The sequence below is a fragment of the Glycine soja genome, chromosome 2 (genome assembly GCF_004193775.1).
Source record: "Glycine soja cultivar W05 chromosome 2, ASM419377v2, whole genome shotgun sequence".
In the NCBI taxonomy this organism is placed as follows: Eukaryota; Viridiplantae; Streptophyta; class Magnoliopsida; order Fabales; family Fabaceae; genus Glycine; species Glycine soja.
This window is the reverse complement of record NC_041003.1, coordinates 37,392,813-37,464,901: the sequence shown is the minus strand read 5'-3', so window position 1 is coordinate 37,464,901 and position 72,089 is coordinate 37,392,813. Positions and strand designations below refer to the sequence as shown.

Below are 72,089 nucleotides of genomic sequence, written 5' to 3'. Positions count from 1 at the left end.
TCTTTGAATTTGATCCCTAAATTTCCAAGTTTTGGGGATTTTGTTTTGATTGATGTGCATTGTCCTTTCTGCCTTTGCAGTTTCAGTTTTTTATTTTTTTTTTTTTGCTTCTATGGAAAACTCTTGGATTTGTTGAGATTGTGTCATAATTTTTTAAATCATAGAAGTTGCGGGGTTGTTTTGATTGTGTGATCAGTGTTGCGATTTTCTTGTTTGTTGACCTGATGAATTTTTTATTAGTGACTAAGGGAAAAACACAAGAAGGCTTTGCTTAAGGCTTTCGAAAAGGTAAAAGCTGGTAGGGGTTCTTCATTAAAGCCATTAGTTGTTATGAACTCATGCTTATCTGGTGGAGCCAAATCAGTTTGGCTCTTCTTCTTGACTAAAATTTATTTTTTTATTGTAATGTATGTCAATAATAATAATAATAATAAATAATAGTTATATTAATTATTTATTGCACGTTTTATGTTGTTGATTTTGTTTTTGCAGAGCTGATGGTTTTTGGTTTCCTTTCACTGCTTCTGACTTTTGGGCAAAGTTACATTGTTAGAATATGCATTCCTGCCGATGTGGCAGACAAATTTTTGCCATGTCTGTATGTTGGTACCCACAAAGGATCAAGTGGTGAAGAGGAACACTGTAGGAAACTTCTTTCTTATGAATGCAGATATTTGTCAGATGATGCTACCTCTTGGTTTAAATTCCAAGTATTTCAATATGATAATTTATGTATCGCTTTGCTGGTTTATGTTTACAGAAACAAACCATATTTTTGTAGTCGTATTATGTTATGTTATATTGTTTGATGTACATTTGTCTCATTCAAAAGGCCATCTTAGGAGTGGATTGGCTAATTGAAAACAGATGATTATCTCATTCAAAATTCCATTTAAATGTATGCTTGCTTCAGCTAAATAACGTATTTTATGTTGATTGTAAGTGTTGCACTCCCATATTTTGTTGGGTTTCAAAGCAGAATCCTCTACAATTTCCACTTATTTTCTTTTGTCAACAGTCGACATAATATCAAAAATTGCTTTTGCTCATTGCTACCCAACTTTATTAGCTTTTTTTTCTCATATCAGCAGTTGCCTGTGTAATTGTTGTTGGTTTCAGAGACATCAACCACTTTTATCTGGAAATGGATTGCACCAGTTACACATCCTTATATTCTTCTTAGCAGTCCTTCATGTGTTTTACAGTGTTGTCACAATGCTTCTTGGGAGACTAAAGGTCTGCATGTCTTTATTTCTTTCTTTATGCTTTTTTCTTTTATAATTTTATTGGTTGAATACTTTCGTAATTTTTCCATAACTCTGCATATTAAGGATACCAAGTTGGTAACTGATCCTATGACTTCCTCTTTGCTTTGGAAGCATGATGTCTGGAAGATTTGATAGTTGAAACTTCTTCTGTTTACTAATATATAATTTTATTATTTTCTTCTAAGGAAAAGGAAAAACAATGAGTAGATTTAGTTTTAATTAAGGTCAAATATTGGCTCAAATTTATGTTTTTATCACACTTTTCCATCTTGGTTGTTAGTGCGCGTATAAGAGGGAATTAGAAATTTGTGGATGCAATTGTAGGTAGGTTGAAACTGTGCTAGAGAATATAATAATAACCATATTCATGCCCAGACCCAATTAAGGTACATTAACTTCAACATAGAAAAGAAATTGCATTAGAATGGCTTGGGTGATTAATACGAAATGTAAGCGTTTAAATCTTGAGATTGGTCACTTGCTATGAGATGATCAAAGATAGAGAATGTTTTTGTTCCCAGACTTTTACTATGATTAGGTTTGTGAGTCCTTGACTATATATTGGTTTGTTAATAAAATTCTGAAGTAGTGTCATGCCTTTTTTTGTGTTCACTGATAGTGAAGACTAAAGAGTTGGTAACTTACTATGGTGACTGAATATATATGTTTTGTGTGTACAGATTCGAGGATGGAAAGCTTGGGAGGCGGAGACTTCATCTCATGGGTATGAGTTTGCCAATGGTATGATGTCCGATGATGTATTTAACTGTTTTACTTCTTTGAGTGTAAAAATAACTAGCTCCTTAATTTTACTGATAAGTATACCAATTTACTTTGAAATGCTGCTACATACAATCTTATGCCAATATTGGGAATTTACTATGGCTGCAGATCCTTCAAGATTCCGGCTTACACACGAAACATCATTTGTGAGAGCTCATGCTTCTTTGTGGACAAGATATTCAATCTTCTTCCATATAGTAAGCCTCATTTTACTAATCTACTATGTTTTCATTTTATATTTGCCTGAGGTTGAGGACTTGATTTAATCAACAAGTTATAGGTGCAAGTGCCCATGGCTTTTTTGGAACCATCATAGACATGTAAATTTGTTAAAGAAAACAAAAAGTGGGACTTTAGAGACATTGTTTTAGGTATAGCTCAGAAAAAATTGGGTAGTGAAGTAGTAGAACTAGTAGAGTCACTATTACTATTTTTTTAAATATCATTAGTAGGCTGCTGTTTTATAACTTGAATTTATCATGCTTTTTTTAAATTGACCTCTTGTACCACGTCTTCCATGTTGCTACTTTCAGGGATGCTTCTTTAGACAATTTTATAGGTCTGTGGGCAAGGCTGACTACTTGGCTTTGCACAATGGATTTATCACGGTCATTCCTACTCCACAAGACATGTTCTTTTAACACTGAATTTTCCTTCCTCTTTTACAATGCATTATTATGTGTAGGTCCACCTGGCTCCTGGAAGTAAATTTAACTTCCAAAAGTATATCGAAAGATCCTTGGAGGATGACTTCAAGGTAGTTGTCAGAGTCAGGTAACACTCTTTTACTCGTGCATTTGTAGCATCATATTGTCGGGAAGCAAATGATCATAGCTAATGATATAGACACATATGTTTACCTTGAAAACTCTTCTGCATAATCAGGAAAAATTTCTATTTTCAAATACTGCTCAAAAGCAAATAATTTTTTTTATTTCTGACTTTATTTTAAAAAATAGTTCTTTTACATTATTTAAGATTTAAGATATGTTGATGAATTCACTATTAAATGAATAGTATAATAGTTCGAAAACATAGTAGGTGACGTTTCAAATTATTTTCTTAATTTACCTACAAGGCTACAAGTCTTTCAAACGATTTCCCTTTATTTTAAAATTTAGTAGAAATAATTTTAGGCTATTAATGTAATTAGATTGTAAGTGTAAATTAAGTTTCATAATAATTTTTATATGTAGTAAAAAATTTATATTGAAACATATAAAACTAAATGGTGAGTGAAACTAATTTTGATAAGAAAAATAAATAAATAGATCCTTGGTTAGGAATATTTGTGAGGGAGAACTTAGTTTTTTTCTTATTTACCAACAAAAAAATACTATTGTTTTGTGACGTTCTTTCACTTGTCAATTGTACACTACATAGTTAAAACAATATTAAGAAAAAAATGAAGATGGACTAGCTCGATGATTAAGGCAAAAGTCATTACGTATAGCTAATTTTTTGTAATATTTATATAAATGGATGCATATCATACATATATATATATATATATATATATATATATATATATATATATATATATATATATATATATATATATATATATATCATAAATAATTATAGAAATTATTTTCAAAAAATTTAAATTTATAATAGCCAATTCATATGATGATAAACTCATGAAATTTCAGCAAGGATGGAATGCACGGTCAAATTAAATCAGCCTACTATATAATATTATGGAACCAATGATTGAACCTCGACGGTGTTAAAATCAAGCTTAGGATTTTACTTTATATGCATCTTAGGTGGCTTCAAGTGATTAATTAATTAACTAATATCAATATTATTAAGTAGTTTTGTTTTGCCACGTTCTAAGTTGGAGGCCATTTATAATTATAATTCATCAATACCAAAACTTGATTATATATCAATATAATTATATAATTATAAAAAGCTTCTATTTCAAAAACCTGTTATTAGTATATATTATCCTGTGTTTAAACCAACACCAAAATCTTTGTTATTCACGAAACCGCGATAGCTCTTTCCTTAACTTGCAGGCTAATAGATAGTCCAGTAATTGAGTGTTGCTTACGATTATTAATCAACCCGTGACTTGGCTATTGTTTTCTGTACTTTTCCTTTTGTTCTGGTTGAACCTGATTACTTCTGAGTTCTTAAATAAACAAGACAAATATATTATAAATGCATATCCTGGAATACATTTGTATAGGATCTTGTGAGTATCTTAACTGGAGATTTGAAAGAAATTGGGTTGTGTTCTGTATTTTTTGATACAAGTTCCTAAATCAAAAGGTAGTAGAAGTTTGCTTTCAATCACTACATCCTCAATCTTCTTTCTAAAGCAAAAGAAGAGGATTTCTTTAGTTGAGAAGGGCCTTTTTCTATTTTTTTCTTTTTTACTTTTTATTTAATCTGGTCAAAAGATGTGATGATTAGTTGATAGGGGGTTTAAAGGTGTGAATGTAGGTTCTGACAACCTTTTGCAATTTGCTGGTGAAAGTATTGTAGCATATTATTGGTCTTGAGATTTTTTATGGAGACAAGTGGTCCCATGCTTGTTTTGGAAGAAACTTACAAACTAAATATTCTAATAAATGTATAATTTTTACTGGTGGAAGAAATTTCCTGATATTTTTTCTAGATGTAAATTATAATGGAGTTATCACAACTTTGGATCACTAGAAAGCTTGCTTTCCATGACCTTACTATGCAGCCTCACCTGTATTTTTATTTGTTGCAGATTTAGTGCGCTTTCAAATAAGCTTGTCTTCTATGACATTGAAAATCAGGTTATTGGATGGACTGAGTACAACTGTAAGTATCATTATTAGTTCTTTATAATCTTTTGTATTTTAAATAATATAAATGAATAATATAAAACATTTGTAGATTTTTGTGAAAACATCTATAATAGAACATGTAAATTTAGTATTTTTTACACATTTGTCTCAACTCTCCCATTTTTGTGAAAATTGAAAATGAAAAATAATAAAACATTTTTCTCAAACCGATTTGACCCTTAGTTCTTAATTTCGAGAAAGGAATAGTTCTGTGTAGTTTATCGATCCATTTTAAAACTTTTAAAGTATTTCCCGCCTCACAAAATCTTAGAAATTAAGCATATGCATGACTTTCATCTTTGTCTGTCTGTATATGAATCATGACATTTTATTTTTATCCCCCATCACCTCCTCTTATGTTCTTATTGGGTGTTAGTTAATTGATTCTCTTACATTATTTTATATCACAGCTTGAGCTGCTCTTGGTAGTAGAGAAGCTTCAAGAGTTACGCTCCATAAGAATACAAAAGTTGAAAAAACAAGGTATATATAAGAAGATCACTCTACTTCTAGTTAACTGTCTTATGATTATAGTGCATAAATAACTAGGTCTCTTATTGGTTTGCTTGGTTTCTTTTACTCCACTTTTGCTGCCATATATAACTTTTAAACTTGTTATATTAATTTATTACCTTAAATTCACAGTCTTGAATGCTGGTTTATGATTGATTGATTAATTATATTTATAAATTATGTGTGCTTCAGTTCAGGCTCCAATGCTTAACATTTTTTTATTATAGTCAATAGCTACCTATTCACCTTACAAATGTATCATGAGAATTATATTTAACAAATATGTTAATTATCAATTTGAAACCATGCATTCTTAATTTGTCAAATAGGAATGGTTTTAGTTGCTTTTGTGATTGGAAAATTTCGAATATGCTCACATTTTGTGTATGCAATAGTTAGTAATATTCACATATTTTACATTTAGTTTCTTGAGAAAGTTCAAGTTGTTGTGGAAGAAGAGGATAGGTTATCAATCCCTGAGTTCATGAATTTGCTTATCAATCCCTTTACATGATGCTCAAGACTTTTTGCCTCTACCAACTTCATTATGCTTTTCTAGGATTAGGATAGGAGATTTTGAGCAACCAAACACTCGTGTTATACATATCACAAGCTGTAATAATTTTATTTCAATAAAAAATTTGCAGGTGTAAGTTGCCATATAATTATGCATAATGATTTCAGTTGTATGACATAATTTTTTATAGTATATGATATTAATTTTATTGCTAAATTAAGTCTCATATGAGACATTAAGTATAATTATATTTGCACGTATAGTTACTGCCATTATTGAACAAAAAGCACAAAAAAAATTAATAATTCTACATCGGTTGATGACACAAACGATGTAGAAAGTACACCATTCAACATCGGTTATAAGCAAAAACTGATGTAGAATGGTACAGATTTCTACGACGGTTGAGACCACAAACGATGTACAAAGTACACCATTCTACATCAATTTTTTTTATAATTGATGTAGAAAGTACACCATTCTACATCGATTTTTTTTTATAACTGGTGTAGATTGGTTTAGCATCCACTACGGTACCAACAGAAACGATGTAGGAAAAACATTATTCTACATCGGTTATTAGAACAACTGATGTAGAATGGTTTAGATACTACTACAGTTTTGACAGCACGCGATGTAGAAAGTATGACATTCTACATCGGTTATAACTACAACCTATGTAGAATGGTTTAGAAAGATTACCATTCTATGACGGTTTTGCGCTAATAACCGGCGGGTTTTACAAGACACTCATCTTCGAACGTGAACTATTCTACATCGGTCAAATAACTGTCGTTGTAGGAGACGTGACTTTCAACATCGTCGGCTACGATGACGTGTCATAGCCGATGTAGAAAGGTTTAGAGAATCGATGTAAAAAGGTTGTTTTCTAGTAGTGAATTCATCCAGGTCTCACCCTCCACCTATGTTTTGGATGTTGCTTTATTTTAAAAATAAATAAAAATTAGAATTTAATTGCTTTTATATTAGGCCTTTCGTATGCAATTGCTCTGTGATAATTTATTTTGCTCTATCAAATTTGGATCTCAGTGACCAATGAATTAACTTATTTGCTCTATGAAATTTGGAACTTACATTCAATAGCCCCTTCTAAAGGTCTCTCTCTCTCTCTCTCTCTCTCTCTCTCTCTCTCTCTATGTCTCTCTCTGCCACTGAAATTATCAATAGCTAGTATGATTTTTAGTATTATTTACTAATTAAATAACTTGTTTAATCTAATTTAAATTGTTTGGTAATAAATTTTTTTTAGTAAATTATAGTATTTTTAAGACTCTACTTCAAGCAAGTTTTAAAACACCAGTTTCAAAGTTTATATTTTATTTTTCTTTTATTCTTAAAGTTTTTGTTGAATTTTACCCTTTTCTAGACAATGTAAGAATTTATATATTGCTTCCCTTCTACTTATAGTGTGTAAATAATGTGTTAATAACTCTTGTCTCACTAGCTTTGTTTTGTGCTTATTTTTTTAATAGGACAAAGGAATTTGTCCAGTATAGTTATGTGGCACTGTCATTTAGTAGTTGAAGGACTTTGTGCTTATCCCATATTTTGTCTCTTTTTTTTCTTGATTATCTCATATCAGCTCTTATTCCTGAAACTATGTTTTAATCATTCCTCCAATGTAAACCACTTGAACTTAGATTTGACAATTTCACAACTTTAATGGCCAACAATATTTTTATTGGGCTCATGATTCTAATACTTGTATTCAATTTTGATTTATAATGTATAACTGTTGCTTTCACAGCCTTGGCTTGATGAAGTCAACTGCAAACTATATAGTTGTTGCTTTCAGCGTTGGGTGGGGTTGCAACTTCAAATTTTTATAGGTATGTTTCAATTGCTAACTTTCTTGAATTCTCGCATAATCCTATATATTAATTGGCTTGGCTCCATACATTTGGTCATAGAGAACTCCATGTAATTATTACTTGCATTTATTCTGTGTAAAAAGTAGTATCCTGATTCAAATAAGAGAATGCTCCCACAACAAACTACTCAATACTTGAGAAATAGGAGTAATATAATATTATTTATGAAAAAAAGTGGTTGAGACTTAGAGAGAGTTACAGTTAAAGATAATCAATTAATTTTTTTAAAAATATTAGTTATCAATAAAATTGATAAATATTTTACATTAATTATATGATCATAAAAAATAATATTTTTTATATAAGAGAACAAAAATTTTAAAACTTATGATTGGACTTAAAAAATGGGAATGACATGAAAATAATATTTTTTAACCTTTTCTATGTATGATTGTGTTGGTGCTAAGAGTGTGATTTTGTTGGGAAAATTATACAAACAGAAAACCGAATGACGTTGGAAGGTCATATATTGGTTTGGTACTTTGCCAAAAAGTGAGAGCTGCACTAGCCAGTGTTTGGAGCAAACTGACAATAACGGTGGTTCCTTTGGTTTGGTGAGTGACAAGTTGGATGAAATTGAATCTTGTGTCAGATATGAACCTTGGATGGGGCAGTCTCGAACTATTCCATCAAAATCCAAATTACACATCGTTCTACAAAGATGAATCATTTTTCTTTCCTCAAGACTCAAACTAGCCAAAGGTATTTCCTTCTACTGATTTTTCATCTTGGTTAATTAATTGTTAGCAATATACATGCATTGGATGTTTTATAACTTATAAAGATATTGCACCATTGTTTGATATTGAGCAATCATGGATCTTTTCAAACGAATAATTTTTGTCTCTCTTTGTGTGTTTTCCTTTTATTAATGTTATTTATGCTTTGTTTCGTTAAACTTTTTACTGGAGAGAAGTCAGCTGGTGCAAATGTGAATTCTCCGAGAGGTTTTGAAGTAATTGATGACATCAAAAGTAAAGTGGAGGCTGCTTGTCCCAGAGTTGTTTCTTGTGCAGATATTCTAGCTATTGTAGCATGTGATTCCGTTGTTGCAGTAAGTTTAATAAATATGAACAAATAAAATCCAAAATGATAAAATATTGATATATAGATATACCTGTTGAGAGTCACACTAACAAGTCCTGCAAAGTTTGCATTGTTATTGCCATTCATGAACAAAAAGGAAAAAAAATTAAAAAAAATTAATAATTCTACATCGGTTATTAGGACAACCGATGTAGGATTGCTGGATATTCTACATCGATTATTAGGAAAACCGATGTAGAATGTTTTACCATGGGTAGCATTCTACAACATTTCGCGGCCACGACCGATGTAGAATTCCAATCATTCTACATCGGTTATTAGGACAACTGATGTAGAATGGTCAGAATTCTAAGACGGGTGTGCTTCGAGAACCGTCTTTGAACTATGCCATTCTAAGACGGTCGGGCAACCAATGTAGAAAGACACGGGTGTTTCAACGATGCCGGCTACAATGACGCGTGATAACCGATGTAGAAAGGTGCTTTTAACCGATGTAAAAAGGTAATTTTGTAATAGTGTTGCCATGACAGTACCAGAAAAAAAAAACAAGAAGAAATTTCTTAAAGTGTTAGCTACTTTAATTTGTTGTGCCTATCTCATGTTTGATGTTGTGTTGTTTATATAATTCTTTTTAAGATGTAATGCTTGAGACATTTGTTAGAGATATTTAGTAATCTGAAGTGTATTAGCATAAAAATGGTAATTAAAGTCATGTACAATAATAACTAGATGGATTTTACAATAAAACATTTAATTGGCTTACAGATGTTGATGACAATGAAGCAAGAATTAACAAATTTCTCAAAATGTTACTTTGATGTGCTTTTCTCCTTCTTGATGTTGTGTTGTATATATAACTTCATTTTAAGATGAAATTAGGTTGAATTTAGGGAAAGAATTGTTAGATACATTTGTTATTAGAGATTCTTGTGTTATTCGAGTTATGTTAGAAGAAACACTCGTAATTAGATTGCTTTACAATAAAATATTGTTTGAATGACTTTCTATATGTGCAAGATAAAGGAAAAAAGATTTTAATGTTGATAATAAAATTAATACTTCTTTTCTTCTTTATCTGCACATTTAAGAAGATAACAGAAATTAAAAAATGCATTTAACATTCTTTATTATTTTATCGGTTCATGTAATACTTTAATTATTATTATTTATTTCTCATTAATGGCATGTAATTATGATTACATTGTTTTAATTTTATTCATACATAAGTACATAATTGAAAGAGTGATGATATTTTGACACTCATTGTTTACAAACGCATCATTAATCACTATCATTTTTTCTCTATTCCCCCCTTCCTGTCACATTATATAATCAATCTTATCAATCACTTACCTCGTTTATCTTATTATTTCTCTCAAAGTATATACACCCTTTGGGTGTTCAAGAATCATTTCCTTAATTTAAAGTTTAAATATGTTTTTGATCCCTAATAAATATGTGTGTTTTACGTTGGCTCCTAAATAAATTTTTGTTTTGCATTGAGTCCGTAATAAAATAATAATTTTTTTTGTCCCTAATAAATTATAGAATTTTGTATTTGCTCCCTCATAATTTTTTTGAATTGTTATTAGTTAGGACTAAAATAAAATTTGCTAATTTATTAGGGAACAAACATAAAATTTACTAATTTATCAAGAACTAAAACAAAATATCAATGACCAAAAACAAAAGTGTTGTTTTATTAGGGATTCAACGCAAAACAAAAATTTATTGGGGAGTAAGCACAAAAATCAAATATTTATTAGGGATAAAAAACATATTTAAGCCCTAATTTAAAGTATAATAATTAATAAATGTATTAAAATTTATTAAATAAGACCCATATTTTTTGGAATACAAAAATTTTGTTTCTTTGGTAGGTGAAAATATGTTAGCTTTGGGAACTATTTTTTTCCCAAAAGTATATAGATGAAAACTACTAATTTTAAGAGATACAAACAAAAAAGAAAAGACTTAATAAATATATTTTTAGTTCCTCAAATTAAGTATTATATTTTTTACTCCTTAAATTATTTAGAAATGCATTTTTCAGTTCATCATGTTACCAAAAATCACCATAAATTGTGCATTGACCCAAACCACACAAAATCAGTTAAGAAGAATTGAAAAAACATTTTCAGAATCGAGGGACTAATGAAAGAAAATTAAAATTTGGGGTACCAAAGACAAAAGTTATTCACATTTAACATACCGAAAGCATATTTAAGAAAACTAGAATTTCAAATTTGGAATTTTGTTAGGAATAAAAACATCAATAACCTTACATAATATTATGTTTCCAAGTTAAAATATAGTTGGTAAGGATCAAAATTATTTCTCATATGGATTCATATTTGAATTTTACATTGGATTTAACTTTCTTTATTTTCAAGACAATTGGTAGCTTATATCTGCCAGATTAACTTGTTCATTGAGTTCTTCACACACAATTAGTTTCCTGTTAAAACTGTCAGGACTCAAATTAGTACCTATTCTATCTTGTCTTTTACTAAGAATATAAAAGCAAATAAATTCTTCACTCCATAACAGATTTTCACTCTTTGTCAATGTACGTTAAGATGTAGCTAAATAGAAAAAAAAATAAGGAATAATTAAGTTCTGAGTATCTTAAGCTTTTCATATTCTAATTTTTAGTCACTCAAATTTTTTAACAACTTTTAATCCTCTATTAAATTTTCATCAGCGTCTTTAGGTAATCCTCTATTAATTTTTTTAACAATCTATGATTCTCCTTTTCATATATTTGTATGATCACATGAGAATATGTTAAATTTATGTTTATATTTATTTTTAGTTAAATCAGTTGATTATTACATTTTAAGGTTCTCACTTCAAAGCAATGCCTAACTTTTGTTTTTGCATAATGTGTGAGTTGAATATATATAGACTAGTGTGTGTGCCCGTAAATTGCATGACGGAATATTTAATTACATGAGTATATGATAAGATAAAATAATAATAAAGAAAAATATATTTATATTAAATTATTATAATAATGAATTTTAAAAAATTAACTTAGTCTGTGATAGCTTAGATATTAACGTGATTTTAGGTAGATTATTCATCGCTTGAATAAAGTATAAATTTTCTTGCTTTATTTGAAAAAAAAAACCTATTTCAATGATGTTTATCCATGTGAATAAAGAGTAAATTTTCTTTCTTGATTGTTCATCTCGAGTAAAGTATAAATTTTCTTATTTGCTTATTTGTAAGAAAAAAGTTATTTCTATAATTTTTATATCCATGTGAACAAAGTGAAAATTTTCTTACTTGATTGTTCATCCCGTGAATAATAGTTAAATTTTCTTAGTTGCTTGTTTGTATAAAAAAAAAAGTTATTTCTATAATGTTCATTGCTGAGCATAAAATGTAAATTTTCTTACTTCATTATCCATCCTAGTGAATAACATTTAAAAATTATTTTTAGATAAAATTTCTATATCAATGCATAACAAAAATATTTACATAGGTAAATTAAAATCTTCAATAATTTACAACAAAAATGAATAATAATTTACCTAAAACTAATTTAGACATTAAATTTACTCATTTTTGTCAATATGTAAAAGGAAAAATGAAATTTATGCATGTAAAGAAAATATTTAATATTTTACATAATGCATAATACATTAAATAAGAAATAAAGAATGATTTGCCGAAACTTCTCACATGCATCACCAAGAACTATTTGCCTAAAGTGAAACTAAAACACAATTCCCACCGGTTCATCCATTTTGAAACCAAAATAATTCATATAAAACAGTTTACATAATCATATAAAACTAAGGAGAAATATTGTCGTGCTTGTATGTTTGCATTTCTATTTCGCTCTCATATTTCTTTGTGTTTTTTTTTTTTTTCAATTCATCTTATTGTGCATTGATTTGGGTTGCAGTAGTACATATAAATTGAATTATATACAAAGTAAAAAAAAAGTTACAAAATATTGGGTTATTTGTAGAAGCAAAGACTTTGATATTTTGATGATGTCATGTGATCATGTGCTTCTCAAGTTTAATTCAAGAGAATTATGTGCTTCTCAAGTTTAATTTAAGACAAGAGTCCAAAAAATTCAAGATACATCATCAAGAAGATCTTTAGTGGTTTAGGAAGGGAATTCCAAATTGAAACAGCAAGAGGTTTAGTCAAGAGATTTAAGCTAAAATGTCTTTTTTAAAAGATTAACTCTCTGGTAATCGATTACCAGAGGAGGTAATCGTTTACCAGTGGCCAAAATGATTTATAACAGCCATTAGATATTTAAATTCAAATTTTACACTGTGTAATCGATTACACATGGATGGTAATCGATTACCAGCAGTTATTGAACATTTTGATTCAAATTTTAAAGCCTGTAATCGATTACACAAGTCTTGTAATCGATTACTAGAGGGAATTTTCAAAAAATTATTTCCAAGAGTCACATTTGTTCAAATGGTTTTTACATGGCCATCAAAAGTCTATTTATATGTGATTTGGAACACGAATTTGCTTAGAGTGTTTAAGAACAAAAAGGTCTTATCCTCTCAAAAAGAAAAATTATCTTATCCTCTTAAAAATTCCTTGGCCAATACACTTGCAATTCAATAAGGAATTATTTTAAATGTTGAATTGTTCAATCTATCTCTTTCAAGAGAGATTTCTTCTTCTCTTCATCTTATTTCTGAAAAGGGATTAAGAGACCGAGGATCTCTTGTTGTAAAGCAATCTGAACACAAAGGAAGGATTGTCCTTGTGTGGTTCAAAACTTGTAAAAGGTTTTTGCAAGATAGTGGAACTCTAAAGCCGGTTGCTTGGGGACTGGACGTAAACACAAAGGTGTGGCTGAACCAGTATAAATATGAGTTTACAATCTTTCTTCCCTTAAACTCTTTTATTGTTTTTCTATTCAGTAAGTTTAATTTGCATAATTATTTGATTGTTCATTTTGAAAGGAATCTTGGGATTTGGGTTAAAATCAAAATAGAATTTTTAATTAGGAAAAATTTGTGATATCTTAATTCAACCCCATTCTTAAGATATCAGAGACCACTTATCTAACATCATTATAGTATTATACATAAATTGATTAAGCTAAAATTTATTATACTCAATTTTACTTTTTTATCCGTGATAAAAAACCTTCTCCAAGAAAAACTAATAATGATCAGTGGCATTAACTAAGAGTGACAAATTGAAAGTTGGCAAATCAATGTCTTCCTTCCTGATTTCCTTAGTAAAATTAATTTAATCTCTAGCACAATTCATGCTTTTATCTTGTAAGTAGTATTTGGATAAATTAAATGTTACAAATTTTAAATATTGGAGAATTTAATTACTTTAATTAAATTTATTAATTTTTTAAAAAAGTATCTAGATAAAATAGTTCAAGATTTTTTTTGTATTTTAATTTTTTTAGATAGAATAATTTGATTTCCAATAGTATGCAGACTTCAGTATTTAGTCTTTATTTTATTTTAAATGTTGACTTTCTTTCCTTTTTCTTGCAAAAATCTCCTATTAAACTCCATTATTTTTTAAAACTATTTAAATATCTAAACAAAAATTCACCTAAAACACTAAATTTTTCTTCCAAAATTATCATCCAAAATAAAACTCCCATTATTTAAAAAAAATCTAAAAGTTTCCCCTTAAAAAAATTTAAATTCTTCTCTCAAAATACCCCTCCAAATAAAAGACTTCCATTTTATAAAAAACATTCAAAATTTAATCTCTAAAAAAAATTCACCTTTAAAAAAATGAATTCTTCTCCAAAACAACCACCATAATTTCAACTCACTACTAGAAAAATGACTTTTTACGACGGTTATTAAGTGCTTTTAATGACAGTTATAAACCGTCGTTGTATATAACGTCGTTGTAATGCAACTGTTTTTTACGACGGTTATTATAATAACCGTCTTTGAAAGTTAGAACAATTCAAAGACGATTATTACGTAATAACCGTCTTTGAATGCAGTGTCTCGTACAACATTCAAAGACGGTTATTACGTAATAACCATCTTTGAATGTTACATCTGGTTCCACATTCAAAGTCAGTTATTATGTAATAACCGTCTTTGAATGCAGTGTCTGATTCGACATTCAAAGACGATTATTATGTAATAAACGTCTTTGAATGGAGTGTCTCGTTTGACATTCAAAGACAGATATTATGTAATAACCGTCTTTGAATGCAGTGTCTAGTTTGACATTTAAATATGGTTTTTGGATAATTCTGAATTCCCCACATAATCACTAAAATATTCTTCCAATATGTGTTATGACCATTCAATCATTTTTGCACGCAGACACAGTTGTAACTCATGTGATTCAAAATAAAATTATAATACCATGTTCTTGTGAAGCTTTGTAAACATGGTCTGAAACTAGTAAATGGGGCAAAATTAGACAATACACAGACTAAAAATACAAATATCAAGGCAGGTCTAAAGAGTTGTGGTTACTTTTTCGGGAAGGGTGAGGAATAGGATCTAAAATAAAAATAGGTACTGTTGGAAGTGCAAATATTCAAGATATATGATGAATAGAAGTCCTTAACACAAAACATCCTAAAACGATATTTTAGACATGATAGGATTTCATGACCCCACCAAAAAAAAATACACAACAGGATTTTATCTAAGCTACTGGGATTTATTTGTAAAATTCTCTGAAAAGCACAAGAAGCATGGAGACAAATTCTCAATCATCAATAAACAAATTTATCCCAATATAAGAATAACATTATATTTAATACAGATATTAACTCCCAGAACCTAGGCCTTAGTTTTGAAGCTTTTATTTCAGATGCTGATGATGCTTGATGAAATGAATAAAATATACTTGTCAAGACTTGGATTGAACTATTCAAGTATGCATTATAATAAGTATGTATTGGCAATATAAGATTTGGCAATGCATTTGATACCTCTTAACGAGTCTCTCATTTTTTATCACTTCTACTGAGCCAATTGCAACTGCACTGGCCATTGGATTTCCACCGAAGGTACTGTGAACAATAACAGAGAAGAAGAAAGCTTCAGCATTATTAGTCTTAGCTTTCATACTTTAATAACATTGAATTGTATTGTACTAAATGAAATTATTGGCTATTTACATAAACAAGAAATGAATGCAAAATTTCCAGAGTACACAAAGGATGGAATTTTTTTATAAAAAAAATAGCAATTGAAAGTTCTTAAACGAAGAATTCAGTTTAATAAGAAAACTGAGGGCTCTTGAATAGGTTCGTCAGCCTGGAGACCTTCCATCAAATAGGAAATGATTTTACCATCCTTGAAGGATCAAATATTTTCTTTAAGTGCATTGAAATAAAAATAGCTAACTATTTAATGTGCTGGTGATGCTACAGTTCCTGTCCTGAACGTAGGTGCTTACATCCATAATGACTTTGCAATGGAACATTTTTTTTATCAGCAGCAATGGAACATATAAGAATCCTACCACAATAATAATCCCAATATTCTAATAATATTTATCTTTATTTTCAGATACTTCCTACCATTAGAAGTTATGAGCACACATAAGTACAATATGAATGACCAAGCCAGTGTTTGTAAGTATCATCAGCTACAAACTCCAAAGAATCACTTATGGGAATTTACGGTGCAGTAAATATTCTCATCTCAGTCAATTGTTTTTCTTTTGGAAATATAAATGGTTCTGTTCACAGATAGCTTTTGCAAATGGAGTAGTCTAATTTTGTCCCATGATCCTATCAACTTGAACAGAAGTAACATCCCTAACCCAAAATAAAACAAAGGCTTAAATGCAGTTTTGGTCCCCCTATTTTGCTCAATCCGTAATTTTGATCCTTCCATTTTAATAGAGACATTTGGTCCCTCTGTTTTACAAAATCTGCAATTTTAGTCCCAATATTTCAAAATAAAGACATTTGGTCCTTTTATTTTAGGAAATTCACAATTTTGATCCTCATATTTTTTTTTAAAAAAAAATTACCAATTTTGGTACAGTCTTCAATTTTATTTACGTTTTGTTTCATTTATTTCTTACATTATAATTAATTAACTAATTTTTTGATGATATCTTGAATGAATATGTTAGGTCTAGGATTCAATTGCATCAAAATAAAATAAAAACGTAGGCAAAATTGAGAATTTGACTAAAATTAAAAATTTTATAAAATAGGCCGGCCAAATGTTTTTATTTTGAAATAGGGGACTAAAGTTGTGAATTTTTTTATAACAGAGGGACTAAATATCTCTATTTTAAAATAGAGGGACCAAAATTGCATTTAAGCCTAAAACAAACTATATATTATAAGATTCCAGGTTCCAACAGAAAGGAGAGTTCTGTCTCTTCACATGATCTGACAAATAAAGGGCTTTAAGGATGAAAACAGATGCCCGTCATAATCCAAAAGTTTGACAACTACAGACAAGAAAATGCTAAACAAAAGGAGCAGACTAAAATAAATTATAAATTTATAATAAAATGAAACCTTCCATGCTGTCCCGGTTGTATACAAAGCATCACATCTTTGTCTGCAAGAACTGCACTAACTGGTATAACTCCTCCACCCGATGCTTTCCCTAGTATCTGAGTAAAAAGACAGTTAAAACAGTTATGCATGGTGGTATAGAAAGGAGATAGAACCTTAAAAAAGGTGGGGAAAAAAAGAGTTTGCACTTTGCAGCAGAGGCAGTAAATTTCTCATTTTCTTGAAAGAAAACACAAAATTGGGTGGCCAAACCTTTCAAGTGGAAGGTAGTCAAATGCATCTAAATCCAACTGCATACTTGCTAAGTGCAATGGCAATTTCTATTGTCTATGATTCAGGCATGTTCATAAAATATATATTTATGGAGCTTCATCTGTCCATCGCGGCTAATGACTTCTTTTTGCTCCCAACTCCCTACAGTGAAACTGTTCTCCTCAAATTCAGGAACAAATGATGGACTAGTTGTGATATTTTGTATTTTATGCCACTGCAAGAACCATGTACACTTACTTAAATTACTTAAAAAATTATTTCCCTTAATAATTAAACTTAAGTAATACTCAAACGATTCAACCTGAACTTCAACATAATAATCATTTATATTCAATCACTTGATTAACGAGATTTATAATAATTCATACATTCCTTCAACCAACAAAATTATACCTTCTTGACACTTCATGATTCTATTTGATTAAGGAAAAACAATTAAAATAAATAGGATAAATAAAAATAGAAAAAATAAATAAAAACATGCAATAAAAAATGTAATGAAAATAAATGTGTTTGGTTATGAGATAAATAGGTAAATAAGTGAAAAATACAATCAATATAATTAGCAGATCTCACTTTTTTTTTCTTGTCACATTTTTCCTGTTTATATATTCACATTTTTTTTATAAATGTTAAAAACACATTTTTCCTGCAAGAACCATGTACACTTACTTAAATTGCTTTAAAGGCTGTTCTAAAATACAAAGACAGAAGTAAAAATGGAAGAAAACGGTGCCGGTGGAGGATTGAGAGAGAAAGGAATGGGAAGAAAGATCCAGTGTGGAGGGTGTAGAGTGCAACTATAAAAGTCAGATGAATCCTACGGTTAATAAAATTCGTTCACTATGAGTCACTTACGAAGCTTGTCCACCGTAGCCTTTGCCAATATTGCATTATAAATTATTGAGGTGAAACTTTAATTATGATGGAACAACAATGCTAAAAATACTTAAGTAACTGCACATAAGGTTTGTCCTACTAAGAATAGTTGGAGAGTCTGATATTCTAATTAAAATTGAAATTGGTTTTGCAATTGCATGCAGGCCTGTATCAGGGGCTTCCATGAACCCTGCAAGAAGTATTGGTCCGGCACTTATCAAACATGTTTACCAATGGTTATGGATATACGTAGTTGGTCCAATTGTTTGATCCATAGCTGGAGCACTTGCCTATAATTTTCTTAGATCCCCATACAAGCCACCATCAGAATAAACCACATGGCTGGCTTTCTTGAAGAGCAGTGAATAGGGCTACATAACATTGTTGGGTGGGAATCTATCTTCTCAGTTCTCACACTAAATTTCATATAATTTTGGTGGGTATATACCCTCACTTTCATACTGAATTTAAAATTTTATTTTTAAATGTGCAAAAACTATAATAAATTTATCCGTTAAATTTTCTCTCGTAACTCAAACCATTATTTCTACGTGACACTAAGCAGCTAAAAGAGTGGTTTGCTATTTGAATGGCACCATCAAGGTTTCCAATATGCTGTCTAATAATGTACCCAGTGCCAAAAAACTCCTCGCTATATGAAGATATAAATGAAGGTCATTGTACACAAATTTATCCTTACATATGCAAAGGTTCAATTTATTATAATGATAGCCAAATTTATCAACCTCGTGAAAAAGAGTTTATGCTTCTCAAAATGTGATTAAAAACTAAACTTATACAGCGACTACTTTACCATCATGTGATGGCCTTATTTGAACTAAACTATATATAAGACTGAAAAGCAATGAGCATCACATAATAAGAACTAATTTTTTTACATCAAATGATAATATTGAATTGTTCAACATTGCACATTGGAATCAATTCACCAACAAGTTTACCAGGAAAGACAAAAAGCAATGGAAATTAAAATAAAAAGCAAGAGAATCATTAAAAGTAATTATAATTTCTCTGAAAAGAAACACAGATGAAGTTCCATATAATTTCTCTTTTTGGATCAGGGAAGTAGGTTGTGCATCTAATCCAGTTAGGCAAGAGAATCATTAAAAGTAATTATAATGAGTAAATAGTGCATACACTAATGGTGTAAAGGTTTTTACACTATCATCTAATCACAAAATATCATGTATGATAAGTTTGCTTATTTTTACATTAACTAAGTTATACCAGCGACGACTTCTTATTGGTTGACAGTGTACAATAACTTACATTGATAGTGCATAAAAATCGAACTCAATTATAATATTCTAATCAATTTCAAAGCATAAAAAGAAAAGGCAGGAGCAAAAAAGAACTTACAAAAAGTGAGAGATTAGTAATATCATTGGTGCCAGGGACATTCAAAGGAACTACAATTTCAGTCTCTTTATCTACAGCTGCAGGAACGTATTCAGCTAAGTTTATTGATGTAACACCAGCTACATAAGCTCTGGTTTTTGGCCCTTGCTTATATACCTAATTCAGTACAAAAGAAAGTAAAGAAAATTCAAACTATTATATAAAAGCAAGATGAGGAATTGGATCTTAGTTATTTACTCCAAAAATTAAATTAAATTAAATTTCAGCATAAATAAAATTCTTGGTTGAAATGCTGTAAAATGCTAGTCAAACATACAAGAGTATGCAACTGCATTGGTAATAACACTGTAAAATAATTTTTTAAAAAACAAATAGTGAAAGATAAGAATACTGAACTGAAGGACAATAACTTTTTCTAAGAAAACAAAACCCAGAAAGATAATAGCTCATGAATGAATACAAGAATCAGATCCCAGAATAATTTTTTAAGAGAGAATTGTCATAACAAATTGTTTTATTAATCCTAAAAGATAAATATTTTTTCATAACAGAACCAAAATTGCAACTAATAAAAAACTGTCTTTCCAAACACAGTGACAATTGATAGCATTTGGTAAAATGGAATGGAACATTTAGGAGTAGGACATGAGGTTAAAAATGATATATATTTTAGTTCCTCTAAAAGGGTGAAACCAAAACGGAATAGCACAAGATGCTCCATTTTGTTTTATCCATGTGTGAATAAAAATATTTCATGTGCTTCATGGCCCATCAAATTACTTCATGTTCTACAAGCTCATTTAAGTCATTTGGCCATAAATAGGTGATAGATAGATCAATAACTGATCAGAAAAAGTTCATGCCAAGAAAATTCTATTAAATCACATTTCCATTCTAAAGGATGTCTTTCTCCTTTTTTGTTCTGCAAGATTTTCTAGTGACAGCTTGAGTCAAGACTAACCCCTCCTCTGCCAGCTATCTTAAGGGCATATTCTCATGTCCAGGTGCATTTATAAGGGAATTACTTCCCTTACGTGTTGGTAAGTTTCACACCCAAGAAATCAAAAGTAAAAGCTTGCCTAATAAACAAGGACACAACAAGAGACATGAATCTTATAAATATAAATATAGATACACATGCACAGTAAAAAATTTAAATTATAATAAGAGGTGACAAGATCATTATACAATATATAAAATTAACATAAAAACATAAATGTTTAATTAAAGAAAAAAATAATATTTAATAAATTACTATCATTATTAGTTATTGCTGTTTTCATTTGTGTTTAATTATTTGTATTACTTTTTTTCTATTCAAACTAAACCTGTTCATAAGGCAATAAAAATTCTAAAGGGTCAGTCACAGTTTTCTGCAATCTCTGTCTCTTACGTATTTGAAAGTGTGTATATATATATATATATGGGATAAACTTCCACCCGTTTTTCATGTCTTAAAAACTCGTGCCTTATTAAAAGAGAAGGAAAGTGCCATTTCAAACACTAAAACTCACGAGTGCTGTTATATCTTTGCATCATAAAGGAAAGAAGCTGACTTCGTATACTTTAAGGTGACCCTCTCTTTCCAGCACTTCTGATATATTTTTCAGTTTTCTGTTGGAAAATGCCTTTAATGACTTTTATGAATCACATTGAGAAATAAATATATCATGTGTTTACAAGGTAATGTTATGTTATGTAATTAGTACATATTTACTCCTTTTAGTTATATTGTTACTTTTTTTAATTTAAGGATGGAGTAATTTATCGATGATTCATTTCAGAGGTAGGGATTGGTTTCAAGCAAAAGCCTCAAATCATGCTTGACAAATGTGCAAGCAAGGAATGCCTAAAGGGGCATTTCACCATGGTTCCTTCATGTTCTAATTCTACCAGCTACCAAGCGTATCCTAGTCCCCAACCCAGATAAAGTTCAATTATAGCCAATGGCCATCAAAGAACCTTAATTTATGAAACACCTCCAGAACTAAGAAAGGCACTGTAGTCTTGTTACTGCATAAAAGACCAATGATGACAACCCAAGATTTAATATATATATATATATATATATATATATATATATATATATATATATGAAGAAATTTCAATATATGCGTAATGCATGGCCAGTTGTGTAACAACCAAAAAAGGAACTAATATTATTATAATTGAAATAAATAAATAGTAGAAAATAAGAAACAAAGTGGATATTATAAATTTAACAAGGAACTCACACTGGAGACTGTTAGCATAAATTTAACAAAGTGGTTCCTTCCACTTAATTTCAACCACCTTGGACTTCACCTCCTCAGCTTTCTCCATACTTGTTGACCCTTCAAGCCTGCGCACTATGAAAACTACTTCAAATTTCTTAGATGAGAGAGGTGGCCATGGAGGCCAACTCATCATTGTCACCACCATTATTGGTTCAAAATTGGAAACTTCCAAGTTCAAACCAAGACCAACAGAAGTGGTACTACTGTGGAGAGACCAATGGCAAGGAGATTGTGGGGTGGAAAGGAAAAGGCTGTTTTAAGGGGTTACATGAACCAAAAGTTTGTATCTTTCAAATGGATTTGAAAAGTAAATATAATCCCAAGTTCATAATTGCAAATATGAAACCCATAATTCACAGAAGGATCCTCTTTTTTAGGTCCCTATTTAGTAATACAACAAAAGACCTGTTGAAACTTGACAATATGCTAAATCAATCAAGAAATTAATCATTCCAAATGTTTTCTTTACATGCTAAGTACTAACTACATGAGGCTGACTCACTAACAACCCACATTTTTTACCTGATAGTCTGATAAATCATTGACAACAATCATCCTTGCTGAATCCATCAAAGAAAAGACATAGCAGGGTATGCTATGCCTAAATTTGAGTCTCAGGTCTCACATCTGAGCATTCTAAGTATATCAAGTTCAAACACATACAAGTAATATCTCAGTAGAAGAGCACAATCAACATCCAAGGACCAAATCCAGTACCAAATTGCAAAACAATTGAAATCACAAACAAACAAAGAAAATTACTCCAATAATGTGACCAACTGAGACATGTTTGCATACCTCAAATTGTTCTAAGGTAGTATAAGAAGATTCATTTCCCAACTTCTTCCTCACAGTGGCAAAGTCCATGGGATGCTTGATCACATCGTGATAATCAGGAAGCTACATGTCAAAAACAGAATTTAAACTTCCAACTCGGGTGTCTTCCAAAAGCAAGATTAACAACTCACAGGAAAAATAATTCGACATACCTCTTCTGGATCAACAGGGTCTGCAAACACACCATAAGTGTCTTTCCTGCCATCATCGATACCCCCAGTAGTCCCAAGTCAGAAAACAAAACAGTACCCAAAAGGATGCACCGTAATGCAATTACTCATCGCCATAAACAGTTAAACACCAAACCCAAAGAAGAACTTTAAAACAGGAAACGAAACATACTTATGAAGCTTGTCAAGTATCAATTCCAGAGTCCTCTTATCAGGCAATGGAATCCCAGATTGAAGAATCACCGGAGCTCCTACCAGTAGAAAAAAAAACAATAACAAAAAAACAAATTGATGAGAAAACACACAAAGGACGATGCAGAAACAAAACCACTAGTACCCTTTCAGTAGTCATCACTTCTTCTTTTCAAATTATCTATATATAATATAGAAAGAAAAAAAATCACACCCACAACCACAAAACAAGTACCCCAATTAAAATCACACGAACCTGAAACAGGAACAGAGTGGAGCCCTTTCGATTCCACTTTTCTGCCCTTTACCTGTCATCATTAGAAACAAACAAACAAACGCACACACAATTAATAGCGTCCAAAGGCCAAACACTTCACTCATCACATATATTTATATAATAGAGATTGTGATAGAGACACAAACAATACAGAGACAGCTACAGAGAGAGAATATAAGCATAAATATACATACATATGCATAGAGAGAGAGCCTTGAAGCACAGACTCTAACACAACACAACGACATTCTAACTAAAGAAAATATGGATAAATATAACAATATTTAAATTGATAATATATTCATCCTTTTAAATCAACTTTGATTTTGAAGTGTATTAGTTGTTTAAAAGTGACAACATTTTAAGTGTTTAAGCCAACAAAAACTAATTTTTGTCACATGTCTAATAAGAAATCCCAAACAATGGACGAACAAGTCTCGAGTGTGTCAAGTGTGTCGGTATTGGAACGGCCACACTTCGAGTAAGGGAGGGAGTGTAAGAGAGGTGTTGGTGATTCAGAGAGAGTACATAGAGAGATCAGATTCTGTGCATGTTAGCTTCCTATTTAGGATCCTCATCCTAAATAGGGACCTACAAATTGTCCCATGCAATCTTTGCAAGAGTGTGTGCCTCTCTCTCCATGTGATCCTGTTACTTTAAAAACTCAAATGAGGACTCAAATTTGTCCTTGTCTCCATCATGCAGAATTGTCTTAAAAGACATTTGTCTGGAACCTCAAATTGGAAGCCAACAATCCTAATTGGGAGGCAATAAAATCCCAAGTCCACAAGGCACTAGTAGATTATGGTTGCTTTGAAGCAATTTTTGAAAAAGTTCCTTTAGAACTTCGCAAAGCCATATTTGCTGCACTACAAGAGCTCTTTGATCTCCCTCTACAAACAAAGATACTCAATGTGTCTAAGAAGCCTTATCATGGTTATGTTGGGCAAGCCAATATGGTCCCACTTTTTGAAAGTATGGGCATTGATGATGCAAATGTCTATGAAAATGTAGAAAGCATGACAAACATCATGTGGCCTCATGGAAACCCAAGTTTCAGGCATGTACCTATTAAAATTTAACACAGTTTTTGTAAACTATTCCATTTTTTCTTTTACCTCTTTCTTAAGTTGTTAGGCAGTGCAATCAAAATAACAACATTCTGATAAATACCTGTGTTTTCGTCCACTTAAAAACAAAAATAACTAAGATACTTGCTAGGAAAATGAAAGTGTGGTAGCAGCATAATTTATCAAAAGTATCTTCAAATCTAGCAAAGAAAATATTGATGAATAGGAGCTTATGCTTACCAATGACCTGGTGCAGTCTTTGTGCTGGTGTGTTGTCTACATACCCAGTATTTTAATGAAGCTTCACAACCTACATTTAAAAGACAAAAATATATTAGGTTCAAAATAATCGTGTCAATACTACAAACCAGATCAGGACATGGCAAATACATTTATATATACATATAGTTCAACATTTTGACAACATTAAGTGATATGACAAACAATCATGAGTTTCAGCAGGTTCTTAGTTGAACCATGAGTTTTTTGACAATATTTTCCTTGTACTAAGGATTATTTTGATTAGGCAATCAAAAAAATTTGAATGTCAAAGAAAGTGCGTTGATGGAGCATTGGAGCTCAAGATTGTGCCATTTGTAGAACAAGTTGATGAACATCTTATGGACAATTTGAACAACAATCTCTTATTTGAAAAAAATTCATCTGATAACAATTCCAGCCTGAACATGATTTTCATTTGTGAAACCATGGAGTTAAAAAATTTATCTCCTTGTCTGTCTTCTAGGTTTGGAAGGATTGCTTCTAAATAATCATTTCATCGATAAATTTATATACACAAAATAATTTAAAAATACAGAAATATTTGAATAACACTCACGTACTCCGTATTATGAATAAATTTAATCTCTAAATTTGTATTAATTGATAACATAAGAACGATCTATGCTTTTAATCTCTAATGGTCTCACCAACTAGTTGATGTGATGTGATGTGATGTCTGAACAAACTAGGGATTAAAAATATTTTTTCTTTTACAAAAAAATTACACATAATTGATTAATTGGCTCGTCAAACTCCTTGATGATGCAACAAAGTGTGGTTATTATATTATTAATTAACATTGTTACTTCATCAAAGTCTAAAATTGTTAACAGAGCAAGAATATAAAGATAAAAAATGCTAATTTTTTTTTTATTATGAACTAAGAGTGAAATTTGTAAAAGGAACTAAAAACATGATTAACACATCTATATTTCTTATAATTAGGATATAAAGATACACTCATTTATTCCTTATAAAAAGAAATAGAGGTAGAATTTAATTATTTATATTTAAATGGCATATAATATAACATGATTTTTGGTGTTTCATCCATCTAGCTGAATTCACTTAATGGGAAAAGATAAATTATAAGAGGGGAAACAAATTTTTCAGTCAATGAAATTAAATAAGTGTTATTCTGTTATTTGTTCTTGGGGCAAATTGTGAGTTGTGAAAAAGATAAATTCATTCTCATTGACTTGTTTGTGGGATCGGGCACTTTAATATGCGATGACATAGTGTATTGTTTTTTTTTTTTGTCAAAGGAACAATTTGTTGGATCTCAATTAGTAAAAATAAGATCTGCAGTTTTCTTTCATATCCGGAATATGCAACTGTTGCTTAGTAGTATTTCTTTTTGGGTATAATATATTATTTATTTGACTTGCAACCAAGCAGGGAATTGGTAGGGGCAGGGAAGGACATAGAAAGTGCTTATTGGGAATTGGTTGTGAAGGACATACAGGATACTTGCAAACTTCTGGAGCCAATTTACAATGAAACAGATGGGGAAGATGGACATGTATCTCTTGCAATTTCCCCAAAGCTAGCAAATGACACCAAGGGGACAACTGAGGCAGCAAAATGGCTTCATAATATGGTTGGAAGTCCATGTGTTTACATGAAAATTCCTGCCACTGATGAATCCATCTCTTCCATGAAGGAGGTCATTTCTCTGGGGATAAGTGTAAATGCCACTGTAAGTTTGTTATGTGCATTCTGATGTCACAAATTTTGATCCTTATTGGCTGTAACAGCAATAGGCTCATAGTTTGCGTATTTGAACAGCTCATATTCTGCCTCCCTAAATATGAAGCAGTGATTGATGCTTACTTGGATGGCCTTGAGTCTTGTGGCATGACTGATCTCTCTAAGGTTTCAAGTGCAGCAGCATTCTACATCAGTAGAGTGGATGTTACACTTGACAAGAAACTTGAGCAAATTGGTACTACTGAGGCTCTTGATCTCAAAGGAAAGGTAATGTGAAGCATTCTGCCTTTAAAACCTTTCCCCTTTTAGTTTTCTTAACCAATGCCCTAAGGGCACTAGTTAACATTTGCCTAAAATATTATATCAATTCTTATAGGGTGCGGTTGCTCAAGCAGTCTTAGCATACCAACTTTACCAGAAAAAATTTTCTGGTCCAAGATGGGAACGCTTGGAGAATAGAGGTGCCAAGAAGCAGAGGTTGATGTGGGCTTCAACAAATGTGAAAAATCCATCTTACCCTGACACATTTTATGTTAATTCTGTTATTGGACCACATACAGTAAGTTATATCGGTTTCCTTATTTTTTTACCTTGACTGGATGGCCATGTGGGCTAATATGGATTAATGTTGGTGTGAAAAAGCTTAAAGTTCAGATCATTCATTAATAGGTTGCTGAAATAACCTTGCGTTTATTTGGTGCCTCTATAGATTTCAACCTTTTCAGTACAAGCTCTTCACGCATTCATGGACCATGGTATTCTTTCAAGAACGCTTGATGCAAAAGTATCAGAGGCTCAAGACATTTACAATGAAATTGAGAAGTTGGGGATTGATTGGAGTTCTGTTGGATCACAACTGGAACATGAGGTGCTGGATTCTTTCACAAAAAGCTTTGACAATGTGCTTGAATGCATGCAAAAGAAGGCTATGAACATATATTCATTTCAAAAGCACGTTTAAAAGACTATGAACATATATTTATTTTATTTTAACGGTAAATATTAATTAATAATTTATTAATTTTTATTAGGAGGAAATCAAACTTCAAACGTTGACATTCAAACACGTTTAAAAGACTATGAACATATATTCATTTCAAAAGCACAAATGGTATCTGTTAATGCACTGAAATTTCTAATGTAGTTGCTGAATTTTCTTATGTGTATTTATTTTTTATGCTTTATGCAGTGTAAAAGTGTGTGTTCAGTAAGTGTGTTGACTAGTACTTGTTGGACTGTGTTTTAAGCTTTCTATTTATGATGGGTACATGGGCTATTAAGCTTGTTAGATACAAGTAACTACTGTTCTATTTTGTGAGAATATATGTATTAGACACAAAGCATTTTAGCTGTTGTATGAATGAATTATACTTGCACTTCTTCTCTTTTGAGTGCATTTTTCTGATTTCTGGGTTTGTGAATCTCTTGTGCCAACAATTGGTATCTAGAGTTGATTTGATCATGATGGACTGTGAGAGAACCTTGAGTGTAGAGAGAAATTGGAAATCAAAAACAGAGTTTGAGAGAACCCAATCCTTTTTTAGAATACCCAACTTTTTAAATGGCTTCCAACAATGTTCCATTAGTAGCACCTCCTGTATTCACAGGAAAGAACGACGAAATCTGGGTTGTGAAGATGAGAAGGCAGTTGAAAGCTTTTGATCTTTGGAAAGCAATGGAAAAAACTGAACCACCAGCTTTGGAAGAGAATCCAACTGTTGCTCAGATCAGATTTCATAGTAAGCAAGTTGCCAAAAGAGCCAAGGCTCTTACCATCTTGCACTCAGTTGTGGATGATGATGTTTTTATGAGAATTTCCAACTTGGATACAGCAAGGGAGATTTGGGAGAAACTTCAAGAGGAGTTCTTTGGAAATGAGAGGACCAAGAAAATGTAGGTTCTCAACCTTAAGAGGGAGTTTGAAGCCTTAAAGATGAATGAGGCTAAAAACATAAAAGATTTCATGACCAGACTGATGAAGGTTGTGAATCAAATCAAGTTGTTAGCGGAGAAATTTCTATACAGTGGGATAGTTGAGAAAGTCTTCGTTCTCTTAGCCGAAAGATTTGAACCTAATGTCTAATGAAAAAGCTAGTAAGTTTGAACAATGGAACCATTCTATGAAGGAGATGACCACCATTGAAGACAACAATACATGGCAGCTGGTTGACAAACTGGAAGACAAAAATTCTATTGGAGTTAAATGGGTCTATAAGGTAAAGCTGAATCTTAATGGGTCCATTAACAAATACAATACCAAACTTGTTGTTAAAGGTTATGCTCAGCAACCTGGAATTGATTATGTAGAGACGTTTTCTCCGGTTACAAAAATGAACACTATTCGCATTCTTGTAGCTTTGGCAGCTGAAATGAAGTGGAAAATTTGGCATTTAGATGTCAAATCTGCATTCTTGAATAGGAACATGACTGGAGAAATTTATGTAGCTCAATCTGAAGGCTTTGTTGTGAAAGGAAGATAAGACAAGGTGTATAAGCTTCATAAAGCTTCGTATGGGCAGAAACAAGCTCCTAGAGCTTAGTACAACAACATTGATGCTTACTTTAGCAGTCAAGGTTTTAGGAGTGAAAATGATGCAACTCTTTATGTGAAAAGGTTGTTGGATGGTGGCTCTTTAATTGTCTCTGTGTATGTTGATGATTTTCTAATGACTAGCAATAATCAACAAGAAGTGCAACAACTCATAGTGGAGATGCAAAATCAGTTTCAGATATCCAACTTATGAGAAATGAATTATTTTCTAGGCTTGGAAGTGCATCAAAGTGAAGTTGGTATTTTTCTGAATCAAGAAAAGTATGCTTATGAAATTTTGAAGAAGTTTAGAATGAAAAGTTGCAAATTTGTCCCTACTCCTTCGGTGCAGAATCTGAAACTATCCAAAGATGATGGAGCTGAAAAGATGGGCGATTCTCTTTATAGAAATGTGATTGGAAGTTTGCTTTATCTCACTTCATCTAGACCACATATGCAGCCAGCTTACTCTCAACATTTATGAAAAGTCTAAGTGTGTTACATTTTGTAGTAGCAAAGAGAGCACTTAAGTACTTGAAACTCAATTTAGAATCTGGTTTAAACTCGATGAAAATGGAAGTTTGTTTGGTTATGTTGACAATGATTAGGCTGGAAACCTTGATGACATGAAGAGCACTACTGAATATGTTTTTTCCTTAGGCTCACACATGTTCTCTTGGAACTCAAAGAAGCAGGACATTGTAACTCAATCTACTGCTGAAGCTGAATATGTAGCAGCAGCTGCAGCAACAAACCAAGCCATTTGGTTGAAGAAAATTATGTTTGATTTGGGAGTGGAGAAGATGGACGCTACTGAGATTTATTGTGACAGTAAATAAGCAATTGTCATTGGTGAAAATCCTGTTTAGCATGGAAAGACAAAGCATATTCAAGTGATTTCCATGTTGTTCGTGAGGCTGTTAAGAATTGTGAGATCAAGCTTATTCAAGTGTATTTATTTTTTATACTTTATGCATTGTAGTAAGTGTATGTTCAGTAAGTGTGTTGACTAGTACTTGCTCGAGTGTGTTTTAAGCTTTGTATTTATGATCAGTATACGAGCTATTAAGCTTCTTGGGTAGAAGTAACTACTGTTCTATTTTGTGAGAATATATGTATTAGATACAAAGCATTTCAACTGCTCTAAGAATGAACATCAGACTTTCACTTCTTCTCTTTTGAGTGTATTTTTATTATTTCTAATTTTGTGAATCTCTTGTGCCAACAGTATCCTTCTACAAACTTAAGTTGAATCTTTAGCCAATGAATTTTCAAAAGCTAAGTCTTATTTGTAAGTTTCATGTATTCTGCAAATGGAATGGAATTGTATATGAAGTTTCAAATTGTATGTTTTAATTATATTAATAACCTCTTAAAAAAAAGATGATATTGGTGTTATTAGGTTAGGTACATTATTTTATTTGGTTTTTTGTTGTATGACTGCTTGTCTTATTTTATTAGTTTCTTTTCTTCTTTTGCTAATGTGACTGTTTTGAGTGGGTGACTGAGGAAGGTATCTTTGGTGCTGCCGGAGAAGTATTGAAAGTTCAGTATAACTGAATTATGAAGCTTAAAAAGAATATAATTATAAGACAAGAATGCTTGGATCTAGGTTCTATCAGTATGATATGCAATCATAATGGATAAGAAGTCTGGATGGGAAACACCAGCAGGCTTCATTCCAATTACAATTACAACAGATTTGATGTCACTGTCGATCTTAGGCGTTCAACTCAACTAAAATTATTATTTAGTGGAAATAGAAAAAAAAAAGAGCAATTCCTAGGTTGGTGACCATATCATCATTATTTGGTATTTATAATTTTATATTACTAGTTGTTCTAGTTATGATTTCCTGCACAACTTAATCAATTGACAGAAATAACATACCTTTAAATGGGAAATACCAATAGAAATGGCCCTTCCAGGAGCTTGAAGTGCTTTGTGGTAAACCTATTCATACAAGTATCCATGTTTATAATGGAAAAAGGGAGGTGGGAGCAAAAAATAAATAAAAACTGTAGTTACCTGGATATAAAGTAAAGACACAACTTTTGGAAGAAGCGATACAGGGTCAGTCTCAGCAGAAACTTGAGCTGTCAACTCCTATTTAATAACAATGATAGAAGGCACACAGTTTAAGAACAATCAAATTGTAGGGTATCCTTACAAAACTGACAGAGCTTTACATGGAATTGCTTACTAACTGACAGTTTAAGAGATAAATTTCCCTTTTTATTTGTGAGATAGTTTGGATAAGGTATGTTGTCTAGAAATAAGCACAGGGATTGAGAGAAGAGGGGATTTGATCAATTTGGAAAGGTTTGGCCTCCTAGAGAATGGGGAGAGGCTAGGATCTCTCTAATATCCTGGGTATTAGTTTAATTCATCTCTGACTCTGTTACCAGAGAGTTGTACCACAAAATAATCCATTCCTATCAGCTTCAACATGCTAACATAAACGAGAGAAATGCAAGTCCTAAATGATTTTCAGTAAAATATGAACTTTCCTTCACAAAATGCTCATTTCAATTGAAGTATGTGAATAGATTTTTTCCCCCAACCTTTTCTATATGTTTTATGGTTACTGATTACATATTCAAATTATACAGCTATGACTTGGACAGTACAAAAGAAGAAAGAGATGCTATAAGAACTCAAAATAGGTAAACATATATATTGGATCCCCAAATTCATGCTCGATCCATCATGTTTCTCCAGCATTTAAAACTTAATTTGTGTGTACTTCCCTCTTCTGTTTGTTGAGTTTAACATAATGTTGCTTTTATGCTAAATCCTTAAATGCATAAAGGAGTATGAGAAACTCCGCAGACAATGCCGCCAACTACTAAAGCACAGCAATGGGAGCTTTAAGTTAAATGAAATAGGTGAAATCAGCTATGAAGGAGATAGTGCAAGTTTTATCATGTGAAGCTAACATTCTAACCAATATATCAATATAAATATATTTTACTGATAAAAAATCATTCCAACAACCATGAACCACACAAAAAATCAGAAATGGCCACTGACCCGTTTGCAGCCCTGTAAACAAGGTTCCAGCTTCTTCAACAACAACTCGATGAGCTGCACGCGTCTTCCTTGCAACCACCATAAGCAAACATCAACGTTAAAATTTTTTTATCAAACCCGCGACCTTGCTTCACGAACCACCCCATATCTTTGAAGCTTAACCTAACAACCTTATTAACGTAACCTGGTTTCTTCGAAGTGAGATTAATGTTGTTCTTCACGAACTGGCAGTTCGAGCCGACAACTTTGAACCTCGTCCACTTCAATGTACAGGGCTTCTTCGTCAATAGGGTTCAATGCTTGAAACTGAAACAACAAATACGTTGAGGGAAAGCGAGAATGGTGAAGGGTTCAATCGAAGGCTTCAATCGAAGGCCACAAGGCTGTCTACAGGGTTCAATGCTTGAAACTGAAACAACAAATACGTTGAGGGCAAGCGAGAATGGTGAAGGGTTCAATCGAAGGTCACAAGGCTGTCTACAGGGTTCAATGCTCAAGGGTTCAATGCTAGGTCTCAGTGCTGTGTTCAAAGGAAAAGACAATACGTTGAGGGAAGCGGTTTAATTTTCATTTTTTTTTGTTTAACTCTACGTCGGTTTTTACTGAAAACCGGCGTAAATGTTATAGCCTGTAACATTCTAAGGCGGTTTTTTATAACCGCCTTAGATTGCAAGTCGTAGAATGCAAATTATTTCACAAAAATTACAAAAATGCCACCGTTCAACTTATTAGAGCGGTTCCTAAATAACCGACGTAAATTTGGTATCGTAAAAAGCCTTTTTTTTAGTAGTGACTTTCTCCCCCAACAAATCAAAACTTCATTCCTTTTCTTTGATTCCGTTAAATGACCATTAAACACAGGTACTTTCACGCCTGTGTGTTCACAATTTTTATTTTCCTGCAACATTTTTTGTTAAAATTGATATATTTTTTCAATATCTCTTAGTATCCGCATTATATAACACACAACACAATAACAAAAATGTAATAACACACAATATGTATTTTGAAATTGAAGTATATCTATAATTCACTTTAGTTATTTCCCTTTATAATAATGTGCCAATGCCTTGGATGCACACATACATGGTAACATTCTATTTCAAAAATTATTTTTTGTTTTAAAAAATTTTTAAAAAATACTTTTCTTTTAAAAATTTAATATTGAATAAAGTGATTTTTAAAATTGTTTTAAAATTTATATTCTTTTTCTGCCTATATTTTCTATTGTTTAATATAATTCATTTTATTGAATACATAATACATGATTAATTTTAAAAAATTACACTTAATTTTTTAATGAAATTATGTTTTTTAATTTTTTTAGAAAATAATAAAATTATAAAAAAGCATGCCTACAAATTAGTAAAGTTGGTTTTAATTTTTCTACATGTCACTTTGTTGATTTAAAACATAAAATTGACTCTATGTATAATTGATCGAAGGTTTTTCTTTTTTAATCTAATGTGAAAAGTGTATTTATTATTTACTTTAATTTAGCTGTGTTAATAAATTATTAATACATAGTCCCGTTAAATTCAATTATGCAAACTTAAAATCAGTCTTAGATTTGGTACCAATAAGAGTTAATTTGTTACCAATGAAGAGAGAGAAGGTTATAGGAGAGAGAACAATGAATTGAAAGTTAATTTGTTACATAAAAAAGAATTACATATAATTAATCATTAATACATATTATACACCTGAAATGGATTCCTAGAAATAAAAAAAAATATAAAATTCATGTTAATTGTGTTGCTTCGCTTTCTCTATAGCTTGCTCCTCTTTTAGATAATTCTTCCACAAGCCTAGCTCGAAGAAGGAAGAGATAAGAGGGCCCTATGGAAAATGTGGTCAGAAATCCATAATAGAGTCCGACCACAACTATCGAATTAATTATCTTCATGCATAAGAATACTAGATTATCCAGTATAAAAGATTGAAAAATCATCTCAAACCTCTCTTTTTCTTTTCTATTCCAATTTCTGGATTCTTTTTCTATTGCAATTTTTGGATTATTATATAACGATTTTTCAACTTTCCATTTTCCAAAATTTTCCATTTATAGAAATAGATAGACTAGAAACGACATCTCTTATCTCAATGACACCAAAGATAGGGATATTAAACGAATGGAATTAGTATATGGATGTAATATAATGAAATAGAGCCACTTTTGGGTTCCCTATGAAATGAGGCATAGAAAGGAGCCACTGTGAAGAAGTTTTACGAGTTACGAAGGAAACTTCGAGTTCATATTGGTCATGGGTTGAGAACCGGAATTGAAATCTATGAGCTCGAATTTCCCGTTTGTCTTTATTCCATGATCATTCTTGGCCTTCTATTTCTTGTATTTTTTCTCTATGTTTTTTCTTTATTGTGTGTTCTCTTGATTGTTGAGTTTTAAAATTATCCATACTTTATTTGAGCTGTTAAAGAAAGAAAATTTTCTTAAATTAATGCACAAAACGAAATTGATAAAGAATATAAAAAGATAAATAGAAGGTTGACAATATATTTGAAATGAATTGTGTATGTAGTTTAGTTGTGTCATTATAGACGGGTTTTGTGGTAGATTGAAGGGAAAAATAAGATTGAGATATAAAGAAGATAAAATAAATAAGTTAATTTCTTAAAAATCAAAGCTACCCCCAAAATTTGATAAATTCCTTCGAATTTGATTGTTAATCAATTTTTTTTTGAAGTTATGGAGTTTTGATAGTACTAAAATGCACATAAAATATTAGAAAAAATTAAAATGGATACATAAATTAAAAGCATTTGTATAATACTGTCTAAAAAAATCTCACATTCAAAGGCTAAACAAAGAACCTGAATATAAATTAAGAAGGAAGTGACAATAAATTAAAAGATGAAATATGATTAGATGGGATACTTGAAACTACATGGAACCATGATAAAAAAAATTGCTTGTGTTAACCATTAAAAAAGATAAACAAAATTGGCTCTTGAAACAAAAAAAAAAATTATTCATTTCAAATTTACTCTCATGAAGAGCCTCTGCATGAAATAATAGCAAACACTTTTAATTATCAAACAAAAACACGGAAATTCAATTGATTGGAAATGAACAAACGCAACCCAAATGTACACACTATTTGAATTATTATAATTAGGTGAGAGGCAAAAAAGATGATTGAGAAGGAGAAACTTTGGTGGTGGGTTTCTTGGTGAAGATGTTCATGGTGATTGGTGCGTGTTATCACAGTTGAAGGCAATTTAGGGAGAAACATGCACAACATAACACAATGATGGTGGAGGGAAGAAAGGTCCTCATAATTTTCATGCTGGAGAGAAAAAATTATTTCTGACCGAGAAGGGTGCAAAGATGAAGACAAAATGAAGGAATAAAATTAAGTAGAAGAAATAAGGAGATATAGTTCATGATGAGTGAAATTGAAATAGCAGTTAAATTATGTGTGAGCACAATCCGTCGAGGACACATGAAGTGATAATACTTTTTACCCCTTGTATGCAGCAAATCTATCGAGGGCTCCTGTAGTATATGTTTTACCTATGATTCAACCAACACATAAGCCATAATAAAAATTAAATAATTGATTCTTGTCATTTTCCTTCCTCAATTCGTGCCTATTCCATGAGTTTTTTCTAAGCTCTTTTTTCAATAAGAAATATTCTTGAAAAAAATGATTCCAATTCTAGTAAAACCCTTATTGAAGAAATGCAATTAAATCCTCCCCACTTTCTTTTATGATGGGTCAATTACAAATTCCATACTTGAAGTTCATGAACAATTTCATCGATATGAAAAAGCTAATTATATAGGGAAAACTATCTTTATTGGAACATCTAATTAAATATATCAATGGCTTCTTTCCAAGAATTTAGTCTTTAGATGTGCCTGTTAATTCATTCAAATTTATATTGAGATTCTACATATTTGAAAGATAGTAGAATCCTTAAAATAGAGCAAGAAAATTTTAATTTTATTCAATATTATTCCTGTGTCTAAGCATCGTCACATTTAAAGACAAAGAAAACATGACAACCAAACATAGAATAGTTTCAAGAAGATAGACACTAGAAACTTTGCCAACTAGAACATAACTCTTTTCAAGGGATGAAATTTTTTGTCATTAGACCAATTTAGATTAATTTGGCATGGCACCTACATTGGTCACAAGTGCTTGCTCTCCTTTAGTCATGGTTTCTCCTCATTTTCAGTAGTTGGTGTCACCTCTTGGACATGGAGCATTTCTATTTTCTTTGTAATCTCCTCCAACTTTTTATCAGCCAAGAATGTGATATCATTCAGATCAATAATATTGGACTTGTCAAGGTGGTTACCACCAACAAAGTATTGACACATGAAAAGGTTAATCTCCTTCATCCTATTTTCATTCCTGAGTTTCTTGAGCTGCCCTTGCACTTGGATTATGTTTTTCCTTAAAAGTGACTCTTGACAAAACATTCTTTTGTTTCGTGTCAATTCAGAAACTCCCCTAAACTTGAAAATCACACTTTCCACTCCTTGGTCAGATGACCAAACCTGAGGCTCAGGTTCGTCTGGACTATAAATGATAGCACAAGCCTCAATGCCACAAAGGGTAGTGATTTCATCAACCTTTTTTAGCAAACCTGTTGAAAAACATAGAAATCCATTAGGATAAATGAGAGAAAGTGAGAAATGGTTAGAAACTAAATTTTTATTAAAAGATAAATATGCATGCTACAAGGCTAATAAAGCATAGTTAAAATGGGATAAAGAGAAAGAATCTTTGAACCATTTTTCCTTTTCTTCAATACTTCCTTCCTCTTCTTGGGATTGCTTATGTATGCAAGATCAACCTTCTTTCTCGCCATCACAGTGACAAAAAAAGAACAAGAAGAAATCTATATATGCTAGCTACTTTGTTGTGCCTTTCTCATGTTTGATGTTGTGCTGTTTATATAATTCTTTTTAAGATGTGCTAGAGACACTTGTTGGAGATAGTAAGTTATCTGATGTGTATTAGCATAAAATTAAATGGTAATTAAATTCATTTAATTACAATAAATAATTAGAAGGATTTTACAACAAAATATTTAATTGGCTTACATATGTGGAAGACAATGAAGCAAGAATTAATAAATTTCTTAAGATGTTACTTTGATGTGCTTTTCTCCTTCTTGATGATGTGTATTATATATAAATTTTCTTTAAGGTGAAACTAGGTTGAATATAGGGAAACTATTGTTAGAGACATTTTTATTAGAGATTCTTGTGTTGTTTGAGTTGTATTAGTAGAAAATATGGTAACTAAATTGTTTTACGATAAATTATTGTTTTAATGGATTTCTATATATGGAAGATAAAGGAAATGAGATTTTCATGTTGATAATAAAATTAATATTTCTTTTTTTCTTTATCTGTCCATTTAAGAAGATAACATTCAAATTAAAAATATATTTAATAGTTTTTATTGTTTTTTCTGTTAATTTAATAATTTAATTATTATTATTTCTTTCTCATTAATGACATGTAATTATGATTACATTGTTTTGATTTGTTCTAACATAAGTACATAAATGAAAGAGTAATGATATTTGGACACTCATTATTTAAAAACACATAATTAATACCTCTCATTTTTTTTCTCTATTCTCCTCTTCCTGTCACATTATATAACCAATCTTATCAATCAAGAATAATTTCCCTAATTGAAAGTATCATAATTATCAGATGTATTAAAATTTATTAAATAGTATCCATATTTTTTGGAATACACTAATTTTGTTTCTTCCATTGGTAGAAAACCTGCTATATTTAGGAACTAGATTTTTTTTCCAAAAGTATATAGATGAAAACACTTAGTTTTATGAGTTAAAGACAAAAATGAAAAGACTTAATAAATATAATTTAGTCCCTTAAATAAAATATTATATATTTTACTTGTCAATTTTTTTAGAAATGTAGTTTTTAGTTCATCATGTGGCAAAAAATCACCCTAAATTGTGCATTCAAACCACAAAAAATCAATCAAGAAGAACTAAAATAACATTTTTAAAAATTGACGGACTATTGATAAAAAAATTAAAATTTGGGGTAGCAAAAACAAAATTAATTCAAATTTAACAAACCAAAAAACTACTAGAAAAAACATCTTCGATGACGGTTCTTGGAGACATTCGATGATGGTTTTGAACCGTTTTTACTGCTGATATCGTGAGAAGTCAAGACTTTTCATGATGGTTTCCAAAAACCGTCTTAGAATGATACAATTTCTATGACAGTTTTCTCTTAGAATCGTCTTATAATGTCTTTTAAAAAAAGATAAAAAAATTTAGAAATCTAAGACGGTCTTTTCAAAAACCGTCTTAAAAATTCTAAGACAATTTTTTAAAGAACGGTCTTAGAATTATTTTTTATGGAAAAAAATTAAAAATTAACGATTCTTGAAACCGTCTTAGGAAATAGAGTTTTTAATATGGTTTTTCAAAGAATCGTGTTAAAATTTCTTTTATCTATTTTTTTTTAAATAAAAATTTGAGGATTCTAAGACGGTTTTTCTGAAAACCATCTTAGAATGTCTTTTTTTAAAAATAAAAAATAAAAAATTTTATTCCTTTTTCTCCTATAAGTGAACTGAAAAATACCTTGGGGCAAAAGGCTTACGATGAGAAACAAGTACATGTGTGCTTTAGCTTAAGGGAAAAAAAAATAAAAAAGTTGCAAAACAACTTATATGAGTATTGAATATTGATTGGGACTCAACTCGTGATATTTGTGTACTCCAACTATGAAAACATTAGTAGATTAAAGTGTGGTAAAATTTGATTTTATTATTTGAAAATTTTGTTAAAGTAAAAAGGTTTGGCAAAAATAACTTGTATAAAAACAATAAAATATCATGTATAAAAAATAGTGAAAGAATTGTTTACACATTGTAATGGATTTACACATTAAAAAATAGTGAAAACAATAAAATTTTGTATGAAAACAATAGAAGGCCTTTTGGTGAATAGTTTGTTAGGAATTTTATAATTCGTAATTAATTAATATGAGCTACATATTATATTATAATATTTATATTAGTTACTTAAATTTAGATGGGTTTAATATAAAGTGATCTAATTCAATGAGCTCATTAGAATGCCAACAGAAAATTGATATGAGCTTAATGAGCGAAAACTAGTTTGGCTCATTAGGGGATAATGGAAACCCTAATAGGTTAAAACCTAAGACATGGTTATGGTCCCCAACACACCAAATCAAGAAACATTTTCTCTTCTCTCCACCTGAAGAGAAAACGAAGGTCCCATAAGGAAGAATGTGATTTGATTGAGGAAGGTCATTAAACCAATTTTTCGTGACCGCTGTAAGATTCTGTTGTGTTTTGATCAAGCTTTATGAATTCAGGTATTCCTTAAAACCTTTTGATTATCTGACGTAATGTGTTTTGGTGCTCATTTGATATTTTATAAGGTTTATTAAAAATTCCAACAAGTGGTATTAGAGCCACCATTACTGTTAGATTATTGGGATTTAAAGTTGTTTGATATGTATTATATCTGAATCATTTTAGTTATATGAACCCCAATTTTATTTTGGGGAGAAACTATTTTGATCAATAAAATTGTAAAACCCGTAAATTTCTGTGTTATGGTTGTAAATTTTTTCTTTTTTTTTTCAAATGAATAAAAGGCCTCTGCATTTAATTTATGGGTTTGTACACAATTTTTGTTTGTGTCGCGTGTGCTTACATATTATTTTATTTGGGATAAAGGTTATACGTATCTGGCGTTGGTTTTCTTGAACAATATATATTTCATGAACAAGAATTTTCTTTTGTGTCTTATACATATAAGGTTTTTGAAACCTCTTTACGTCGAATACAAAGCCACAGAGACTTATGTTTTTATATAAGGTCATTGTGTGCGATTTGTGAATCCATATGTATGTCATTATCATGATGTTTTGTACGTGGCACAATTTCATATATATATCTTCTGTTTATATGAATAATTTATTGTTTTTTGCCAACTGTTTTTCCTTCATGAATCGGTGATAGGCCGATAGTTTATGATATTCTTGTGGTTAGTATAAATTTGTGATAGTACCGTGGTATGTTCGTTTCAGATGCGTAATTATTTTACCATGATGTTGTTTTCAAATATTTACTGCTATCATAATTGGGTGCAAATTTAACCATTACGGATCCTTTCCATTTATTTGCGTGTCCAGTAATTTTAATTAAATTGATTGAACCATTATGTTATCAAAGTAGCCTCTATTGTGTAAATTGATTTAATTAAATTGCATGGATGTTAGTATGAAATTATTTATGCGAATTGTGCTTGACCCAAAGGAAGACACAATTTGGCCAAATAATAGCATACCTACGATGATAAATATGTGACAATTATAAAGTTTTTTTTATGAGAATAATAGTTTATCCAAAGAAAGGCTATTATTTGACAGAACTAATTGTCAATATTTGATTATTGCATTGAGAGTACCAATTACAAATTAACTTCTCTGTCTAAAGACTAGAATTAATGTTGTGTTGGGTATCTTGTGATGGATCTGTACATTATGGGAAATATTTGCATGTCTTGTTATATATACTTTATATGACTTGCTTGATTATTTGTGAACATGTTATTAATTTTGTTCTCTCTTTAGTTATTATTGTTAGTGCTGCAAATGTTACTGCCCAAGTGAATTCTATCCCAATGCTCAATGGGACAAATTTTAAGGTCTGGAAGGAAGCCGTTGAAATTATTCTTGGTTGTATGGATTTGGACTTGGCATTGAGGATGGAACGACCCATTTCCACTCTGGAAACCTCTAATGTGGTAAAAATTGAGAAGTGGGATCAGTCCAATCGAATGTGCCTTATGATCATGAAGCGCTCTATTCCAGAGGCATTTCGGGGATCTATTTCTGAGGGTCAAAGTGCAAAAAAATTCCTTGAGGAAATTGAGCAATACTTTTCCAAAAATGAAAAAGCGGAGACGAGTAACCTTTTGGCTAAACTCATCTCCATGAAGTATAAAGGCAAAGGGAACATAAGGGACAATATTATGGAGATGTCCAATCTTGCATCGAAACTCAAGTCACTTAAGTTGGAGCATGGTGAAGACCTGCTCGTGCACTTGGTTTTGATCTCGCTTCCTGCACACTTTGGGCAATTCAAAGTGAGCTATAACACTCAAAAAGACAAATGGTCTCTCAATGAGCTTATATCTCACTGTGTGTAAGAGGAGGAGAGGCTGGAGAGAGATAGGACTGAAAGTGCTCACTTGACTTCGACCTCTCAGAATAAGAAAAGGAAGAAGACTAAAGGTCCTACGGAAGGAACTTCTCAACAAAAGAAACAAAAGAAGGATGAGGAATTTACCTGTTAGTTTTGCAGGAAGTCAGGACACATGAAGCAAGAGTGTGAAGAAAGACAAATTTCTTAATCTAGTTTGTTCTGAAGTTAATTTGGCTTTTGTACCTAAAGATACTTGGTGGGTAGATTATGGTGCTACTACTCACATAAGTATGACTATGCAGGGTTGCCTATGGAGCCAACTGCCAAGTGATGATGAAAGGTTCATCTATGTGGGTGATGGCAAGAAGGTTGCAGTGGAAGCTATTGGAACTTTTAGATTATAGTTAAAATCTGGATTTTATTTGGATTTATTTGAGACTTTTTTTTGTACCGTCTTTTAGACAGAATTTAATTTCTATTTCTAGTTTGGACAAATTTGGATTTTCTTGTTCCTTTGGAAATAATAAAGTTAGTCTCTTTCAAAATTCAAATATGGTTGGTTCTGGTTCTTTAATTGATAATTTTTACATGCTTGATGTTGTTAGTTCCTATAATGAAATACTACAAATAAGTTCACATGGTACAAAATGAAAGTTGAATGAGAATTCAGCCACCTTATGGCATAAACATTTGGGCCATATCTCTAAACAGAGAATTCAGAGACTTGTGTTGGATGAAATTCCTGACCCTTTGGATTTATTGGACTTTTAGGTCTGTGTTGAATGCATAAAGGGAAAACGAACAAACATAAGAAAATTAGGTGCCAAAAGAGTTAACGACGTCTTATAACTAGTGCATACAGACATTTGTGGTCCTTTTCCTACAACTTTTGGAATGGACAACAATATTTCATTACGTTCATAGATGACTACTCTAGATACGGTTACCTATATTTGATACATGAGAAGTCCCAATCCCTAGACATTTTTAAGACTTTCAGGCTAAAGTTGAACTTCAACTTGGAAAGAAAATTAGGTATGTCAAATTTGACCGTGGTGGTGAGTACTATGGCAGATATGATGGATCAGGAGAACAATGTCCAAGACCTTTTTTTCTTTTCCTCAAAGAGTGTGGAATTGTTCCTCAATACACTATGTCGGGCAAACCTAGCATGAATGGTGTAGCAGAACGAGAAACCAAACCCTTAAGGATATGGTGAGAAGTATGATTAGTCATTCTTCTTTGCCAAAGTCACTTTGGGGAGAAGCCTTAAAGACCACAATTTACATCCTTAATAGGATGCCAAGTAAAGCAGTTAACAAAACCCCTTATGAACTTTGGACTGGTAAAAGGCTAAGTATTTAACATTTGCACATTTGGGGTTGTCCAGTTGAGGCACAACCTTATAGGCCACATGAAAGAAAGTTGGACTCAAGAACAATTAGCTGCTATTTTGTTGGCTATGTTGAACACTCTCGGAGCTATAAATTTTACAATCCCACCTTAAGATCCTTTTTCAAGACAAGAAATGTGAGATTTCTTGAGGAAGTTGTGTTTGGGAAGGAAGAGAACATAAGGAATGTTGTCTTTGAGGAAGAACCTGTTATTTACAGTGATCAAGTCCTCGTACCTATTATTGTTCAAGACGCAACTCCAGTAATATAAGATAATGTTCAAACTATTGATATTGTTCCAGAACAAAACAACAATGAGGTTCTCCCTCAAATACCTTTAGAGCAACCTCAACAACCTCAAGAAGTTCCATTAAGGAGATCCATTAGATAAAGGAGAAGTGCAATCTCAAATGATTATGTTATATTTCTCCAAGAACATGAGGATGGAGTTGGTTTAACAGAGGATGATCCAATCAGCTTATGTCAAGCTATGCGCAGTTCTAACTTTCAAAAATGGATTGACGCCATGAAGGATGAGATGAAGTCTATCAAAGACAATGAAGTTTGGGATCTAGTCGAATTTCCTAAAGGTGTGAAACCTATTGGTTGTGAATGGATATTTAAAACCAAGAATGATTCAAAGGGTAATATCGAGAGATATAAGACTCGTCTAGTTGCTAAAGGCTTTACTCAAAAGGAAGGCATTGACTATAAAGAAACCTTTTCTCTAGAATCTTCAAATGATTCTTTTAGAACTATAATGGCACTGGTAGATCATTTTGACTTAGAGCTACATTAGATAGATGTCAAGACTGCGTTTCTAAATGGCGACATTGAAGAAACGATTTATATGGTGCAACCAGAAAAATTTGTGTTAGGTGACTCAAAGTCCATGGTATGAAAACTAAAGAAATCCATCTATGGTCTCAAACAGGCTTCCCGTCAATGGTATTACAAGTTCCATCAAGTCATTACCTCATATGGTTTTGAGGCAAATGTAGTTGATGATTGTGTATATCATAACTTTAGTGGGAGTAAATATATATTCTTGGTATTATATGTCGATGATATACTGCTTGCTAGCAAAGATATATGATTCTTACATAAGACCAAGAGATTTCTAACGAAATTTTTTGAAATGAAAGATCTTAGGGAAGCTTCTTTTGTGTTAGGTATTAAGAGACTATGAGATCGCTCTTAAGGTATCCTAAGGTTGTCACAAGAGAGCTATATCAATAAAGTACTTGATAGATTCGACATGAAAACTAGGAGATACCCCAATAGCTAAAGGAGACAAATTCAGTCTCAAACAATGCCCCAATAATGACCTTGAAATAACTGAGATGCAGGATATTCCCTATGTGTCAGCAGTAGGAAGTCTGATGTATGCTCAAGTTTGTACTCGTCCCGACATAGTATTTATTGTAGGAGTTCTGGGCAGATACTTGAGTAATCCTGGATTGCAGCATTGGAAGGCAATGAAACGTGTAATGCAATATTTGAAGAGAACAAAAGGGTACATTCTCGCTTATCAGAAGTCTGACAATTTGGAGATCATTGGGTACTCAGACTTTGATTTTGCTGGATATCAAGACAGCAAACGCTCCACTTCTAGATACATATATATGTTGGCTGGAGGAACTATCTCTTGGAAGTCTGCTAAACAGACTCTTGTAGCTTCTTCAACCATGGTTGTGGAGTTCATTGCTTGTTTTGAGGCATCTAATTATAGGATATGGTTGTGAAACTTTGTCACTAGTTTGCGTGTGGTCGATGGCATTCCGCTGCGTGTTGATCAAGCTCTATGGATCCAGATATTTCTTAAAACCTCTTGATAAACTGACGTAATGTGTTTTGGTGCTCATTCGATATTTTATAAGGTTTATTAAAAAGTCCAACATGGTTTACACATTGTAATGGATTTAAATGATATATAAGGGTATAGCAATTTGTTTGGGATGGGTAATTTGTTGGGCATGTCTTTACGGTTCTATTATTAGGCCAGCAAAGAATTGTTTGCTTTGTAATGACTTTGTGATTGCTTGCACACCTTGTGCTTCAATGACCTTCTTGTTTAATAATATATTTTTTAGCTTTTAAAAAAATAGTAATTGAAATTAGTTTGTTAAGAATTGTTTTCGGTTGTAGCTATTATTTTCAATTGCTCATGTGTAAATATGCATACAGGACCACTTGGTGTGGGACTTAGGCTTTCACTTCAATAATGAAGGCCTTTTATTATTCTTCTTCTCCCGTTCATATTTAAATTAGAATGTGTTTTGATTAATAAAAAGAAAATGACTGTTTTTTTATTTCTCGTAATAAATTATTAAAATAAATATAATTATTCTTTATAATAAGTTAAATCAAACACATAATTTATTTTTATTAGAAAAATAACTTTGTAAATGTTTTGTCTTAAATTTTTGGAGTTGTGGACATTTAAGATGAGTTTAATTTAAAGGAATTAAAAAGATGTGAAAATAACTATAATTATTCTTCAATTAGTTGTAGTGGAGGCTCTTACTAGGGCTTCTGGGCTCTGCCCCCCAAATTGAAGGAATCTCATTTTAGATTTTCTAAGTGAAATTGATTGAAGCTTAACCCCCAACATGTTAACCAATTGAATCAAATCTTTTGTCCATTGTTTTCTTAGTTTTCTTTATTACGTAAGTCGTATAAAATTTGTCCCATTAGAATTAGCTTAATGGAAGAGGTCACAAATTCTAACTTCATTACGCCTATTGAATACTTAAAAATAGTGTATGATATCACAACGTGACAATACCAAAATAACTTACAATTTAAATCTTCTTTATTAGATATGCATGGTCACATAATTAATGTCTTATATATGATTTATTCATTTAAAATTCTTTATTTTTTTTTGTTTTGCAATTAACATGTTATATAGTACTAAATAGAGTCGAAGAATTTGTAACTTATTTCTTTATCTCACTGAACCAAACAAATTATCCAATAGTTTCTAATTGATTTTTAAACTTTTAATTTCAGCTAAGAACAATAATATTTATATTTATTAGCTGAAAATTTTCTCTTTAGGAATTGATAGTATGTTCTAGTGATAGAAAACTTAAAATATGGGAATAATTAAAGACAGACGAATCAACTAACATATTCTCAAATATAATTCTCCTCACCTCATAATTTTCCTCACATCTCCATTTTCACTTGGCTATACTTTGCAAGCACCATCTCCATTTTCAATATTGATATATGTAAAATGCAGTTGTAATTTATAGAAACTTAAGAGAAAATATTCATATCTAGCAAGATCATTCAAGATTATCATTTACACATAAGTGAGGACGAGTAGTACTGTTCTTCCTTCTCAGGTTTAATCTCATCCATGCTTCAACATTCCCATTCAAATAAAGTACTAATAAGGATTAATGGTATAGAAATTTTCTTAGAGCTCCCGATTAGTAATTATGACCAGAAAAGGTAAACTGCTCAAGAATTATGTGGTTGCAACTTCTTTTTTTCAACTATCATGTCCATCTTGCCCTTTATTTTGTGAAGATAAACAATTTTTTTTAAGGGATATTTGTGGGGATCACCATTTTAAATGTTTTCCCACTACAACTATATGTCAAAGTTTGGCTCTTGTACATAACTATAGAACATAATAGAAATAAGGCTATTATATAAATTGTAAACACTCTAAGTGCTTTGTACCTAGTTTTGAAGGCAAAACATTCTGACCTTTATTCATTTTTGTACAATCCAAAGCACACCGGTGACCTAAACATATCGAAGATGTAGCTCATTCTAGTCATCAATCATGGAATAATGTAGTTATATATATACACTACACAATTCTTATATAACTAAATCTTCTGTCATTTGACTAGATAAGGTTTATATATATTAATCTTTTGTTCAATATAATTTATGGGCACTTTTCGTTTTCCTGTTTGCATTATGATCACGACATTCATTGTTGGAGATTGTTAGTGACCATCATCACATGTACGAATGTCTTTCATATACTTTTCATGTTTTTTTTATTACTAGTGCTTTTATAACGTTTTATGTGATTAATGACTATTGTCACTACTATAAAATTACCTTTTTACATCAGTTAAAAATGTCGTTCTACATCAGTTATCATGCGTCATCGTAGTCGGCGTTGTTGAAACACCCGCGTCTTTCTACATTAGTTGACTAACCGTCTTAGAATGGCGTGGTTCAAAGTCGGGTCTCTAGCCACACCCATCTTAGAATTTTGACCATTCTACATCGGTTGTGGCGTCGAACCGAAGTAGAATGTGCCCATTTTAAGACGGGTTGGTCTCCAACCCCATCTTAAAATGCCAGATTTCTACATCGGTTGTTGTAATAACCGATGCAGAATGTCCGACATTCAACATCGGCGATGGCCGTGAAATGTCGTAGAATGTTACCCCATGGCAAAACATTATACATCGATTTTCCTAATAACTGATGTAGAATTATTATTTTTTTTCCTTTTCGTTCATGAATGACAATAACAATGCAAATATAATTGAACCTAATGTCTCGTATGAGACTTACTTTATAAACTCTGGTCAAAATTCAACGTGCACATGCATACCAATGGACTTAAAGAGTTAAAGGGTTAACAAAATAATATACAAACAGTATTCTTGAAATTCAGTTTAAATAAAGGCTTACCAGTATAAACGTGGAGCATCTTGTAGAAGAATTTCACCACCAGAGACAACCCAGTAAAAGCCCACCATCCACCAAAGTATAATTATTACATATGCTTCATGTATAATTATTAAATATTCTTATACCAATGAAGTTTGGCGTATATATAAACATCTAAAATATAATATTAGAATAATAGGTGCGTAATATACTAATTGGGTTAATTTGATCCTATTCTTATATATATCCTTCAAAAGCTAATATCTTCTCTTGGAAGTACCTTTAAGAGGAAAACATGGGTATCAGACGCGTTTCTAGATCCCAAGTGGCATATTTGCTTGTGTTCTTGGAGTAAGAGAGCCCAACACCAGCAAGGGAATCCAAATACATAATGTTGGAAACCTAAAATTAAGATGGATATAGATAGGAAATATAAAGGTGCCATTACTTCAAATGAAAAATATTAATTGTAATTTGTGAGAGAAATGCATTTTTTCAATGTGAATGAAATGCAAACTAGAAAAGAAATGGAAAACTAACATTAATGAATTCAACTCTATTTTTAAAATTTAAAATATTGGAAACCGTTTCTAATTTCTTCTATCCATATGAAAATATTGTATTATTTCATAATCGAACATTAAATAAGAGTCTTCTTTTCTCATTGTGAAGAAACACAGATCAATGTCATGAATAAGATATATTATAACGCAGTTTATACTCATTATCTTAATTTGTTCTTTATAACATTCAGTGGGGTAAAAAATAAATAATGCAGTACTTTGATATAAAAGCACCATATAGAACAGGAAACCAAAAGAAATAAGATTGTATGATAAAAGATTAATTATATATTAATTATATTAAATATAATTAAATTAATTTTACAGGAAGCACTATATAATGATTATCTAGTCATCCAGCGATGCAAATATAGCCGCCACCCAAAACCGTGAGTCTCTTACTTTAGCTGATTCCGTAAAACATTTTAAATTTGTGGGTTAGTAGAGTATAGAAGGCATTAAGGTAACATGTGAATCAGATAGATGCTAGCTTATGTCAAAGATGGCCATTGAACATAGCTAAAAAAAATTGTCAACTTCAATTGACCTAGCCCAATGTTAACGTACAGTTTCAATCAACAATTAATCTGTGTGACTTCATGCTTGGTTTATTCAGATTGACATCTATCATTACTAGTATTTGTTTCACAAACTTTTAGACAGAAGTATTGCCCTTTGAAAGACAAGGGGATTTCTAATATAGCTTTCATCATTTATATAACCCTAGTATATGTATCTTCTCTGCACAAAAAAATATTTGTAATTTTTATTCAAAGCATTAAACTATCACAGGCTACGTAGTATGTTTTTACGACTCTAAAGTTCAATTCCCTTTCTCAGTAAGTTAAATAAAAAAGAATTTCTACCAAAAAGAAGGAAAAAAAGTAGACTGGGTAGCAATAGCTCAATGTTCAGATAAGAAATTTATTATAAAATGCACCTTAAGCCTAAGATGACGTATAAACTCCTCAAAATGAAGCACGCCAAAGAATTTGCTCCCCTTTTGCTGCACCAAATTGTGTTATCCAAGTTCAAAAAATTACACTTGCATGAAAAAATTGTTAACTGAGAACTACTAAGTTGATCTGATTAATGAGGTGAGAATAGTCTTTACCAACATCTTCTTCAACACTAATCATTGGAACATCGTCTGAATTTGTTTCTCTGTCAACATTACATCCCCAGGCACTGCTGCATCTACAACACGTTGTTCTAATGTCTCTCGTGCTTCAAATATCTACAAGGCATATATTATGAATAAGAAAGTGCTGAGTCCAGGTCACAAGACATTGAATGCTCATCAATTATCCACTTTCAAGCACTTATTTGAATGTAAGCATTCTAAACAGGAAGCCATAAATGAAGGGTCATCTGCGTATACAAAATTCAATAAGGAACTAGTAAATTGATGACAAAATTGGATAATTAGCAGGGGCAATGTCTTGCTTTTAAGTCAAAAGAAAAATAAGTAAAAGACCAAGGTAAGCTCAATTTAAATAATAATAATAATAGTAATGATGAAGAAATATAATAAGTTGAAGTGAAAAAATTACAAAGAGAAGAAGGACAAGGAATCCTTCTAAACAAAAGAACAAAACAAGAAAAAGCGATAATCAAAGAAACAAATCTTCAAATAATTTATGCAGTATTTTATATGACTTGGGACAAATTAGTTTCTGTGTTTGTGACAATATCCTAAAGCATAATATCATGCAGGCTAGATGCTGATAATTCACACATTGGAGTGTGGCAGAAAGGTGCAGGACCACATTCTGCCTCCAACTGGGTCATGAGGTTAAACCTTGCAAACAAACAAATTAGCGAGGGTATAAGTCAACGGAGTGACCAGAAAGTAGTACTATTGGTGCTACTGAAAATAATGAAAAACAAAAAAAAATATGGATATATACAGCTACCAGCTTAAAAAAATATGGAGTGACCACAAAGTAGTACTATTGGTGCTACCAGCTTGATATTTATATGGATATATACAGCTGGGTTATTGTCGAAGCAGAAATCAGGGAGGATACTGGTGTGCTTCGTCACATTAATTGGATTGCCACAAGCTGAGACAACTACTTGGAATTGCATTGTGGAGAGCAGATTGAGAAAACAAATACAAACGATACTAGTATATTGAAGCCATTGTTGTGACAAAAAAATTGACAAGCTACTGCAAATGGTAGATATGTAATAACACTACTAGTGGTACGAGCAAATTAGGTTTGACTCAAACTAAAAGGGACAGAATACAGTGGAAATTTCTCATATACATCATCTAACTGGGAAATTAATATATATATATATATATATTAAAGACTGAATTTATTATCTCAAACTCGCAATATACAATTGAATTTTCAATTATGAATGCCTACTAACCACATTGAAACAAGTACTAATATTAATTCAACCAATCACCAACTGAGTTAACCACTTATCACAAGACATATCACATAAGCAGAAATATCAATTGACAAAGAAGTGAAGAAGAGATGGAAATGCATGATAGATTACTAATCCCAGAGAATATTCAACAACAAAGCATATAGAAGTAAACATTTCAAATAAAATATTCCCAAAAGGAAAAGTTTGACAACACAAACTTGTATCCAATATCGTCAAGTTAACAAAAAAGGTCTCCAAACTAAAAAGCAAAGTGCTTGTTTTCATCTACTCTTCCAGTATTGTAAACAATTTTTTTTTTTTTAAAAAAAAGCAAAGTTGGTGCTGAGTAGTATAGGTGAGTGATTGTAAATTTAGTGCCTTTAATTTCTACTCATAAAACAAACCTCTTAAGTTTTATTTTTTTACAAACAAAAAAATAGTAGTAAATTATCTATCCAACCTCTTATCCTTCCAAGTTCCAACTAACTCGGCAATTACCACCATTCAAGAAATTCTAAAACACTTGCAAAGTTAAAAAGCTAGAAGTGAGAGACCATAGCACAGCTGAAAAGCCGATGTTCTTGTTTGAAAGAATGAAACAGAAGAGAGACTCAGAGGATCTCCTAGCAAAAAGGGTAGAGGGATCCATTGGTAAGTTAATTTTCCATTCATGAAATTAACGTGGGAAGGTTAGTTAGGTTTATTCTCTGTTTGGAGAAGCCAGTGACAGAGGCCGCGCTGATACCATTGCAAGATTATCAATAAACTAATATGCTAAATTAATTAAGAGTTAATTTAACTAACTACAAAAGAAAATCTAACCGTGTACAACCAACCAACCAAATAAAAATAAAAATAGAGAGAAGTTTAAGAAAGCTTACCTTGGTTAAATTGTTGCCTCCACCAATTTTGAGCTTATCGACTTCATAGATAGTGGCATGAAGAGTCCCATGGAGCAGAATTTGCGCCATCAGCTGCAAGCAGAATTCACATAGAGAGTTATAATTAAATTAGATGGCATCAAAATACAAAGTCTGATGAGTCTCAGAAATACCAAAAAGAGGAGTGGGATCGGATCCCAAAAGGGTGTTGACGAAGGAAGGACTAGCAAACAATTTTTTTTAAAAAAAGTATGAAGCCTAGATACATAATACAACATGGATATGGGGAATTTCTGAAAAATTAAAGATACCAATACAGTGCAAACACATTAACATGAATTGAAAGAAAAAAAAAGCATAAATGCACCATATTTGTAAATAGACACTATCATTTCATTTCTCATTAATACATATCAGTGAATGGTGATCGCAATTTACCAAACAACCTAAAAAACTACTTGTGGTAAAAACAAAAAACCAATTACATGTCTTTCCTTTTATTTTTCATTATTTTTATTTAAAGAAATTACATATCTTTCTTCGCCCATATCAGAATGCAGAATAAAACTTCCCCCCATGAACACATGACAAAAATACATATTTTTCCAATTCACGTCAGAATGTCACAAAAATAAAAAAAAAATAAAAAAGAATCATTAGATTTAAAGGATAGAATGAAATCAGAGGCTTGAAAAATATAAATCAATTGAGGTAATTAGATTTGAATAACCCTGTGTTTGGATGGGGAAATTTAACTAAGTAAAGTATTTCAACAAAGATATTAAATTGCCTTTTAATAATGTAATATGTTTGGATGGAGTATTTTAAAAGTAATTAAAATGCTGTCATTTTTAAAAGTATTTTCATATGCTAATTTCAGAGAATTTGAAATTCTCATAAAAAAGCAAAGAATTTAAAATTCTCCGTAACCCTCACACCACGCTACGAACCTCTCTCTCTCATCGAACGCACGAGCTCTCTCCCTCATCGCACGCACAAGCTCTCTCCCTCTCAGCACACCACTCTCTCTCTCTCTCTTTCCCTCTCAGCAGCGTCCCTCTCCGTGGCATTTCTTCTTCTCACTGGTAAGTTCCTCTCTCCCTCACTCATCTCTGTATTTTTTTTTCTTTTTTCAAGTTTATGTTTGTTTGATTTTGATTTCATTTTTGTAGTTATAAGGGTTGCTTGATTTTTTTGATTTATGTTTCATTTTCTATGAGATTGAAAGCCTATATTGAAACTTCTCTGGATCTGTTTGTTTTATGAAGCATCTCTGGATCTGTTTGTTTTATGAAGCAAACCACTGCCACCAACTCTGGATTTGTTTGTTTTATGAAGCATCTCTTCTTATCTAAACAACGATTTCATGATTGCAACTTCCATTTTATGCTACCCATCATTATAATTATTTGCGTTATGGGCAGAACAGACCCTGTTGTTACCATGGATTGCAGACAAGGGGTAAAAGACAAGGAGGAATTATTCCTCTGGTTCCAAGGTTCCACTTCTCTGTCATCAATGATTTATTCCTGTAAGCTTTGTTTGAGTTGAGTCCTTCATTGGCTGAAAGCTCTACCTTAGATGTGTCTTTTCCCCCATGTCTATTCTCTTCAGAGAATTCAACTACTTTAGGAAGCAAATAGTCCTTCTCATTGTGGTTAAGATCCTTATTTCCCTCAGTCTGGTTTCTTGATGTTGCTTCTTCAAGCAACTTAGATAACTACTCCATCTTGTTAATAGATAGAAATTTCCTAGATCTAGTTGAAGTTCAACATTTTCTTAAAAAACATTCTGAGACTCTACTTCAACTTCACACCCTTAGCCCTTCTTTAAGGGCTTGAGGTATTTAATTGCATTGAGTACTGTTTGTATTAAATTGTCTTTATAGATGGATGAGCTAGGAGAAGAGAGAAACCTTGAATTGTTTAGATGGAGAAAAAGATGTTGAATAGGCATCAGCTAAAAAGAAGAAAAATCCATTGATAGAGTTGATGTACACTCTACTTTAGAAAGAAACCAAAACAGTACTATCTAGTTAAAAGATAATTTCATAGATTTTGAGGAGCAACTAATCCACACTTTTGGTTGACAAAATCATTAAAACCACTAAAACTGTAACCTATATGCATAACAAATATATTCCACATTGTATACAATTAAAAAGATGGTCATCCCCAAATTAATCTATTGGAAGCTTTTTGCTTATTCTTATTTCCTAATTATAATCCCACCCATGACTATCTCAGGGCTTCTGTTGCCATTAATAAATCTGCAATGCTATGAAGGTAGCGTGAGCATCTTACTCAAATATGATGGTATTTACTTGTTGATTCTGTATTTTTAGGAATAGTAAAAAGACATGATGATTTGGAGTTAAAATTTATCCACCAAAATATGTTAGTAAATAATACATCCTTTGATTTTTAGAAGAGATTAGCATTACTGCAATAAATCTTTAGATATCTGTAGCAAACTAATGATACTATTATTGAGGCACAACTATGGGCATAACAAGTTCTGCCTGGCCCAAGACTGCAATTGAAAATTATTTGCAGTCAACTGATCAATTGCTCATTTTTGTCATGCCCAAAATGAATCTTTTGACCTCAATGAATGTGGTCTTTATCAAATCCTCACTGGTTTTAGATGAATCTCAGAAGTCAGAACTATTTTCCGATCTACTCCTATAGACATTATATGGTATATTAGTAATGAAAGCACAAGAGCAACTAAGAACTTGTTACCATGGAAGCACATACCTTCAACCATCTCCAAACAGTTTCACTGCCTTCATTGCTTATTCCTGCTAGTACATAAATAATATCTTGATCTGGAATCTAAGAAGAAATCAAATAAAAAAAGGTCAGACAGGAAGGAATTTCAGCTTCTTATAACAAGAAATTGCATAAGAAAATTATAATACCGCATCAGACAACAAAAGATTCAGAACTTCTATAACTACATTTGGATCTGCACTTGATGCTATAGAACCTGCATGAATTTATAACAACATTTAATCAAGTGACTTAGCGCTTTGGCTACTATAATGGGGATTATGGAATTTGAGAAGTTGCATTTAGTTTAAATGCTTGTGTCATACGTAATATTTTCCCCTTTCCTGCAATACATCAGTACTCCTATAGAAACTCAATAGGGATTCCAATCCAGTCCTATTTTATGTGGTAGTATTCCTCATTACAGCTACATAAGCAACCTGAAAGTATTTTTCAAGTCTACATGTCAAAAATAAGTAGAATCAAAGCAATGAAGCAATGTCTTGTAAAAAAATTATGAATGTTACCCTTCTAATGTTGGCTGGAGGCAGAGAAGTATTTCTGCCATCTAACAAAATCTGAAAGCGGCGTAATGCTTCTTGCTGTGTTTTTATCATGATCAAAGGTAGCCAAGGCTTGAAAAACTTCTCCTCTCAAGAGTGAAATAGAATGATCTTCTCCAGATATAGAATCCCAACCTATCTGTCTGCACAAACAGTAAGTTTAAGCTAGTATGCCATTTTCCGTTGTTGTATTAATTTTAGGGTCTAAATTTCTCCGTTGTTGTATTACCTGTTGGTGCCTTTCATAATTATCATTGGTTGAAATCCATCTCATGGGATCACTTGCATGTAAAATTATTTTAATAGTATATGTTTATATTGAAGATTTTATAAACTGGTTGGTCATAAATAATCATTTGTTTATCCTGTTGAAGTAAAAAATATTAGTATTCATCAAAATCACTATCGTGAATATTTGAATTTTTCCCCGACTCTGAATTCCCTTTTTACAGAAGTCATAATCGATATGTGCTAATTAATGTTTCATCTGGTTGTATTAATTAACTAACCTGGCAAAAAGAACTTTAGGATAAAATTTTAATTGCCACAATAATTTTAAAAATTAAAGAGAAATTAAAGTAATGAAAAGGTAGCTGGCTTGACACTGATGTGTTTACATTTTATTTCAAACAAAAAATAATAATTAAGTCCACATTTTAACTGAAAGGGAAAGAAAAAAAACTTGTCTAATTACAGATGTCTCTTGGATAACTTGAAAGTTAAGTTGGCCTGGGTTGTATAGATAGTTCATCATGATCATCATCATCTTGAAGCGTAACAATCAAGGACCACTCCAAAGACAGAAAAGAAAAAATGGCACTCACAAAAGAAAAATGAAAGCAACAAAGAAATCCTCTGTTAGTATTATTTATGCTCCAGCCAAAGGTCATATTGCTAGGATGATCCATATTTAGTTCTTCGTTACTTTAAAAAAATAATTAAAAATCTTCAAAGTAAACTGTTATAAACGTACATTATTAATAGTAGGTAACTAGTAATATTAGAATTCCGTTGTTTGATCTATCAAAGAGTAATACTAGCTAGTATGCTTAAGAAATATTAGAATTCTGTTGTTTGATCTATCAAAGAGTAATACTAGCTACCGTGATTACTCACAGCACGACCCCAAAAAAAAACATTACTACTAATATGGGATTGTACTTAAATGACTAGTAAACAATGACATTCAAAGATCAGCAGAGCCAATCAATTTGGTGAGGCCAAATGTTATGGCCATAGCCATGCAACCTCCAACCAGAACCCTACGACAAGACCTTGTCACCGGAGTTTTTCCAAGAACTGCTCCTACTCCTCCAAACACCAACAATGCCAAGCTTTTCTATAAGCACTAATAGGAGAAGAAAATTAAAAAGAAAAAGCTTCTCCATAAGCTAATGAGTAGAAGTTTTCTGATATTACTTCTCCAAAAGCTAATTTTTAACCTATACATAAACTAGTTTTAGTTTATGGATAAGCTTATTTCATTTTTTCTTTTATTTTCTTCTCTCATAAGTATTTATGGAGAGATTTATCCAAACAAAAATACCATGAAGAACATAAAATTAGTCAGCTTAACCTCAAAAGTACAAAGAAGGTTAAGTCAATTCATAAACTATCATTATGTTGTAACACTTACAATTTGGAATTCATCTAATTTGCCTCCTGAACAAGATTGGAAAATGAAAGTAGCACAAACAGTAACGAATAGGTCTTGCTACTATAGTGGAGAGAGGAAATTCTGATGGTCCCACAAATATAACAAGATATAAATATTAGATAAATTACTTGTTCCTTAATTTATTTACTGTGATAACAATTGAGGTTGGGTGCATGAGCAATGGAAGAGAAGGAACTAATAATTTCTTAATTAATTTTGGAGCAAAATCTATTAAATAAAAATGGACATCAAAAGTAAATGCCCCATTTATATATTTTTATATAGATATATAATTTTTACAATACAAAACCAATAAATTATAGTATAAATTCATTTATTTAATTAATTTCATAAAAAATTAAAATTAGAAGTAAAAAAATTTACATTTGGGACCTTTTCCATCGGGTTATCGATTCCCTGATTTTCAAAATTACTCTTTTGTCCGTGTGTCATGTGCTGCTGTTCCCATTTCTTATGTGTATTTTATTTTATTTTTTTTTGTCCTGAATATGCTAATTTCTTATTTGCTTGTGTCCACTGTTCTATTGGATATCTACATGTTATATTATTTGAAAAAAATGTGCACGATCTCCTTTGTTTCACTCATGAAGTTAAAGGTTGAATTTCTTGTGCATGTGATGGTATCCTCTAATGGAATCTTTTTGCAGGGCCAGGATCTTGGTTTACTCCGCATGTCATTACGGTGAACGCTGGAGAGGTATCTAATTAATCTTACAAAATAATATGAAATGCGTGGGCTAAGTTGTTTTCATTGGAATGACTGTTGTGTGTTGTCTTTTATTTTCTACATAACTTATGTTCTCTTTTATTTACATTCCTTGATGCATGCTTCTTATTAATACTCCTATATTTTAATTGAAGTAGTAATTTGGTTTGCTTTGATAAATATTGTTGTTTGTGAACGTGATATTGTGATCCATTATATACTGTATTCATTTTCTCTGCCTTCCAATTATATACTGTATTATATTTGATAGAGGAAGCATTTAAGTTGTTAATTGATTAATATCTCAACCTTGTCTCCAAAATATCTCAAATTAAGCAAGAAATTGCCAACTTCCCAAGGAAAAAAGAAGAGAAATTTACCATCTATCCTTTCTAAATGAACTGTACACTTTCTTTTATTAACAAAAAACTATCCACGCATTTTGAATCCAATCTCTGAGAAACATTTTCATGTCTCCTCAATCATTTTTCACATCATATTCATATCCTATTTAATAGTATCATTGTTTTTAGTTGATCATCTTTGTATTGCACTAGTATTATTGTTTTACATCTTTTACCTAGATATTTGTTTTAAATCTCCAAATAATATATGCACATATTATCTTATATCATTATCATGCAGTTTGGATTGAGAAGAAATGGATCATAGCATAGTTGACACTGCAATGACTTCAAGAAAACGTAAAAGAGAAGAGTATAAGAAGATAATCTTATTAGCTGCTGCTTGTGTTGTTCATATGGTCATTGGTGTAGTGACATGGTATCATAATAACTATTTTGTTAAGGAACCAACCCGTAATTGGGAACTAGAACGTCACAGCTTCCTTAATCGTCTTTATAGAGGAACAAATAAAGATTGCATTGAACAATTGAGGCTTAGTAAAAATGCATTTTTTAACCTTTGTAGAATTTTACAAGAAAAGGGTGGATTAGTAAGAACAAGAAATGTTCCAACAACTGAAGCAGTAGCAATGTTTTTACATATCCTTGCTCATAACCTAAAATATAGGGTAGTGCAATTTAGTTATTGTAGATCTAAAGAAACCATAAGTAGGCAATTCAATGATGTCTTGAGAGCGGTAATGAAAGTGAGCAAAGACTATTTGAATTTTCAACCCTGTACTTTAGAAGGTGCGGAAGCAAACAAGTGGAGATGGTTTGAGGTAAGTTTATCAATTGTTAGGAGAAATTAGTTAATTATAAAATTTTCTTAGAATCTAAAAAAATTGTCTTGTTTGTAGAGATGTATTGGAGCACTTGATGGGACTCATATTCCGGTTACAGTTTCTCCTGATGAGAGACCTAGATATCGTAATAGAAAGGGTGATGTCTCTACAAATGTGTTAGCTGCTTGTGGTCCAGATTTAAGGTTTATTTATGTGTTACCTGGGTGGGAAGGGTCTGCAGGAGATTCTCGAGTATTACGAGATGCATTACGTCATCAAAACAAACTTGAAATTCCAACTGGTAATATTTCTTAGAAATAATTTTTTTTCTTTTTTTTTTGGTCTAGTTTAAGTCCTTGTTTGTTATTCTAAACATTGTAGGTAAGTATTTTCTTGTGGATGCGGGATATACCAATGGTCCGGGATTTTTAGCACCATATCGAGGGACTAGATATCATCTCAATGAGTGGATTGGAAACACCCCTCAAAGTTATAAGGAGTTATTTAATCTTCGTCATGCAAGTGCCCGAAATGCAATAGAAAGGTCATTTGGGATCTTGAAAAAAAGATGGAGTATATTAAGAACTCCTTCATTTTTTGATATAAAGACACAAATAAGAATTATCAATGCTTGTTTTGTGTTACACAATTTCATAAGAGACGAACAACAAACTGATCAAGTTTTAGAAGTTCAAGACTTAGAATTTTTATCTGTTGTTGATGAAGAGTTAGTCCATCAATCAAGGGAAGAAGTTCAAAATAATGTCATAGATGATATCACAACTATTCAAGCTACCGAGGAATGGACAAGATTTCGAGATACATTAGCTATGAATATGTTTGCTAACTATCAAGTTAGGAGAAACTTTGCTTAGGGATAGTTCTTTTTTAAATGTAATTTGCTATTGTTGACAAACTTTGTGTGCTTTGTTACTATTGTACTTTTCTATTGAAGATAGACTTTTATGTACTTTGCTATTGCATAAAAACTTTGCTTGAAATATTTTCTATGATTGTGCAGTGGACTAGTCAAATGAATAAAGTAGGTCATATCTACTATTTGTTATGTGCAGGTTGAATAAGTGACATTAACTTCAATGGAGTCATCTAATGAAAAAATGACGGACAAAAGAAAAGTTTTAGGAAAAAATAATGAGGAAACAAGAAGTTATTTTACATGGAATTTGGAAATGGAACGTGTATTGGCTGATGTACTTAGAGATCAAAGGAATTTGGGCAACAAGGGTGATGGAGGTTGGAAAAGGTCAGCATTGAATGCTGCAGCCGCAGTGTTATCTACAAGCTTCAATGTTAATGTCACATCAGATAATGTCAAAAACCGTATCAAATTATGGAGATCGTGGTATGGTATTGTAAGTGACATCCTTGGCCAGAGTGGATTTGATTGGGATGGCACTAAGCACATGATCACAGTTGAGAATGAAAATGCTTGGAATGAATATTGCACTGTAAGTATTCTTTAATATGTTGCTATTTGTTATTCAAAGTAGATTGGATTTGACTTTTTCTTTGTTTTCCAGTCGCATAAATCGGCTAAACCGTTTCGATACAAGGTGCTTCAAAATTGGGATGATATAGTGGATTTGTGTGCTAAAGATAGAGCCACCGGTCATGGAGCTGAAACTGCTATGGATGCTGATGAAGCGATGAGTAGAGAAACAAATGAAGTGGAATTCATGGGGTTAGGTGCTACTGCCATAGATTTAGAAGAACCAAGCTCTAATACAAAAGGAAAAAGACAAGGTTCGACTTCTTCTGGCACACATCCTCACAAGAGAAAGATGGGAGAAAAAGAAGGAATAACAGCTTCTTTGGATAAAATGGCGAACTCTTTTAATCGAATGGTGGAAAAAATGGATGGTAAAGTTGATGATGAAGATATTCAAGAAGTATTACGTGAGGCAGCTTTGATACCAGATCTTAATAGACAACAATGGGCTAAAACTATTAAATGGTTAGCTGACGATCTAAAACAGTTAGCTATTGTGAAAGCCCTTCCAATTCACCAAAAGACAGATTATGTTTTAACACATCTTGGAGAATGAAACTTGGTGAGTAACCTTTTGTCTACATTTCCAATTTCAATTTTCAAATTATAAATTTGTGTCTTTTTTATGCCTAATTGAGCTCATATTTTCACTTTAGTTATTTATATTTCCTCTTGTGACTTATATTATCTTGTTTCTTCTCCCCTAAATGGCAGCATTGGATGTTAATTATTCAGGTTCCTCGACCTTTTACACTTGATGATGAATGAAGATTATGGAATGAAGAACGTTTTTTTTTTCAATTTGGACCTTGTAATTCTTGTTTAAGATCTTTGTTTGGAACTTGATTAATTAAGACCTTGTAATGCTTGTGTTGATTCGTGTTTATGCGTTAGTGCGTTATTAACAATTTGATGCGTTATTAACAATTTGAATTTTCTTCCCGTGCGAACAATGAAATTAATATCATTTGAATCTTGTACGAGATAATTGTCCTTAAATTACATAATTATTTAATTTTAATATGTTTTTTAAAATTATTGCAAGACTAGGTAATTAATTTTTTAAACAAGAATAAAGAATTACATATCATTCATCTTTTAATTTTGCAATATTGTTTAATCCAAGTTTTTTTGTGTTACTACAAAAATATTGTATAAGATTAAAAATTGTTTAGCATTAAAATTATTTTGATTATTTAATTATTAAGTATTAAATATATTTTATAACATTAAATTTATTTTGAATATTAAACTATTTAAAAAATGACTCATATTTATTTTCATTCAATATTGAAATTTTAATTTTTAAATAAATATTTAAAAATGAAAATTTGAATTTCATTGAAATTGAATTACTTTATCCAAACAAGGAAATTAAAATACAAGAAATTGAATTGTCTCATCCAAACAAAATATTTACAAAATGAAAGGAATTTAAATCAAAGCAATCAAAATGATGTGAATTTGAATTTCCTAGAAATCTTTAAATTCCTCATCCAAACACATAGTAACAGAATTTGCAAAGGGAATTGAGGGAAGCGAAATTTAGTACTTCACCTTTCCAAAACCAAAGGGAATGAACAGTGCATGAGAAGCAAAAGAATTCCCTTCTTGGGCTCCACGTTTTTCCCGGCGTGTGCTTTTGGCAAAATCAAATTCACAGAGGGTTTATTGGTTTACTACTTTTTATATGTCAAGAAAAAATTAATGATATATAAAAAGTATTATAAAGAAATGGTTATTCTATTTGCTTTAGATATTTTTCATTCCATAGATTGTAAGATAAAACTAGAAACATGATAAAAAATTCCTACTAACACATCAAAATTTCAATGAAAAGAAAAAATGGCAGCAACAAGTTAGAACCACAATAACATAATTATTGTGGTGACTCACTGTTTGAGAGCATGCGACCAAAGTCCCTCGGGAACCATGGTATACTAACGCGTAGAAACCCCAATGTTGTTGTTGTTGTGTGGGTCCTCTTCCTTCCTTAGATGAAGCAAAATCTCGGCTTCAGAATCGGAATTGCATGACACCGTATAAAGCACGACCTCTCCTCGATGATCAGCTTCTTCGAGCCACCAGGTGTAGGGGAGGAGGTAGGGAGGCTCGAGGGTGACGAAATCACGATGGTGGTCGTGGTTGCGACGGTGGGGACGGTTAGGGGGAGGAATCGAGGTCGTCGGAGAAGTAATCGGAGAAGAGGTTGTTATTGTCCATGGTGGCGGGTAGGGTTTGTGAGAGTAGGAAGTGAGCGAGGGACTTGCAGAGATGATGGAGAGTGGAGAGAGAAATAAGAGTCTCTTCGTAAAATTTAATTCATATAACATTTTAAGGCGGTTTTCAATAGCCGTCTTAGAATGTGCGTCGTAAAATGTATTTTTAGTCACAATAATTACAAAAATACCACCATACCATTTTCTAAATCGGTTATAAACAACCATTGTAGAATTGGTGTCGTAAAAAGGACTTTTTTTTAGTAGTGTGCTTTAAATACATTTAATGTTCATTATGAGTAAAGATTATTTTCCCATTTGAGATTCAATACAATGATTCTTCTGGACAGTTTGGATTAATCATTGTATTAAATCTTGAATTGTTCATCGGGCTAGGACCCAGACACGCGTGCATTAGATAGGTGTGTGTTGTATGTTGATGATAATCCTCCCCACTTGGTTGCCCTCAAAAAAGTATGAGGGGACGAGGAAGTTCGGGATGCTGATACTCACGTTCCTGTACCCACTCAAGAGGTTTAGTTAGTGGGGCAGATCCTTAACACCTTCCTTGCTTGATTGACACATCTTGTACAACCTTTTTTAGAAAAGGAATTTCCTTTTGTTGTGTTTATTATTATTAAAAAAGGATTTGTTACAAATAAAGTGTTGGTTATCATTGACTTATGTTTATTAATTGTTTAAGATAAACATGGACCAAAGGGGCTGATGACAATCCCCTACACCAGATGACATTGACGATCCTGCAACTTTTCCTCAAGCCTATGTAGGTGTCGTGGGATGCAACTGTGTTTGGGGTATACAATGATAATGTCTCCTTGTGCATAAAGCATCAAGATATTTTTGAAATAACACATGGTGGTCAATGTCTGAATATCTCTGTTATACAAATGTGGATTATGTAAGTAACTTTAAATTACAATCCATTACCTAATTGATTGTTTTAAATTAATGGATAATTTACTTTATTTTAACAACAATAGGCATTCAAATGAGTTAAGTCTACGATCAGGGAATGCCTCTATGTATGGATTCCTTGAGCCATAATCCATACAAAAATATGGGCAATCACAATTTGAATATGAGGATTATATTAAGAAATGGATGCAGAGTTCACAGAGAGATGTCTACCTAGGAGCCTACTTGAATGGGTAAATAAAACTAAAGAAATCAATTTAAATAATATATGCACTATTATAACTTAATGTTTTCCAATGCAGTGGACATTGGCAACTGGTCGTTATATGTCCTAAGGACAATGTTGTCTTTTGGTTCTATTTCTTGTACAATAAGCCTGACAACTACTTGAAAGAAATTATTAACGGATCAGTTGTAATTTATAAGATATTTACTTTATCATTAGTATTTGACATCAATATTTTAATTGTACAATATGCATGCATGTTTCTCTCAACCAGTGCTTTGAAGGGATTCAATGATAGTCAAGGAAGTATATTCAAGGCTACTGGAAAATGGATTTCAATTAAAGTAAGTCATTTAAACAATGCTTGATGTCTTAAAATTTAAATTTTATTACCGTAAACACTAATTTTGGGTTAACTTTGAATATCTGAATATCTTATTGAATTTAGTGTAATAAGCAAAGAGAAAGTACTGAGTGTGGCTATTATGTGATGCATTGGATGTCAACGATAGTCCTAGGAGGTTTCAAGGATAATTAGGAAACGGTAATTGTTTACTTCAAAACTAATTTCATTTGTTATAGTTGTTATTATTTACACTGATTAGCTTATGTTTTAATATATCATGCAGCATCTTACTAAGACAAGAACATTGGAACCCAAGAGAATAAAGACAATTCACATTTAGTGGGCAAGATGCTTTCTTAGAGTTAAAAATTTGTGTTTAAGGAATTTTACAATTGTAGAGTTATGTTTAATTAGCTTCGGTTATAGATGATTTTATGTATTGACATTATTGTTTTCATTACTTTAACTATTTCTTTTAATTGATAGTGATTATTAAATAATAATATACAAATTTGTATTCCTTGATACTGCCTAAAAATTGTCTGGACTGGTTCTGTTTTTCAATTTGCAGGATTAGGTAATATTAAAAAAAACAGACAAGATATTAAAAAAATTGCAAAAAGCAACAACAGTTTTAAGAAAAACCGATCTTGATTTTGCATATTTTATTTTTTTTGGTTTACTTCTTATAATACAACATCAGCTTTCTTAAAAATTGATGTTGTGTAGTTTAGTTTAACTTCGGTTTTCATAATCGATGCTAACGTTGATACTTTTAACGTTGGTAGTTTCAACATCAGTTATAAATCAATGTTGAAAGTCCTAAATAATTGATATTAAAAATTTATTTTCTAGTAGTGGATTGAGAGTTATGTTGTGACCATGTTCAGGAATATGTTGGTTTAATCAACAAGTAGCTAACCCGAGTGATTTTGGATGGCTATTGACACAGCTGTACCAGCTGGTATTTTATCACTCTCCCAAAGCTTGTTGTTCCTTTTTCACCATATAGCCCATATAATTGTAGCCAATTTGCTGCAAATGTCCTGTGGTAAAGATAAAATCAGACCGAAGAGGAGTGGTTTTATACCTTCAACATTAAGAACCTTTTGTTCAATTTGTGACCATATAGTCTTGATTTCTACCAAATATTTGTAGCTTGAGAATAGCCGAAAAAGATGTGCCATTCGTTTTCCAGATCATTCTCACAAAAAGGCCATGTCAACTGGCATTTCACTCCTTTTTTAATCAATTGTTGCCCAAAAGGAAGGCATTCACGAAGGATTATCGAAAGAAGATGCTGATTTTGGGAGGAACTTTAAGATTCCATAAATGCTTCCAATGACCTCCACTTGGAAGTTTCTATCATGGAATAGATTCTCCATAGTATATTATGATAAGTTGACTTGAAAATGTATAAACCATGAGCAAAAAATTTCCAGATTCGAGTACCTTCTTGATCAACATTAAAAATAGGTAGATTCTAGATTTCACATGCCATTTGAGTTCAGAATTGAGAGCATGATGTCAATTTTGCAAGAGAGAGATGTATGGTCAATGAGGGAACTTACTTTCATGTTCCAAAAGCTAATTTTTTGTCCATGGATCGCCTAGAGAGAGATGAGTGGTCAATGAGCAAGCTATTGAAGTAACATAACGATTACCTTTTGATCGCAACTATGGTTGTCTCCAAATGTTAATTTTCTGTCCATCACCTATTCTCCATCCTATGCCCTCCCTTATCACTAGCCATGAGCTAAATCTCTTCTTTTGTTGTAGAATTAGTGAGAATTAGAGGTTTAAAATTACATATGCAATCGTGTGATTATAATACTACCAACTTATTTAATAATAAGAGGTTTTAAAAATGACTTTTCTATTTTTTCTTTCCATAAGTTTTAATTGATTTAATCTGAACATTATAAAATTAGTATATTAGTCTATTATAAAATTAGATGACTATTACAATTTTAAATTGATTGACTATTATAAAATTAGATGACTATTACAATTTTAAATTAATTGCTTGTAATCAATTAATCATTGGATTAGTCTAATAAGTGATTCGAATTGACAACCATTAATTATAAAATATTCTTTATTACAATTAATTATTTTAATTATAAATATAATAATAAATCATAATAAGAAGTACACATGTAAATCAATTTTTAATTAAAAATTAACAAACAATTAATTGTTTATAGCTCTAAGGAATGCCATGTATAAACATTTAATTTAGAAATCATTTTTGTATATTGATAGAGGTCTATCTAGTGATACCAAGGATGAGGGAGTTGAAAATGGACTTTGCATGACTTGAAAGGATTAATGACAAGGGCAAGGAGCAAACACATAAAAGAAGAATTGGAGAAAAGGGGTCAAGCAAAGGATGCTCATACAAGCCAAGGATATTGGAGAACAAAGAGAGCTCAATTAGAGTGTTTTGAAGAATTTCTAACTATGCGTGCCTTTGTCAAATTCAATCATGCTGATTTTTGGGATTTAGGAGCTTGGCACACTCGTTCAGAGCTTGGCACGCCCCTGCATTTATAACTCAAGACTACTTTTATGTTTGACGTGAATTTATGAATTTGAATTTAATTAGGCTTTTATATGGATCTCAATTGTGTATTGTTAGGACTTTTGGCAAGCATACCAATTGTCGTTGTAGGTTTCACATTTATAAAAAAGTTTGTCTCCACAGGGACATGAGTTTACTTAATTCATTCGGATAAAGGTAATCGGTTTAATATTTATGTACAAATTTAATCAAATGTCATTGGTTTTGGTTTGATTAACTAAAGACAACTTAAAGTAAAAATAATGGATTTATGGAAATAACGGAAATACGAAAATAATGGAATTTAGTGCGTCAAAAATACGTAAATTACGAAAATAATAATAATAACTTTAAATTAATTCAAGAAAACATAGGATTGGATTTCATCATTCATACCCTTAGTATCCTAATAAGATTAACATGTATAAATCATTTTCTAACATTACTATTGCACACATAGTTATCCCAAGTCAATTCCTCGCACTTAGAACCTAAGAATATATACTAAATATCGATCCCTCGCATATGCAGTAAGTGATGGAAACTTGCTTGTGGGGCTTCTATGGAGGCTAGATCTTTGAGCTTCAATGAGGTCCTTCAATGGTAATTTTTCACCATGGAGATGCAGCGGAAGACAAAGGAAAAGAGGTGAGAGGAGGCGCCATCCATTAAGGAATAAGCCATGGAAGAAGGAGCTTCACCACCAAGATGAGCCTTGGATAAGAAGCTTGGAGAGGATGCTTCAATGGAAGAAAAGAAAGAGAGAAGGGGGGAGCACGAAATTGAAGGAATAAAAGAAGGAAAGAAGTGGAACTTTGAAGTGTATCTCATAAGACTTTCATTCATCAAAGTTATAATAAGTGTTACACATGCTTCTATTTATAGACTAGGTAGCTTCCTTGAGAAGCTTTCTTGAGAAAACTTCCTTGAGAAGCTTCTTTGAGAAAACTTCCTTGAGAAGCTAGAGCTTAGCTACACACACCCCTCTCATAACTAAACTCACCTCCTTGAGAAGCTTCCTTAAGAAGATTCCTAAAGAAGCTTGAGCTTAGCTACACATACCTCTCTAATAGCTAAGCTCACCTCCTTGAGATGAGAAACTAGAGCTTAGCTACACACCCCCTATAATAGCTAAGCTCACCCCCATGACAAAAAAACATGAAAATACAAAAAAAAAGTCCTTACTACAAAGACTACTTAAAATGCCCCGAAATACAAGGCTAAAACCCTATACTACTAGAATGACCAAAATACAAGGCCCAGACGAAGGAAATACCTATTCTAATATTTACAAAGATAAGCGGGCTCATACTTAGCCCATGGGCTCGAAATCTACCCTAAGGCTCATGAGAACCCTAGGGCCTTCCCTTGGATCTCTAGCCCAATCTACTTGGAGTCTTCTACCCAATGCCCTTGCGGGGTAGGATTGCATCATTCCCTCCACCTTGGAAAGGATTTGACCTCAAATCCCGAGGTTCTTCATACTCTGGGCTCCTTCCCTCAACACCTGCAAAAAGAACAAAAACATATGTATTAGTGGTGTTTGGTATGTTGAAGTAAGGTAAGGTCTGAAAACCCATTTCCTGGGCATCTTCCCATGAAAGAACATGGTTTCTCACCAACTCAATGAGTGGTGCTACAAGTATAGAAAAATATGGGACAAACCTTTTGTAAAAGTTTGTTAAGTCATGGAAGCCCCAAATTTTTCTTATACTTGGTGGAGTGGGCCACTCAGGAATGACCTTTATTCTCTTAGGGTTCATGGGAACCCTTTGATAACTATTTGAAAAATTAAGAAAAGTAACGCAATAAAACATACCTTTTTCTGTATTTTCATATTTATTATTCCTACCAAAAAGTATGACAAACCTAAGGTGTCCCATATGAGTACCTAAGTTTGTATTGAAACTAAAAATAAGAACAAACCTACCTAATGGGTCCCTATGTACACAAATCATGAAGATGTTGGGTGCATGAGTGATTTTACAAAAGAGTGTTGCACCACTCAAAACATTCATCATGACACCTATTTTAGAGACTTGGTGCCTAATAATACCTATTTTGGGCACCAACAAAGCACAAGGATTTAAGCTCTTGCGAACCAAACCCTCATCCAACAACTTCTTTACTTGAGGAATAAACTCAAGCCCAAGAGGTGTGGCAATGCTAGCAAGTGCCTTTTTACAAAAAAGAAAATGTGGAGGTTGTCTAAGAGGGAAAGTTTCTTTAATGTTTGTCTTTATTGTAAAATGAGTTTCCTTCTTAGCTAAACTCTTGGAGGAGACACTTACCTCCTTACACTTCTCTTTAACCACTAATGGTTGTCCTTCTTCTTGGGGGTAGATTTCTTCACTAGATCCTCCCCCTTTTGCTTTTTCACTTTCACTAGAGGAAGGTGAAGTAGTAGCCTCATCTTGGCTACTATAAATGTCTTGGCCCCTCATAATCATGGCTTTTGTGGTGGGGCATTGAGAAGTAACGTGTCCTCTTCCAAGACATTTAAAGCACTTTATAGAGCTAGTTTTCTCTTGCATACTAGCCTTAGGGGCTTGCTTTTCTATTGTCTTCCCCTTATCATCTTTGGGCTTAGAAGGTGTCACCCCTAAGATGCCTTGACCTTGGTCTTTCTTTGGATAAGAGTGAGAGCCATAAGATTTTGAAGTAGACTTCTTTTTAAGTTATTGCTCTACCCTTATTTCCCAATCTAAGTTAGCCTCTACATTGTCCTTTCCATGGAAGTATGAGAGTTTAATGTTAGCCTCTTGAGGCTTTCTTTCCTTTTCTCTTCTATGGGAGTGAGGTCTAAGATGTGACCTATGCCTTCCTTCGTAATAGTCACGAAGTTCTTCACTTAGGCTTTTGCAAGAGTTATGACTACTATAGGAGGCATGTTTTTCTCTTTTCATTTATTTCATTATTTTTCTTCTTTCTTCCTCTCTTATTTTCTTTCTTTCATCTTGACTTATTTCTTCCACTCTTTTTTTTTCCTTTTTCTTTTTTCTCTTGTTTTTCTTTCCATAACTTGAGGGAACTCAACTCATCTAAGATTCTAGATAAAGGGTCTTTATGACTAGTACCCTTGCCATTAACACTAGATGAATGATGACTCATGTTGGTTCCTAAGTTGTGGTTCTTTCTTGTTGGAGGTTTGAAAACAAATGGTAAAAGAAACTATGGTTGAAACTAGCCAAATAAACACTAAAAGAGGTGTGAAAGATAAGGTAAAAAACTAATTGGTAAAAGGAAAACTATCTAGGCGATTTGACAATGGAAGGTAAAAGAAATAAGCTATGAAAGTAAGCAAGAAATGTAAACTAGGTGAATCCTAAGAGTGTTTGGATGACCACATTCAAGGTTCCCAACAAAACACTCACTATCCTAAGCAAAAATTGCCTAAAATTATTACACACAAATGGAAGTTTGGTAACCTATTGGAGGCTCCCAACACACTTCCAATGAAAGGCCTTTTTGTTACAAAAACTTGAAAGCAATGAAGGTAAGTAAATTGCAAATTACAAAATTACAAAACGGTCCTCAATTTTGGTGGTTGTTCTCTCTTTGGTGATTCACTCAATTTGGAGTGCTTCTTAGTCCAATAGCTCTTAAGGTGGTTGGCCCCTTGCTTCTGGACTCAAATTCTTCAAGGGATGGCACCAATCCTCCTTCCAATTCCCTATATGGCAACCCACAAACAAGGAAACAAAGAGACAAGCAATAACCAAAGACCAAAAAAAAAATGAAATGAAAGCTAAACCAATGGAGTTTTAACAAGACAATTTTTCAAGGATTATTCAACAATTAAAGCAATGAGAAGGACATAGAAGCAAGCTAGGACTCAAAGAGAAACTTAGAATGGCTCTAGAGTAGAGTAAAAAAAACTGAAAAAAAAAAGACTCAACAAAACTCTAGCTTTGGCACTTCTCTTCACACTAATTTTGAATTGAAATTTCCAATTATAGAATAAATTTTGAGCCAAAACAACAAGCACCCTTCCCTTTCACCTTTTTTTTCTGGATACTGATTTACCTGCCAACTTGTGCGATTTTTCGTATTTTTTCCTTTTATCCAAATCACTTGTTTCTTTTTTTATAACTTTTTTCCAGATGTCTAGAAAATTCAGTAAAAATTTCAGCTCAAAATTCGAAGTAAACAATTCTCAGTAATTTTTACAAGTTTGTATGCCCAAGCTGCCAGCACCAGCGATTTGTTTCTTTAAGCATGGTATATTGATTGCCTTGGGCTTACTTTCAACCTTCCTATGTATGTTGAACTCACTAGGATTGTTTACCACAGTTTTCAGAGTTCAATATTCACTTAGGATCAACATTTCAGCCAGCAATTCAATCACCAAAACTCAAATTCACAATAGACACAATCATAAAGAAACCTAAAAGTTCAAGAAAAGGTTCACAATCAAAGACTCTCTAAGAATTTTGCATGAGCATGTTAAGGACTAATTAACATGAAAGATTTGACTCAAATCAAATAATAGGCTAAGAGAATTTCATACACTCATGAACAAATGAGTTAGACAAAGAAACAAGAAAATAAAATTCAGCACAACATAAGAAATCTTATGTGACAAGTTTCATGACTAGACATGACTTCTACGACAAAACTACAATAGGTGAACAAGTCACTCTAGATTTTTGAGGTTTTCTTCTACTTTAATATTTTTGTAAGAATTTTATGGTTTAGGTTTCAGCCACAAAAAATAACAAGACAAAACTCAAAGGAACCTAAACTCAACACAATTCATGGTTCAAGAACAAGAACAAGAAATTTGAACCATAGAAAATCAAATCTAGTTTCTATAGCAAGTTTAATCGTTGGAAACTCTAAAGAATCATGTTAAAAACATTTAGAAAAAGACATGTGAGGAGATACATGGAGAAAAATGAAGAAACAACAATGGAAGAGAAGGTAAAGAAAAAAAAATTAATGGAGTTTTAAGGAGCACCTACTTGGAGCTCTTGTGCTCTGATTACCACTTGATGGAAACTTGCTTGTGGGGCTTCTATGGAGGCTGGATCTTTGAGCTTCAATGAGGTCCTTCAATGGTGATTTTTCACCATGGAGATGCAGCGGAAGACAAAGGAAAAGAGGTGAGAGGAGGCGCCATCCATTAAGGAATAAGCCATGGAAGAAGGAGCTTCACCACCAAGATGAGCCTTGGATAAGAAGCTTGGAGAGGATGCTTCAATGGAGGAAAAGAAAGAGAGAAGGGGGGAGCACGAAATTGAAGGAATAAAAGAAGGAAAGAAGTGGAACTTTGAAGTGTATCTCATAAGACTTTCATTCATCAAAGTTACAATAAGTGTTACACATGCTTCTATTTATAGACTAGGTAGCTTCCTTGAGAAGCTTTCTTGAGAAAACTTCCTTGAGAAGCTTCTTTGAGAAAACTTCCTTGAGAAGCTAGAGCTTAGCTACACACACCCCTCTCATAACTAAACTCACCTCCTTGAGAAGCTTCCTTAAGAAGATTCCTAAAGAAGCTTGAGCTTAGCTACACATACCTCTCTAATAGCTAAGCTCACCTCCTTGAGATGAGAAGCTAGAGCTTAGCTACACACCCCCTATAATAGCTAAGCTCACCCCCATGACAAAAAAACATGAAAATACAAAAAAAAAAGTCCTTACTACAAAGACTACTTAAAATGCCCCGAAATACAAGGCTAAAACCCTATACTACTAGAATGGCCAAAATACAAGGCCCAGACGAAGGAAATACCTATTCTAATATTTACAAAGATAAGCGGGCTCATACTTAGCCCATGGGCTCGAAATCTACCCTAAGGCTCATGAGAACCCTAGGGCCTTCCCTTGGATCTCTAGCCCAATCTACTTGGAGTCTTCTACCCAATGCCCTTGCGGGGTAGGATTGCATCAGTAAGTATCCCAGCATTACAATTATATTCTTGTGCTTTTTGCAATCAAAACATTATGCTCTATTCCTAGCAACGTAATGTAAAGAGTAAAATCATTGAATTCAAATTCTAAGATTACTTTCGAGTCTCACTTAGAACCCAAT

The 72,089-nt window shown here is 32.0% G+C and overlaps 5 protein-coding genes, 3 long non-coding RNA genes and 1 pseudogene across 11 annotated transcripts; 6 read left to right on the top strand and 3 right to left on the bottom strand.

The window, feature by feature from the left end:
* LOC114375769 overlaps positions 1-5,544 on the top strand; it is a 5,977-nt pseudogene extending 433 nt beyond the window's left edge.
* Positions 5,545-15,601: 10,057 nt separating this feature from the next.
* LOC114393261 lies at positions 15,602-23,758 on the bottom strand. Of its 4 annotated transcripts, XR_003662518.1 has the most exons (9): positions 23,597-23,757; positions 23,321-23,399; positions 23,131-23,176; positions 22,940-23,041; positions 22,100-22,213; positions 19,866-20,021; positions 17,586-17,820; positions 17,334-17,431; positions 15,603-15,860 (listed from the first exon to the last, which is right to left on the bottom strand). It is a non-coding gene; the product is annotated as an uncharacterized LOC114393261 (long non-coding RNA). The 4 variants fall into 4 exon arrangements; XR_003662513.1 differs by having other exon boundaries at positions 15,602-15,860; positions 17,334-17,820; positions 23,597-23,758; XR_003662520.1 differs by having other exon boundaries at positions 15,602-15,860; positions 17,334-17,758; positions 23,597-23,758.
* Positions 23,759-24,594: 836 nt separating this feature from the next.
* LOC114375759 (transaldolase-like) lies at positions 24,595-27,640 on the top strand. Its single transcript, XM_028333616.1, has 5 exons — positions 24,595-24,681; positions 26,318-26,668; positions 26,758-26,946; positions 27,056-27,238; positions 27,389-27,640. Exons 1-5 carry the CDS (start codon positions 24,595-24,597, stop codon positions 27,638-27,640), a joined length of 1,062 nt encoding a protein of 353 aa, XP_028189417.1.
* Positions 27,641-36,425: 8,785 nt separating this feature from the next.
* LOC114375753 (agamous-like MADS-box protein AGL80) lies at positions 36,426-37,087 on the bottom strand. The gene is made up of 2 exons (XM_028333605.1): positions 37,009-37,087; positions 36,426-36,862 (listed from the first exon to the last, which is right to left on the bottom strand). The coding sequence occupies exons 1-2, from the start codon at positions 37,085-37,087 to the stop codon at positions 36,426-36,428; spliced, it is 516 nt and encodes a 171-aa protein (XP_028189406.1).
* A 3,852-nt stretch (positions 37,088-40,939) lies between these two features.
* On the top strand, positions 40,940-41,467 carry LOC114375743. Its single transcript, XM_028333593.1, has one exon. It carries the CDS (start codon positions 40,940-40,942, stop codon positions 41,465-41,467), a length of 528 nt encoding a protein of 175 aa, XP_028189394.1.
* A 7,414-nt stretch (positions 41,468-48,881) lies between these two features.
* On the bottom strand, positions 48,882-51,480 carry LOC114371581. Its single transcript, XR_003658058.1, has 3 exons — positions 51,346-51,480; positions 49,191-49,313; positions 48,882-49,082 (listed from the first exon to the last, which is right to left on the bottom strand). It is a non-coding gene; the product is annotated as an uncharacterized LOC114371581 (long non-coding RNA).
* Positions 51,481-56,889: 5,409 nt separating this feature from the next.
* Positions 56,890-60,256, top strand: LOC114375732. The gene is made up of 4 exons (XM_028333582.1): positions 56,890-57,057; positions 59,329-59,724; positions 59,797-60,230; positions 60,253-60,256. The coding sequence occupies exons 2-4, from the start codon at positions 59,353-59,355 to the stop codon at positions 60,254-60,256; spliced, it is 810 nt and encodes a 269-aa protein (XP_028189383.1). The 5' UTR covers positions 56,890-57,057; positions 59,329-59,352.
* Positions 58,093-59,157, top strand: LOC114393251 (protein ALP1-like). The gene is made up of 3 exons (XM_028354528.1): positions 58,093-58,252; positions 58,331-58,556; positions 58,637-59,157. Exons 1-3 carry the CDS (start codon positions 58,172-58,174, stop codon positions 59,128-59,130), a joined length of 801 nt encoding a protein of 266 aa, XP_028210329.1. The 5' UTR covers positions 58,093-58,171; the 3' UTR covers positions 59,131-59,157.
* On the top strand, positions 60,256-60,670 carry LOC114372267. Its single transcript, XR_003658190.1, has 2 exons — positions 60,256-60,327; positions 60,480-60,670. It is a non-coding gene; the product is annotated as an uncharacterized LOC114372267 (long non-coding RNA).
* The last annotated feature ends 11,419 nt before the right edge of the window (positions 60,671-72,089 follow it).

What these genes read in the sequence shown, in the direction of transcription:
- LOC114375759 (XM_028333616.1), top strand. Translation starts at nt 24,595, where the DNA reads ATGGGCATTGATGATGCAAATGTCTATGAAAATGTAGAAAGCATGACA. An exon ending in CTCTTGATCTCAAAGGAAAG is followed by an intron (nt 26,947 to 27,055) that starts GTAATGTGAAGC and finishes CAATTCTTATAG; the next exon opens with GGTGCGGTTGCTCAAGCAGT. An exon ending in CTGTTATTGGACCACATACA is followed by an intron (nt 27,239 to 27,388) that starts GTAAGTTATATC and finishes GTGCCTCTATAG; the next exon opens with ATTTCAACCTTTTCAGTACA.
- LOC114375732 (XM_028333582.1), top strand. Translation starts at nt 59,353, where the DNA reads ATGGAGTCATCTAATGAAAAAATGACGGACAAAAGAAAAGTTTTAGGA. An exon ending in CTTGGAATGAATATTGCACT is followed by an intron (nt 59,725 to 59,796) that starts GTAAGTATTCTT and finishes TTTGTTTTCCAG; the next exon opens with TCGCATAAATCGGCTAAACC.
- LOC114375753 (XM_028333605.1), bottom strand. Translation starts at nt 37,087, where the DNA reads ATGGCGAGAAAGAAGGTTGATCTTGCATACATAAGCAATCCCAAGAAG. An exon ending in ATTGAAGAAAAGGAAAAATG is followed by an intron (nt 36,863 to 37,008) that starts GTTCAAAGATTC and finishes GTTTTTCAACAG; the next exon opens with GTTTGCTAAAAAAGGTTGAT.
- LOC114393251 (XM_028354528.1), top strand. Translation starts at nt 58,172, where the DNA reads ATGAAAGTGAGCAAAGACTATTTGAATTTTCAACCCTGTACTTTAGAA. An exon ending in ACAAGTGGAGATGGTTTGAG is followed by an intron (nt 58,253 to 58,330) that starts GTAAGTTTATCA and finishes TCTTGTTTGTAG; the next exon opens with AGATGTATTGGAGCACTTGA. An exon ending in CAAACTTGAAATTCCAACTG is followed by an intron (nt 58,557 to 58,636) that starts GTAATATTTCTT and finishes TAAACATTGTAG; the next exon opens with GTAAGTATTTTCTTGTGGAT.
- LOC114375743 (XM_028333593.1), top strand. Translation starts at nt 40,940, where the DNA reads ATGCTCAATGGGACAAATTTTAAGGTCTGGAAGGAAGCCGTTGAAATT.